The sequence below is a fragment of the Sarcophilus harrisii genome, chromosome 1 (assembly GCF_902635505.1).
Source record: "Sarcophilus harrisii chromosome 1, mSarHar1.11, whole genome shotgun sequence".
NCBI lineage: Eukaryota > Metazoa > Chordata > Mammalia > Dasyuromorphia > Dasyuridae > Sarcophilus > Sarcophilus harrisii.
In genome coordinates, this window is record NC_045426.1 from 307,550,976 (window position 1) to 307,623,064 (window position 72,089).

Consider the following 72,089-nt stretch of genomic DNA (forward strand, 5'->3'; position numbering starts at 1 on the left):
GCTTTCTTATCTCATTTGTATAGCATAATTGCAATTTTTTCCTTTTCCTAGCTGGTTTTTATTTTTTAGAGTCACATCATATTCAACTCTGTTTCATTCTTTTTTTTTTTTTTTTTGAAATACCCAATTACTAATGTCAATATGTAATATGATTTACATTTCCATTGTTCTTATTGAATACCTTGAAATTAATCTTTGATTTTGGATCTTATATGTTCAATTTTCTGTTGAGTTCAGGCTTAAAAATCTGAGAGTTCATTGAATGTCCATTTCTTTCATTCAATATTATACTTAATTTTGCTGGTTAGAATATTTTTGGCAACAACCCTAATTCTTCTGATTGTCACTATAGAGTATTTCAGGACTTTTATTGTAGTTGCTGATAAATCCTATACAATTCTAATTGTAGTTTCAGCACATTTGAATTGTTTTCTTTCTTTCTTTCTTTTGTTTGTTTGTTTCCTATAAAATTTTCTCTTTAATCTGGGGTTTTAGAAATTTAGCAGTAATGTTCCTATGTTTTCCTTGTAGGATCTGTTTGGGTGATGATTGGTGGATTGTTTTTTCTATTTATACTTTTCCCTGTTGTTTTGAACACTTCAGGACAATTTTCTTTAATTATTTTTTGTATTATTGTATCAAGATTCTTTTTAAAAATCATAACTTTCAATTAATTAAATTACTTTTATTTTATTTTCTTGATCTGTTCTTCAAATCTGTTGTTTTTCTTAGAAGATGGTTCACATTTGCTTCTTTTTTTATTCTTTATATTTTGGTTTGTTATTTTTTGGTCTCATACCTCCACTGGCTTACCCTGGCCCAATTTTAATTTTCAGAATTATTTTAGTCTTTAAAACTCTGTCTCTCCTTTTCTAATTGGTTAACTTTTTTTTCATAATCTTGTTTTTCTTGGATTTCATTTTCCTTTTTTATTTTTTCCTTAATGTCTCTCATTTAAGTTTTAGATTCTTTTTTGAGTTCTTCTATAAATTCTTTCTGCATAGGTAACTATTTATTTCTGCTTTCTGGGATAAGGGAAGCTTTTCTTACTTCAATGTCTTCTTCTGAAAATGAACCCTGGTCTTCCCTATTCCCATAAGTAACTTTCTATGACTGGGTTCTTTCTCCTTCATCTGCTCATTTTTTTTATAAAAATAACAATTTACTAATGTAACCACCTCTAATCTTGGGTGGAGCGATGCTGCCTCTGGCTTTTCAGTTCTTTCCTCTGGCCTGGAACCCGGAACCAAGAACTCCACCCTCTTGTGAGTGCAGCTGTAGCCAGCTATTGTTCTCTGCTTCTGCACTCACCAGGTATGCTGATTCTTTCTTTCCCAGGGCAGCATGTCAGAAGCACAGCTGGCTCTGTTATTGCTTATTAGCCGAGGTTCTCTCAATGTTCTTGGACTCAAACAGAGGACTTCTCCCACTTTGGGGAGGTGAAAGTTCCTGTGATGGTGGTTGAGGCTGCTTCTTGACTCAGCTAGTCCCAGGGTGCCAGGCTTGCTCTTTCAGTGGAATTAGCCTGGAATTGTTTACACTTCACACTGGTTAAACCTTCATTCTGGGGTCTTTCTTCTGGCTTTTTGGGTTGTCCCAGGAGGACCTTTGTTCTGCCCCAAGTTTTATTTTTCACCAGTCTATATGTGCCCCAAGGTGATTTTGTGTGTGTATGTGTGTGTGTGTGTGTTTGTGTGTGTGTGTGTGTGTGTGTGTGTGTGTATGTGTGTGTATATGGGTAATCTAGAGAGCTTGAAATTTTCTGAAATACTCAGCTATCTTCCTTGCTGAGGGATCAGTTCTCAAGACACCTGAAAGAGGAGAACAGCAACATTTTGGAAGAAAATTGTAGGTGTTATCATTATTGAAAAAAAAATGTCACAGAGAAAATGATCAAAAGCTACTGACCTACAGAACTTTCCTAGCTCTCCAAAATATTTTGAGAATAATCTGCACATGTCTTGAGGGTATTGTTTATGGAGTAAGAAAAGGGAAGGGGCAGCCTTTCTCGAACAATATCTTTACCATCCCCAATTGACGAAGAATGCATAGAAGATCTCATTATTCTTATTTGTTGATTATAAAAAGAATATTTGATTCAGTAGGACAAAATATTATTATATCTAGAAGCTGTTTGTCATGCATATGTTAACATCATACAAGATTTCTTAAAAGATCACAATAGACATAATTTGCTCTATGATCATCTGATTGCTAATATTAGCACTTGGGTTTATATGTGCACTCACAAAAATTGCTTACCATTGTTATGGAGGATGTCTAGAAAAGAATCCAGATGCAAGAGGGGTTCCCTATATAGATGATAAAGTCCACTATATGGTGTCATTTGAGAGTGACATGATACTGATTGCATTTAATCCCAGCATATTGCAGGAGCTTCTTAAGTGAGATCTATAATCATTCAAAAGAATTTGGCCTTCCTTTTACCTCAGCAAAACCATGTGGATGAAGAATACCTATAATATATAGTTGGGTGCAGAGCTTATAGATCTGGTCTATTAATATCTTTATCTTGTATTCATATTGCAATGAGTTGATGAAATAGCCCTAGAATTGAGGATTACAATTTGGAACTATGTTCAAAGGGCAATCCATCTGTGTATACCCCTTGAGCCAAAAATACCATGAGATCTGTATCCCAAAGAGATCATATAAAAGGGAAGAGGACCTACATCCAAGAAAAATATTTTTAATAACTCTTTTTTTTTCTTGGTGGCAAAGAATTGGAAATTGAGGGTATGCTCATCAGTTTGAAAATGACTGAACAAGTTGTGGTGTATGATTTTAATGAATATTACTGTTGTATAAGAAATGACAAACAGATGGTTTTCAGAAAAATTTGGAAAGACATATATGAACTGAAGCTGAGTGAAATGAGTGGAACTTGCACAATGGCCAACTATGAATAGCTTAGCTATTCAAAGGAATACAATGATCCAAGACAATTCCAAAGGATTCATGAAGGAAAATACTATTCATATGTAGAGAAAGAACTGATGGAGTCTGACTACAGATTGAAGTATACTATTTTCACTTTATTTTTTAAAAGTGATAGTCCTGTAGATGAAAAAGTGATGAGGTAATTAATATTATAGAGTTATGATCTAATCATTTTCACCATTTGATAACCCAACTTGGCCTGCTAATATTCCAAGGGAGTGGTTATTTTGTAGGAAAGAATATGAGCACAGAAATACTGAAATAACATTATTATTTGGGGTCCAGTTTAACTAGATAGTGATCTAACTTTCTAATGTCTCCATGTAACCCTATTAACTTGTGATTAATTTGTCATTCTTAGCTTTGAAAGTGGAGTCCCAGAAAGCCAAGGGAATTAAAAAGAAGACCAGGAGGACAGAAAGGGTGCATAAAAGAAGTAGGAATAAAGAAAAGTATAGGGTTGTCATACCTCTAGATAGTTGATGATGGAAGAGTAGCTTTAATTTCAGTAAAAGAAATATACATAAGCCATACAACAAGCACATGGAGTTAAAAGGCTCATAGTAATAGATGAAAGTGACTGAAGAAAGATAGAAGAAGAGGAAAGATAGAAAGATATAAACAAATGGAAGGGGACACATTAAAAAAGTGTACATTTTTACTGTAAGAAAGGAAGAGTATTTATTATGGGGAAAGGAAGAGATCTAAGAAAGAGAACAGGGTCCAAAGATTTGATAGAACAAAGTCAGAAGAATAAGATGAACCTCAAGAAAGGAGCAAAAGTAATACTGAGATAGAAATTACCTAGGGGTGGTCAAAGGACTGAGGGCTAACAGGAACAAGGGCTAGAAGAGGAAGGGCTGAGAGATCTTCCTCCTCTTTACTGCTGCCACTCATACTTGCCCCTTCTTCTCAGACTCTCAGGCTAACTTCTCTCTTCCCAGTGATGGTGGGCTGGGCCCATTGAAGGTCCCTGGGCAGGGCTGTTCAGATCATTTGGATGAGTAGGGAATCATCAAATATAATCCTTCTGTTAAGATGGAAGACCATCAAGCCTTACCATTTCCCCTTATATATATATATAGTCTTCCTGAATTACACGGTAAGATCCTTGAGAGTAGGTACTGTCTTGATTTTCAGAGTTGACCCACTGCTTAGCACAGTGCTTGGAAAATAGTAAGCATTTACTCCCTTAATCCCCATCTTTTTTTTTAAAATTAATTTTTAATTAGAGAAATTAGTGCAGCCTTACCAACATAAGGATAAACATTTTCTTGGTACAAAATGTGGGTCACATTCTGTTAGTTGGTTCTTGTTTCCCTTCAGCTGTTTAGATCTCAGTCTTTCAGCAGTCACCTCTAGTCCCCCTGATAAGAAGCCTGGTGTCAAATGAAGGAGGAGGAGGGAGAGGGAAGAGGTGGGAAATAGGTGGGATTCCCCAGAATTGAATAACATTACACATGAATGATCTGCAAAGGTTATATACCAAAGAAACACATGCTTTGCCAGATCCTAACTACCTGAAAAGGCTTTGAATACGGGTCAGTGATGAACTGTGTCCTAGCTTAGCTAAATTCTGAGAAGCTCATTACCAGAAGGTTGTTTCTGCCTGGCTAAATTCTTAGAAACTTATCACCAGAAGGTCAGCTCTCATGAAATTTTTTTTGGCTATAGCAATTCATGAAAGCAAGCTACCAAAGCATAGAAGATATCCATCTACACTGGGGGAAGGTGTGAAACTTTGAGAGTATTGAAATATTGTTCAGAACAATTCTACATGGCATGGGAAAGTGTTGTAACTCCCCACCCATTTTTCTTAATACAAGGAATCTGAAATTTAGAAAGGATGAGTCATTTACCGATAAATCACAAGGCTATCTCCCAATTCCATAGAACATAGACTTGAACCAGAATCATATAACCTCAGTTAGGAAGAGGGAAAAGGAGGAAGATGGATAGATAGATAAAAAGAATTTGGAACTCAAACTTTAACAAAAACAAATGTTAAAAAATTATTTTAACATGTAATCAGGGAAAATGTTTTTTATATATGTATATATACCTATACATTGTATATATTACAGAAATGAGAACTATAGTATCTATGTCAATTGTTGGAACTTCTCCCCTTCCCAAAACAGCAATCATTCTGATATGATTAAACATTATTTTATTACTATTTATTATTAAACACATTTCCACATTATTCATGTTGTGAAAGAAGAATCAAAACAAAAGAGAAAAACAATGAGAAAGAAAAAAAAACAACAACAAAATGAAAATAGTATGCTTTGATTTGCAATCAGTATCCAGAGTTCTTTTTTGGGGGATGTGGATAGCATTTTCCATCATGAGTCTTTTGGAATTGATGATGATTTGTCTAAGTTTATTTCCTATCCTACAACTTTGTTAAAGTTATTCATTATTTCAAGTAAATTTTTTTAGTTGATTCTTTAGGATTCTTGAAGTATGCCACTGTATTATCTGCAAAGTGATAGTTTTATTTTTTCATTGCCTATTCTAATTCCTTCAATTTCTTTTTTCTCTTATTGTTAAAGCTAACATTTTTAATAATATGTTGAATAATAGTAGTGATAATGGGAACCCTTGCTTCACCCCTCATTTTATTGTGAAAGCTTCTAACTTATTCCCATTAATGCAATGTTTCCTGACAGTTTTAAATAGATATCATTTTTAGAAAAACTCCATTTCTGACACTTTCTTTAAAAAGAATCCTTGAATTAATTAAACAAACAATAAAACAAACCCCAAAATCAACACATAACCATTAATATCTGTATTTTTAAAAAATTGTGTTCTGCTCCCAGAGTGGCATTGTCTCAGGCTTCCATGCTGTTTACCTGGTGCTGCACTGATGTTGCTCTGAAGTCCATAGGAGGACTTCATGTCTGGTGCTGTATTGAAAGGGTGGGATGAGAGATGGCTTGTGTGGCTGGAAGTAATAGAGGTATGGCAGTTTATCTGGTACTGAGCTGGGGTCCTAGTACTGGTATTTGGTATATACTGAGGTTAGTGGATATTTCTGTGTTTTCCAGTAGATAGACTGATGCACATGGCAGTCTGGTCTCTGGAAGCTGCCTGCTTACCCAGGGCTATGCTAAAGTGTGTCAGATGCTGGTGCTAACAGCTGCTGTTTTGCTCAGGGAACCCTAGAGTTTGTGGCCACCTATTTGCCTATGTGGAGGTGTGGGGAGTTGGGGGGCAGGAGTGGGGTTGGGGATAGAGGTGAGGATTGGCTGTTCCGAAGCACATTGATGACTGCTTGCTATAGGGAAGTGCGTGGTGGTTTCTCCTAGCTGCAATCTGCCAGTTCCCCAGGCTATGCTGAGGCAAATGGTGGGTCCTGGTGATGTCATTTGCCTACACCACTACACTGAAGTTCAGAATCTCCTGTTGGTTTGTTGCGATGGTTCTTTCTACTAGTTTGCTGGGATGTTTCCAGTCTTGGACTGTGTTCTCTTTTTATCCAAATGAGACAGACTTTTCTTGTTGATCTTCCAAGTTTTTGGGCTAAAACATTGTTAACTTTTGCTGGTTCTGATATTACAGGATTTGTTTTGGGGAGCTATTTTATGATTATTTACGACATGAATATGGGAAAGTTGCAATGATTTACTGCTTACTCTACTGTCTTGACTCCTGGAAGTCTCCCTGTGCTTTTTTTAAAAGCAAAAGAACATAATGCAGTCATGTTGTATCCCTCAGGAAAAAAATATTCTTGCTGTTCATGAAACTCTTGACATATACTATATAAATGACTTAGCATGTTTATTGATCCTTTGTAACTCTTGAATTTTATCCATTTGCACTTGTATCCCTATTAGACTGGAGGGACACCATGTTATAGTGATAAGAAAAATTATCTTTTTTTGGGGGGGGAATTGCAATCTATGATTTTATTGTTAATATGGAACTCTAGGTGAGGAAATTCTGCCTACAAATTGACACTTGGCCTGCAAGCCTTATCAAATTACAAGACAGGGTTCTTAGAAATTTTAAGTGTTTTGCCAAGGCTCAAATGTGTGTCAAAGTATGTCAGTGGCAAAAATTGAATACAGGTCTTTTTGATGATGGAGGCCACCTCTATATTCACAATTGCTTGCTGCTTCTCTGAGTTCTATTTAAGATTGTCGTTAATTGAAGCTTTGTGCAAGACCTCTTCTTTGTTTTTCAATTTCATTGTGAATGAACTTAATGACCTTTAAGGTCTTTCTGTTCTAAAATTCTTTGATTTTTTGAAATTGTTTGATTCTTAGACAAAAAAGATAGTCTTCTAAACTCTGAACTTTAACTGTTGATTTAGACATAGACCTTATTAGGATTTTCAGAAGCTGGGAAAAATGGGGATGAGAAGGAAGTTCTTTGTCATTCAGATTAATTGGGGGAATTGAAAAAAAAATACCCTCTATGATATTGATTAGGCTTCTAACTTGGGGCATTTTGGTCTTCTAATGCCACATTTGAAGGTTCTCTTTTTTAGGAGGTGATACTGAAGTTGAGGATTTTGTAGGGGGAATACTGATCTGGATCAGACAAACAGTTCTTCCTATCACTTTGATTCTATGTACTAGGGAGGTATTTCTGCATGTGGAAGGAAGGGATAATCACGATCTAGTCCTTTCATTTTGCTCCTCTTGATTTTTTTTTTTTAAACTTGGAAAGCCCAGCAGATTTTAGGACCTGCGATTTGTGCTTTGCCCTGACTTTTCGCCAGCTCCAAACCCTCTCAGGTTCTCTCCAGGCAGATTGTGGGACGATTCCCACCTCTGCAAGCGGTCCTACATTGGGCCACATGGTCTGAGACTGAAAGGAAGGAAAAGGGGGGAGGAGTCAGGCAGCCTGGAGAGAAGACCTGTAGGGTGAATGAAATAAGAGATAGGACTTAAATTCAGGACCAAGGAGAGAAGTAAGGAAGGAAAGGGAGAGGGCTCTAGAGGAGAAGGGTTGGGAAGGAGGTGTGGAGAGTAGGGTGGAGCTAAGAGCAGAGGGTGGAGAGAAGGAGTTAGAGTGAGAGGGTGGAGGAAGGAGGCGTGCAGGCTTAGTTAGCACTGGACTGAGGCTCTCCTTGGGTGAGCGTGACTTCTCCCGCTTCTACTGCTGCGGCTCCGGCTTTCGAATACTGCCTGGCAGGAGGTGGACTTGGGTCCGGTGCAGGATGCGGGTGCGTCTAGGTGTCCTAGCCGGGATTGCGGCGCTATCGGGGGCGCTTAGCTTTGTCCTCTTGGCGGCTGCCATTGGCACAGACTTTTGGTACATCATCGACACTGCCCGGCTGGAGCAGCGCGGCCCGGGGGGCCCGGGTGCTGGCGGAGCCCGATATCCAGGTGGTGGCAATGCCGGCGGCCTCAATCAAAGCCAACCCGAGCCTCTCAGCTCGCACTCTGGTCTTTGGAGGACCTGCCGGGGTAAGGGAGGTGTGTGTGTGTGTGTGTGTGTGTGTGTGTGTGTGTGTGTGTGTGTGTAACAAGTTTGGGGAAATATTGTCCCTGTGGTCCGGGCTCTCCACCCACTTTCCCTCTGCTCCTGAGACAGCTTTCCACCCCCACCCCCCCAATCTCTCCTGCAGGACCCTGGCATCCCCTTCCCTATTTATCTTTGCATTGCCATCTCCGGGCCCCTTTTCATTTCTTCCCCGGAAGGTAGATTCTTACCTCCATCTATATCTTCTTGTCTCTATTCTACTCAGTCCTCCAGCCAGATGCTCAGGTTTTTTCTAGAGCTCTGATTTAAAAACTTCCTAGAGCTGTTAGTTCAGAGATTTCACAGCAAAGACCCAAACTCAGAACTCCTAAGGGAATTTACAGATGAGAGTAAATTTGGGGGAGGGAAAGTTCTGGGGGGCTGTTGATAGAGAAAAGTGAGTTTAGGGAAGAGAGTCCTAGGCAGGAAATCCTAGCGTCTCTGTCTTCTGATTTAAGGGAACTTTCTGCTGAAGGACACGTGTGTGTATGTCTGTGTAAATGCATGCAATTGGGAGATTCCTGTTGCTCCTCTCCCTCTTTAATTAGTTGGTTGAAACCTCCAGTTTGCACATGCACTGAACAGTTTGACTTATCTTGTTACATTCTTTCTACCTTCCCTCCACCAATAGTCCAAAGCAAGTGCACACCCCTGATGAACCCCTTCTGGCAGGAGAACGTGACAGTCTCGGACTCAGACCGTCAGCTTCTCAGTGAGTGTCTTACTCTAGGGATTGTGGTTTGGATGGGAAGTTCTACAAGCATCTTGGAGGCGGTTTGGTGGGTGAAACATTTTTCAAGTTAGAGATACAAGTACTTTAGGGCCTTCTCTAGTCCCCACTAACTTATACTTGCTCCCATTGATGGAAGCAAGTAGGTTTCTGCGTGTAGTGGGAGAAAGATCCTAGCCTTGGCATGGGGTCCTTTAAAATATGAGTCAAAGTTTCCACAAATCATACCTTTGATCTATTGAAAGTATTATAAATGCACACTGTCCCTCACACCTTCTTCTTTCTAGCTGAAATGGGTATAAAATACTGGAGATGAGTGGGGGACTAAGTGCCAGAGGAGCCTAGGTAATCCCCAAACTCAAAATCTGTCTGCCAGTCTTGGAGAAAGAAGTTTGTATCATCAAAGAAAAATGATTTGTCTACTAAAAATGCTGTAGGATCCACACTAGAAATTCAGACTTTTAGAGTTGAAAAGATCTTATACTAAACCCCTTATAAGGTAGTGAACTTGCTTATGGTTATACTGCAAGTTACAGGGAAATGATAGGATTCAGTTCTATTAATTAATAATAATAATAGTTAACATTTTTGTTGTGCTTACTATTTGCCAAGTACTTTACCATTATTATTTCATTGAATCCCCATAATAATCCTGGAGATAGGTGCTATTATTATCTCCATTTTACAGATGAGGAAACTGAGACAAACATGTTAAGTCACTTGCCCAAGGTCACATGGAAGTAAGCATCTTAGGCTGAATTCGAACTCAGGTCTTTTTTGACTCTAGGCCTGGTATTCTATCTTCTATATTATCTAGTTGTCTTACACTGGCCTACAGTGCTTCCAATTACTACCTTGTTGCTTTTCTTTTTAATTTATATTGATATTATGCCTACAGGGCAGGACCATGGAGAAGTCTCCCTACCATTATATAATTAAGAATATATTATTTCATAAAAGAGGAAACTGGGGCACTGAAAGGGTTTGCTTCATCCAGACCTCTGTAGACTTTTAGTCACAAAATAACAAGTCAAGTGCTGTTCCACAGGGGAATGAACTGTCAAGCATCCTGGGATAAAATGAATAGAATAAGTATGATGTTCTACAAGGATAAGAAAGATATTCATCTGCTTGGGGCTAGATAGAGAAGAAATGATTGTACATAATAGAAAGGAAGGGGCTGTTAGCTCCCCTGAGAATGATGATAGCACATGAGTTCAATCCAGGAATCTGAGGACCCTTATTATTACTTTTTTTTTTCTTGAACTTATACACCTTGCTCAAGGAACATTTCCATATATACAGTGGAACACAAAAAACGATGGTCCATGATGCCACAAATCTGTTTCATATTGTTTTTAATAAAAAGCATATTAGAAATTCCACATGTTACTTTTAATTCTGTCTTTTTTATCTGTGTTTCCTTATGAATTTCCTTCTATTTTCTTTTTGTATTTAAAATTTTTGGACATCAATATCACTATTCTGTTCTCCTCCCCTTTAAAAAGCTGAGAGTAATTTAAAAGAAATTCTTATGAAAAAAGCATTGTCAAGCAAAACAAGTTTGAACAGTGACCATGCCCCAAAAATGTATGTCTCTTTCAAACCATGAGTCTGTCATCTTTATCAGGATGTAGGTAAAATGTTTCATTATAAATCCTCTGGAAATGATTGGTCATTGAATTGATACTATTCTTAAATCTTTCAAAGGCTTCTTCCTCCCCTACTATATTGTTGTCCTTGTTTTAATTATTTTCTTCCTTTTTACTCATTTCATTCTGTATTTGTTCATACTACTTAGGGTTCTCTGCATTTTTCTCTTTCATCACTTTCCACTGGACAATCATATTCCATTATATCCATATACCAAAGTTTGTTCAGCCATTTCTCAGTTGATGTATATCTCCTTAATTCTTGTTCTTTGATTCCCTCTTTTTTAGTTTCCTTTCAAGAACTAAAAAGCTTGTTTTGCTTGTGACCATTCTCTCCCTGATAATATCCTCTTTCTTTACATCTTCCCATCTCTCTTATTTTCCTACTCAGTTTGATGTATTTCTATATCAAATTTTTGTGTGTGTATGATCAATTCTCCTTTTTTCATTTCATATAAGAGTGAAGTTCATGTAATGTCTCCTCTCTTCTTACTTTCTTCATGTTTGTATAACTTTTCTCATTTTTGTTATGAGAAATAGCAAGTTTTGCCCCTTTCTTCCTTCCTTCCACCCAGTGCTTTCCTTTTGTTTATTGATCTTCTCTTAAACCATCAGTAGAGGAAGAGTTCACTCTACAAGCTCTTTTTTTCTTATTTAACTTCCTCAAAAGTCCTCGGTAAAAAAGATTATGAAATGATACTTTAGTAGTAGTAGTATAATATAACATATTAATTAATTTTATTACTAATTAATAATGATATTATTAGAATGTTAGCACTGTATCATTATATAGCCCCTTCCACTTCAAATTTATTTGGCTTCCTAAATTTATTTGAATTCTTCTGTTTGTATTTTAAAGTTCTTACTCAGCTTCATATATACCAGTATCTATTAAAAGTTCTATATTCCATTAAAAAATCCATTTCCTGTCTCCCCCTACCCCCAAATAAACTCAGCTTTGTTGAATCTTATTATTGGTTGCAAATCTATATAGTTTGTATTTTGTAAGATTGCATTCCAAGATTTCTTCTGTGTGTGTGTGTGTATGTGTGTGTGTGTGTGTGTGTGTGTATGTATGTATGTGTGTGTGTTTTTTTCCCCCCTCCCCTAGGCAACTGGAATTAAGTGACTTGGTCAGGATCACACTAGTAAGTATTAAGTATCTGATACTGGATTTGAACTCAGGTCCTTCTGACTCTAGAGTGGGTGTGCTATCCATTGCACCACCTAGCTGCCCTTTCTCTTGTTTTGAATGGAAGTTTTCAGATCTTGCGTGATCCTGATTGTGGTTTCCTGGAACCTGAACAGTTTGTTTCTAGATATTTGACTTTTTTTTTCTTTAATGTGAAAGCTCTATATTTTGACTACATCTTTTATTTTAGTGGTGAGCATTGAATCACATCTGTTTTCAGCTTGCCCTCTGAATTCTAATAGATTTAGACAGTTTTCATTTATGATTTCTTGAAGTATAGTCTAGATTTTTCTAATCTTTTGCTTTCAGGAAATATTGACTAGAAGTCCATCTGGTAACATAGGAAGTTTTGTACAAATAATTGTTGACTGCTTACTTTATTTCTGGCATTATGCCAGATACTTTGTGTGATGACATTGTTCCTGCCTTTGAAAAGCAACATTATTATCTTTACAAACTTCATGCTATCTCTGTAGCCTCCTAGAATTTAAGTGAATACTATGTAAGAGGTACTGGAGAGACAATGATAATGAATAAAACAATTTCTATTCACAAGAAACTTCAGTTCTAATGAGATGAGACTAATGTTGATTTCACTAGTATAAGGAACTCCTGATAAAAAATTCCATCTGCTAATGCAAATCAACATTTTTCTTGGGGACACTGAGAAATTATATTACTTGTCCAGGTTTACACAACCAGGATTATGTTAGAGGCAGTATCTGAACTTGTCTTTCTGACTCTGAAGCTAGATCCTTATCCTCTGTGCCATGCTGTCTCTCCTTTGTACCGAGTAGGCACATTAAATATTTGTTAAACCGAATTAAAGAAAATGATATATTCATCTAGTTGGTTGTGTCCTTTGTTCTTGAGAAGGACCAAATTGACATAACTATGTTGATTCAAGTGTCTGATCAAATCAATACAAACTCAAAGGTGTATCCCAGGGTAGGTACAATAGTCCATATGAACATTTGGAGTAGAGATGTCTCTAAACTTGTATATCTCACATTTTTGAGCTATTGCAATTCTGTTTTGATCATAGAGCACAGCCCCTTTTGATGTAGGTACATCATGCTGGATGGTCCTGTGCCAGTGTCTCCCATATCTCACACCGATACCAAGTTTTCCAGAGAGAACTTGAGAGTTTCCATGTATTGCTTCTTCTGTCCTCCATGTGAATGATTGCCTTGTGTGCATTCTGTATAAAATAGTCTCTTAAGCAAATGTACATTGACATTTGAACAATTTAGCCAGATCACCAGAGTTGCATTTTCTGCAGTAGAGCTTGAAAAATCTTGGCAATTCAGCTGGAGAAAGGACTTTAGTGTCTGGTGCCTTATCTTACCAGGTAATTTTCAGAATCTTTCTAAAGAAATTCAAATGAAAATGGTTTAATGTTCTGGCATGGTGCTGGTAGACTGTTCAGCTTTCATAGACATACGACAATGAGGTCAACATACTGACTCTTTAGACCTTCAGTTTGGTAGACAGTCTAATAACTCTTCTTTCCCACATTTTCCCTCAAAGCCTCCCAAACATGGTACATTAATCTCATTACCAGTGTGTAAATACCCAGAAAGTATACTACCAAGGTAAGTATTCAAAATTTCTCATTTGCTGTAATTGATGGTTCCACATATGGAAAATATGGTGCTTGTTTTCTTAGTGTCATGAGGCTAAAATTAGCATACACAGCAGAGAATCATTCATACTTTGTTGCATCTTAGCCTCAGAGATTTCACTGAATGCACAATCATCAAAAAATAAAAAATCATGCATTGGTTCTCCCTTTACTTTATTCTTGGCTTATAATTTTTTCAAGTTAAAATAATTTATAATTAAGCTGACCTTGATGCTGTTTTTGCCCTCGATGAAGGCATCTAACAACATTGCTGAAAACTGAGGCAGGATGAAATGCCTGACAATAAATGCTTGTTGGTTGATTGACAGGGGTTATCCTCTGCAGTTCAGTAATATCTGATGTAGAGAACAATTTTTACATTGTTAGGTGATGAGAGAGAACTACTCTTCTTGGGCTTTGCCCTTGTCAATACAGGCTTGTCAGTTCATTATTACTTTCTTGACATCTTGGTTAAAGAATAATAAGGTTGAGGATCAGCATTTCTTCAGAAGGGAGAATATATCAAAATTTCACATACTGTTCTGTTTTTGAAAAATGAGACTCAGTCAAGAGGTTTCTTTAAGATTAGCTAAAAATTTTATGACTTATCTGAGGGCAGGAGCAGATTGTTTCTTCAAATCTATTCTATTTCTCATCTCAGAGAAAGCTTTCCTACAATTTCATTTCTCAAAAGAAAAGTTATAAAATTTGACTTAAAACTCTTTCACTATTTCAGAATTGTCTCTTTTGAATACTAGGAATATTTTTAGATCCCTGACTTTTCTATGAAGCTAAACAAATCAGAAAGAAGAGGAATAGACATTACCAGAAATTATCATCACTTTTCAGCCTTCTAATGTCATAGTGAGAGAGAAGCTCTATGAACCTTCCTCTTTTCACTTTAGAGAATACATCAGTAAGTAATCTACTGCTGTGCAATGTACAAGTAAGCTACTGAAATGTAATGGCAAATAATGAGTTGCTATGCCTTATCTTGTCTATCTTAATAACTTAATTTTATTAAAACAGCCTGTTTATTAAAACAGTACTCAATAGGAATGGGAAAGGTATTCACTATACTATCTTCATTTAAATTATGGCTGGAGGGAGAGGTAAAGTTTTTTTGTCTTGGTTTAAGAAGAAGTTTCTGTGTGGGAAAATGGCCATCTAGAGTTAACATTTGTCTTTTGATCATTTTTCAAATTAGCCTTGAGCACTTATAGTAGGTGGAATGGAAGATGGAATTACTGCTGACTGGGAAGATGAAAGAATTCACTGAATGCTCATCCAATTGTCTTGGGATATAAGAGTGAAATTTTGATATGACATGTTGAGAGGTAGAAACTCCGAGCAAAAGTGATAACATATGAAATCCTTCATAAACTTTCAATCACATGGAAAATATCCCAAAACTTTTAAACTTGAAATGGTTCTAAGACTTTTGCAACAACCTATTAAAATGCCAATTAGCTATTATTATTATTATTATTATTGCCAAGAAAGATTTCTAATCTCTTTCTGTAGAGTCAATAGTCAACTAATTAATGATTTGACAAACATTTATTAAATACCTACTATGCTCCAGATGCTTTACTAGGGTCTGATGATGCTAAAATGAAAATGAAATAGTTTCTGCCCTCAAAGAGTTTACATTCTTTGGCAGAAAAATTACACACACACACACACACACACACACACACACACACACGCATAAAATAAAGGCATTGGTAGGCAGTTAGGGGGCTCAATACACAGAATACTGGATTTGGGGTCAAGATGGCCTGAGTTTGAATCCTACCCTCAGACATTTACTAGCTATGTGACTGGGCAAAGAATTTAGCTTGTAGATTCAGTTTTCTCATCTTCATAATGGAGATAACAATAATCAAAGAAGCTTCCCATTAGGATTGTTGTCAAGCTCCTTGTAAACTTTTAGATGCTATATAAACATTAGCTATGATTCAATATATGCAAAATATATGTAAAGTAAATATAAAACTCACACTTCAGTGGAATCTTTGCTTTAAAAAGGGCACCTTTTGGGAAGGCATGTATATACACTCTCAGGCAGAACCTACTCAGTATTTTAGATCCAATTGATAGATTGTCTACTGTCTGCATTCATAGAGGCAATATAAGAGATGAAGAGAAAAGCTGAGAGGCCACATGATATGGTAGAAAGCATGTTGTTTTCTGAATCGGAGGAACTGATTCATATTCCAACTTAACTACTTGCTACCTTTTGGTAGGACTTTTTTTTTGGTAAGTGATTTGATCTCTCTGGGACCTCATTTTTTTAACTGTAAAATAATATGGAGGTGATTATATTAAATGGTCTCTTCTAAGGCCTCTTCTAGTTTTAATTTTATGATGCTATTACTTTTTTTTTATGTCCCCAAATTACTAATGATTAGTTACTATATTTGCCTCTAAGTAATTGGCTAGCACTGGTCAATTGATGAATAGACAATGTCTCTTCCAGGCACAAGTTACCCCTTTATGTCACTCATTTTTTGAATCCCATATGCTTTTCCTTTTAAATATGTTTGCAAAGGAAGAATTAAGAAGCTTCTTGATTAAAAGAAAGAGACTAGTCTAAAAACTGGTTTGAAGCTTAACATATAAAAAACTAAGATATTGATAACTGGTTCCATCACTTCCCAGCAAATTGAAGAAGAAATAGAAACAGTGTCAGATTTTATATTCTTGGGCTCAAAAATTATAGTAGGTGGCAACTGAATCTATGAAATTAAAATATACTTGCTCCTTGAAAGGAAAAATGGCAAATCTGGACAGCATACTAAAAAGCTGAAGCGTCACCTTGCTGACAAAGGTCTGTATAGTGAAAGCTATGGTTTTTTGAACATCAATGTTTGGCTATGAGAATTAGACATAAGGAAATCTAAGTATTACAGAATCAACAATTTTGAATTATAGTACTAGAGAAAACTTTTGAGAATCCCTTGGATGGCAAAGAGATCAAATCCACCAGTATCTAAAGAAATTAATTCAGACTATTTTCTGGAATGTCAAATACTAAAGCTGATGCTTAAATACTTTGGCCACATAATGAATAAGTGGGACTCATTGGAAAAGATCCTGAGGTTGGTAAAGATTGAAGGTAAAAGGAAAATAATATGGTAGATGGTAGAACTTGGACAGATTTCAAGATAATGGAGGATAGAAGGGCCTCGTTTACTATGGTCCATGTAGTCATAAAGAGTCAGACATGACTAAACAACATGTTTGCAAACCAACACACTTCTGTGTAATCTTGAGAATTAGATTTATATTCAGAACAATGATTTTTAACCTTTTAAATCCATGGTGAAACCTATGAACTCCTTTACAATGATTCTTTAATGTGTTTAAAATGAAATTTAAAAATATGAAATATATATTATAAAGGAAACTATATTGAAATTGTTATAACATATATTTTATATCTCTATATAATACACACATATATGTATATATATATATCTGTATACATATTTAAATCAGGTTCCTGGACCCAACTTAAGAACATCTGAATTCTGGATGATTATCATAGCAATATGGGACAGTTAGGTAGTATAGTGGATAGAGCACCAAACTTGAAGTCAGGAAGATCATCTTTCTGAGCTCAAATCTGGCCTCAGACCCTGGCTATGTGATCCTGTGCAAAGCATCCTCATCCATACAATGAGCTGGAGAAGGAAATGGCAAACTACTCAATTTCTTTGCCACAAAAACTCCAAATAGCATCACAAAGCATCATACATGACCGAAATGACTGAACAATAACAAAATCATAATGATATATGTAGTGATATTTCTTTCTAGATAAGAAAAAAAAATGTGGTATGGATGAAGATCTGGATTTAAATCCTGCTTTTGATGAACTCTAGACCATTTAACTTCTTAGTGTCCCAAACAACTCTTTAAGACTTTAAGTTGCAGAACAGTTGCAAATCTGCTTTATAATGAAGCTTTCTCTACAACAAAGAAATCACCAATCTGGAACATTTAAAAAACTGTTTTAAATTTAATAGTGCTTAATACTTTTAACTTTTGTTTTCATATTTGATCCTATTAATAATCCTATGAAGTAGGCAGGGCAGTTCTTATTGTTCTTGTTTTATTGATGACACAACATCTAATGGAGATCAGACTTAAGTTTTGTTCTGGCTCTAGAGAGAGATGACACTGACTGAGTGAAATTGCTTAAGTCTTTATGTCACAGTTCACTGATGAAGAGTTGCCAGTTTTTAAATAGGCAAATTTATAAACTTCCCCTAAAAAAACTTACACTTTTTCAGGTGGGGAGAGGGAAGGACAAGAAAGGATAAGATTTGTTTATTTGGGTTATTTGTAATAGGTGGTAGATTTGACTGATAGGCAATAGATTTTACTCTAACAGGAGGAAGTGTGATGGAGTTGAAAAAAATCCTATTAGGAATTAAGGAATGTTATTAGGAATAAAGAAAACTAGGTTCTAGACTTAGCTCCATCACTAATTAACTGTATGACCTTTACCAAGTCACCCTCTAAGTCTCAGTTTCCTCACCTGTAAAATAAATGACTTCAAATACATAATTTAATAGAAATATGAGATTCTAAACTTTTGAGTTGGAAAGCACCTTAGAGATCATTCAACCTACTACTTTATTTTAGAGATGAGGAAATTGAGGCTTAGAAAAATAAAATGATTTTACATAATCTCATAGAGCCAGAATTCTAAGGTCCCTTTCAGCTCTGATATTTTGTTGTTGCCAAGCAATTTGTCCAAGCTCTCACAACATTAGACATGGCTGAGCTATAACTCCAATCTCTGAATTTAGGTAGAGGATGTAGCAGTAAGATATGAGATTGACTTTAGATATACCCAAAGAAAAGAGTTTTACTGCCTTATAGATCTACTGTTCACTGTCCTAGCAATGGCAGAGACTATGATTAAGTAGTTTGCTTTGATTCAGAAAATTAAAATATGTTCACCAAATTGCCTCAAAATGGCATCTTAAATAATAGTGTGGTAGTAGCCATGAATGGAAATGGGATTTGGATATATAATTGTACAAGTCTCAAAGCTCAGAAGAGAGTCTAAATATCACATATGCATAAGTTACTTGGTGGAGAGGGAATATGTCCTCTTTAGATTTATTTTTTTTTCTCTTGAAATAATGCAAAGGATAGCATCTAAAAAACAATACTTGTTTTAAATAATTAATAATAATACCTGACATTTGCATAGTGCTTTATATATTATAAAAACATTTTGAGATCAAATATTTGATTCTCAATCAATGATTGATTGATAATCATTTCAATCAATAACAATAAGAGTTAGCATTAATACATTGCTCTAAGATTTGCAAAGCACTTACAAGTATTATTTTATCCTAACAACAACCATGTCAGGCAGCTGCTATTATTATTCATATTTTACAGATGGAAAAATGGAGTGTATGAGACTAAATAAATTGGCTAGTCACAAAACTAGTAAGTTTCTGAGGTTGGATTTGAACTCCTCTGCTTTACTTGCTATGCTGTTACTTAACATACTCTTCTACCCCAACCAAGATTTCCTCCCTTTTCTTCTCCCTCACTCTTTTCCTCCCTCTTTATTCCAATCTCATTAATCTATACTAACTTTTATACCCCACCCATCTTATCCCTGTCTCCCTCATATTTCATATAAATTTAGAAGAATTTTATGCATACATACACACATATCTACACACACACACACACACATACACACACACATGTATTTTTTCCTCTTTAATCTTTTCTTGCTGTGAGTAGGATTCCAGAACTACCAGTCCTCCTCCCCCATCTAATTCCTCTGTGTCTGTTATTGCTCTCACACCTAATTTGTACAACATAATTATCCTTTTTACATTTTTCTACATGGCTTTGATCTTTTAGAATCATATCGTACTCAACTCTTCTCCAATCTTTCTTTTGTACTACCCAATTATTAACAACACTCACAAATATATGGTTTATACTTTCAAGTATAAAACATAAAGTTTCTCCTTTTTTAGTCCCTTGAAATTAGTCTTTGATGCTTACCTTTCTCTTGGATCTGATATGTCAATTTTTCTATTTAGTTCATGTTTTTTTTTTTTGCATCAAAATTCTGAAAGTCTGGCAATTCATTGAATGTCTATTTTTTTTTCCATTTAGGATTATGCTTAATTTTACTAAATATGCTATTTCTGGCTATAACCCTAGTTCTTTTGATTGTCATTATATAGTGTTCAAAGACTTGTGTTCTTTTAATGTAGCTGTTGCTAGGCCTTGTATGCTCCTTTGTATTTGAATTTTTTTTCTTGTTCTCATAATATTTTTTCTTTGATCTGGGGATTTGGGATTTAGCAATGATTTTCCCTTACATTTTCCTCACAGGATCTCTTTCAGGTTGAGCTTGATAGATTTTTCCTATTTCTACTTTTCCCACTTGTTCTAACACTTCAGGACATTTTTTCTTTAGTTGTTTTTTTGTATTATTATATTTAAATTTTCAAGGATTCATTTTCTTTCTTAAGAGTGGATTTCTCAACCAACTAGAAAAGGAGATCAAGAGTCTTAAAGAAGAAAATCATTCTTTGAAAATTATAACTGAGCAAAGGATAGCCAATGAAACTATAAGAGACTAAGAAATAACCGAAAAAAAAAATAGAAGAGAATGTGGAACATTAAGAAAAATAATTGAACTGGAGAACAGATCAAGAAGATAAAACATAAGAATTTTGGACTATTTGAAAGTTGTGACAAAAAAGAACATTGATATAATTACAAGAAATAATCAAAGAAAATTGACCTGAAGTGATAGAACAAGACGGCAAAGTAAAATAGGAAAATTCCATCAATCATAACCTCAAAGAGATATTATGAGGAAAACATATAGGAACATTATGGTTACATTTTGAAACCTCCTGATCAAAGATAAAATTTTACAAGAAACAAACAAAAAATAAAATAATTCAAGTATGCTGGAGTTACAATTAGAGGTCTACAGGATTTATTAGCAACTACAATAAAAGATTGCAAGTTCTGCAATATTATATATTGACAATCAAAAGAACTAAATTTGTGGTCAAAAATATTATATCCAGCAAAATTAAGTATAATGTTGAATGAAAAAAATGAACATTCAGACAACTTACAGATTTTCAGGATTTTGTCTCAATCAAAACTAAACTCAAAAGAAAATTTATCATATAAGATCGAACATCAAAAACTAATTTCAAGGGACTTAAAAAAATGAACTGTTTATGTTTTATTCTCAGAAATGCAAACCATATGTCTAAAACTGACATTAGTAATTGGGTAGTCCAAAAGAAAGATTGGAGTAGAGATGAGCATGATGTTGCTCTAAAAAGTAAAACTATTTATGAAAAGGTAAAATAGCAATTATGTTATATGAATGAGGAAGAGGTAGAGGAAAAACTGACACAGAGGAATTAGATGGGGGAGGAAAGTTGGCAATTCTGAAAACTTACATCAGGAATGAGTTAACTAGGAAACAAGACATCCATCCATATATATATGTCACAAGAAAGGAGGGAGTGAATAGGATGAGGTGGGATTTAGAAGGGTGTATAGGTTTTTGTCAGGAGGTAGATTAATGGGAAAGGGATAAAGAGAGAAGGGAAAGGTATGGAGAGCAGATAAGAAAGGGAACCATGGTTGGGGAGATTAGGTAATAGAAAGGTAAGTTAAAGAGTAGAAGTAGAAGAGTTAGAAGGAATAGGAAACAAGAGGTATACAGAAACATAATAATAATGATCAGAAGTATAATTTATTAGAAAAAAAAGTTGGAGTAGTAATCAGTGATCTCAAAGTCAAACTTAAAGATTCAATCAAGAGAGAACTATATGGCATTGTCAGCCATATTAATATATGTATAAATGTGTAAATATGTATATGTATATGTGCACATATATTTGTATGCATGTATGTGTGTATATGTATATACATATATGTGTATTTGTACACACATATATAACATATATATATATATATATATATCCCATGCTTGGAGGAGATGGAAGGGGGTGGGAAATGAAAGGATAAAATAAAAAGCATATAGCAGAGAATGAAAGAAAACTTATAAGGAGGCAAGGCAAGGATGGGCAGTCATCAATATAACCCAACCACAGAAAGCTGTATGGGAATAGGGGAGACTAGGGTTCATCTCAGAAGGGGATAAGGAAGTTAAAAAAAATTCTTCTACCCCAAAGAGTAAGTAATGTTAAATAGTAACCTGACCAAAAAAGAATTCATAGAAGAACCCAAAAAAAACTTTAAAAATCAAATGAAAGAGATTGAGGAAAAACTAAAATATAAAAAAAGAAGATTCCAAGAAAAATAAGATTATGAAAAGAAAGTCAACTAGCTAGAAAGAGAGATCAAGTCTTTATTTATTTATTTAAAACTTAAATATGGAATTAGAAAAAAGAAAAAGAAAACATTGTCATGTGCACAGCAAAACATCAGGGAGGCTTCAAAATATGCAACAATAAATTTCCATTTCAAAAGAGCATATATAAAAAAATATAAATTCGCGCCAGCAGCAGAGAGCTTCCCTGCTCCACTGCTTCTGTACTCAGGCAAGTGTGTGCTCACTTCTTATCTCTCAGGGCTGCACACTCCTGGGTCTGATGTTCCTCATCAGCAGAGGTTTGCTTAATCTTTGCTGACCCAGACATCTTATTCCCTACTTTGTATTGGAGGTGAAAGTTACTGTGGCTGGGCCTGAGACTATCTTTGAATCCAGATAGTTCCAGGGCGATCTGGCTTGCTTTTTTTTTTTTTTTTTTTAGAGTGGAACTAGCTTGAAGGTGTTAACACTTCATGTAGATCATTCTGCATGCAAATAAGAGTTCACACTTATTTGTTTTTAATTGCTCTAATTACTTTGCTCTGAGGTGCAACTTTTTCTTCTTTGTGGGGGAATTCTGGAGAATTTGGGATTGTTTGATCTCTGCCATCTTCCCAGAATTCTCTCTGCCCATAGAAGCTTTCTGTGGTCTGTTTCTTTTTTATTACTGTTTCCTCACTTTTCTAGCCTATCCCCCCTCCCCCTGCCCCCCAAAACATGAGGAAGATAGTGTTCAACATACACCTCTGCAAAACCTCATGTTCCATTTTTCTCTCTTCCTTCTCTTCTCTCCCCTCTTCAAGATAGCAAGAAATCATATATTGGTTAAACATGTGCAAGTCTTTAAACATATTTCCATATTGTTGTGCTGTGAAAGAAAAATCAGGTCAAAACGGAAAAAAAAAACTATGAGAAAGAAAAAAAATCAAATAAAAATAAAAATGATGAAAATAAATGCTTTGATCCACATTCAGTCTCCATAGTCCTCTCTCTGGGTGAAGATGGCTCTCTTCATCCCAAGTCTATTGGAATTGGCCTGAATCATCTCATTGTTGAAAAGAGCACATCCATCACAACTGATCATCATATAATCTTGTTTCTGTGTACAATGTTTTCTTGATTCTGCTCACTTCACTCAGTATCAGTTTATGTAAATTTTTCCAAACTTTTCTGAAATCAGCCTGCTCATCATTTCTCATACAAAAATAATATTCCATTACATTCATATACCATATCGTATTCAGCCATTCCCCAACTGAAGGACATCCACATAATTTCCAGTTCCTTGCCACTATAAAAAGAGCTGCTACAAACATTTTTAGCACATGTAAGTCCCTTTCCCTCTTTTATGATCTCTTTGGGATATAGACTCAGTAGAGACACTATCTAGCTTATTTTCTGACTTTTTGTGTTAAAATTGTGATCCATTCCTGGTATGGATGGGGTACTGTTCTAAGTTTCAGTTTTTTTAATTGTTTTCAGAGCTAGTTCTGAGGGGTTTATAAGTTTTTGGTTTTTCCAAGGTGGAATGATCTACAGAGAGATATGTTTACCATTCTCTTGGTCTGTGCTCTAGTTTAGGAGTGACCACAAGCACTCTTTTTTGTCCTGTACAGTGACCAGGATCCTTACTCCCCTGTGATTGCAAGCTCTGGTGTGCTGGTGCTTCTCCTTTACTTGGAACTACAATGGCATATGGGCAATGCATCAGAGCCTTCCATCAAGTACCAGCAAAGGGACCTTTGTATTCCCTTCTGACCAGTTTTCTGACTCCTTTACAGTCTGTAGACTGAGAGCACAGCAAGCCATTATTACAATTGATTCAGTTGTCTCCAAAGCCTGCTGCTGGATTATGCTTTTCTCTTACCCCTATTTGACAGACTTTTATTGTTGACTTTCTAAGTTATCTTGAACTGGAATATTGTTTCACTTTATTCTTTTGTGTGTTCTGTCATTTTGTAATTTTTTTGAAGCATTATTTAAAGTTGCTTGGAAGGGAATTTGGGAGAGCACAGGTAAATCCCTGCCTTTTCTTTGCCATTTTTTTCCTGCCCTTTACTACCCGATTTTGTGCTTGCTATAATGCTACTCATTGTCAGAAATGGAAAAAAAACCAACCCAACAACATACAGTTTAATATACTGTAAAATACAGTTGGTTTTGTGAAATATCATATAAGGTGGAATGACAGTATAGGTGTCAGTATGTTTCATGGAAGGAATACTATAAATAAAAGATTGGCTAAGATAAATTATCATTGTTGATAATGATATAAAATTATTATAGAACAACTTTGGAAAGATTTAATTATCATGATTTAGCACATGTGGTTCTCCTTATAAGTAAGATCCTCTGAAGGCTATCCTAGTCTTGGGGTAAATTGTAGATATGAGTCAGTCTCAACTCAAAAACTTAGATTATGAATCCCCATTGATACATTTCTTTTACTATATATCCAGAAGACACATGGCTTCAAAGCAAGCTATGGAAGTGAGAAGAAAGAATTCTTTTCTACATTTAGGCATATACTCTTTTAAGGCTACCATATTATCTATGGGGAAGGGGACATAAGCAAAGAAAAAGTAGGAAGGGGCACATGTGGAGTGAAGACCTGCTCAGGACAATTATTCCTCTGATGCTGCAGTCTTAAGTGTCTTCTGATGATGTCATTTGGGTGAGCTGCTTTTTTCTGCTCAGAGGCATTGGGTTTATTGTTCTTTCGGACGCACTTATCTCTGCTGATAAATTGCTGAAATTTACTTCCCTGTTGCTGGACTTGTGAATATCTTTCTTCTGCCATCTGCAGATTTTTTACTTTTCTGAAGAGCCTACCACCTCCTTAGATTCATAATTCTAGGTCTATCTTTAATGCTTTTGTGATACATACCCTATCCAGCCACATAAATCCTATTAGGAAAAAATATTTAGGAATTTTAAAGTTTGTTTTTAAAACTTCTTTTCTTGTTGGAATCACATTACATGCTCAAATACTCTATATAATTAATTTTAGAAAATTTCTTTCAGTTTATCATATTTCTGATTATTAGATTTCATTATTATTAGATTTAAAATATCTTAGGGACTCCATATTAATAAAACTTCAAAAGAGCTGTGTTGAGTAGAGGTAATGAGAAACTTTTAATCTGACCCACATTCTATCCCTATCCTATATGGTAATCATATAAATGTGGTTGGACCAGATCTGATGGTTCCAGATGGCCACCTCTACTGTAAAGTAGATTGTTTTGTTTTAAATTCCTGCTAGCAACCAAATCACTACTCTTTGTATAATGAGTCCATAAATTTATTGAGAAATAATATTAGGGGAGTCTTTAGGGTGTGCCTATATAAAGAAAAATACTTATCCTTGATTAGCTTACCCTCTATATATGGACACAGGTCATCAAAGATTTAAATGATTAACAGTACAAAACAGTATATTACTTATTTTGATACATAAGTAGATTTTTGATTTCATTATGGAAAGTTCTACCCAGTTGTATGCAGGATTCAGCTGGCTTTCAAGTTTAACTAAATTTTCTAGTGTGAATATTTACGCAGAAATCAATAAATAATGCAAATGATGGCTTGATTTTGTTTTGTTTCCTTTATTGTCTAGACTTTAAAAAGTGACAGAGAAAGAGTTAATAATATAGGTTAAACCTGAAAGTATTTGTTCATATCACTTTTTCCTCTCTTGGAAAATTGTTAAATATTTACCTGTATAACCCTGGTAAACACTTCAATGGTGCAGATTGAAATCCATCCTTGAATTTTGATCTCATATATCTCTTGTTGAAGACATAGAATAAATTCTCCACAGGGGTCAACTCATTGTGCTAGAGGCCTTTCTCTAAATCTCTTGAATTTAAGTAGGTACTGCTAGAGCAGGAGGATTGTCCTGAGGTCAATCACATAGAAAGAACAAATAAAAACTAATGTTGGTCAAACAGCAATCTTATCCTTTATACTGCTTTTTCTGTATATTTTTCCCTAGGTAATGTCACAGTTTACACAGTTCCACTATGTATCTTTCCATTACCCTTTTACTCTTAGCTTTAACTCTTCAGAGATTGATAATTTATGATTTAAAATTATGTAGGATCATAGGGTGAATATTAATGTTAAAAGAAAACCTTTATTTTAGCGTATAATTAGGAGTCAAAAATGGAGATTGTTATGGGAGCACAGAGAATGGATAGATGACCTACAGTTGCCGAGAAAGACCCTGTGGAGAAGGTAGGATAATTTGGGCTTTGAAGAATGAATGATGTGTTCTAGGAACACTAAGATTAGTCTTGGTGAAGTAAAAATATAGTGTCAGGCTTGTTTTTGGTGAAAATGGGCCCCAAACACTTAATTTCTATGCTTCTGTGGTAAAATGGAAAAGTGTCTTGGTGACCCAAGAAGATGTGGGTCTACAGTATATTAGCTGTGTGATCTTTAACAGAGAGATAGCATGGAGGTAGGGGATAGAATGTTGATTGGTAGTCATGATGACCTGGGTTCATATTCTCCCTTTGACACTTATTAGCTCTGTGATCTTGGGCAAGTCATTTAACTTTTATTCCTCACATTATCTCCCTAAGTCTTATCTACTAAGTCACTGACCATTTGCCATATATATGGTAGAGGGATTTCCCTGTACTGACAGTTCACCATACTCAGGAAATCACAGATACTTGGTTTATTTGCATGTGACCTTGAGTATTTAAATCATTTAACTTCTTTTAGACTCAGTTTCCTAAGTGTATAACATTATTTTTAATGCTTCCCTTACAGGGTTCTTGTGAGGATCAAAAGTGGAAAGCACTGTCTGAATGCAAGCTATTATTTTTATTCTAGTGTGAAAGCTACAAGCTACAAGTAGGAATGAGTGAGGCATTTTGGGAGACATATTAACTTTACTAGGCCACTTGGGGCATAATTTAATTCTCTACATTGCAGGAGGTGGAACTAAAACAGATGGTATTATATATCCAAGCTGAAGTGTACTTGTTTAAATGATTGCCCCAGAATAAAATCAAAGGAAATTCAGAAGGACCATGAGCTTCAACATCTGGAAATGAGCTGTATCCTGCAGAAGTCAAGTCTGATATGGTTGTCCCTTGGGGGAGAACAACATTCTGGATCATCTGAGAGACCTCTGTATTGGTGGTCAGGGAACTGGAGGGAAGGTAATTTCTAAGGAGTAGGTTTGTTCATAGGTGGCAGATAAGTTACTGGAAAGGTGAGTGGAAATAGCTATACTAGAGGCAACTATATCTCTGTGTGTCTCCATTCCCTCAAGTGAGATTTTTTTTTCTGGGTGAAATTCAGGGAAAATGAGTAAGGGTAACCTTGCAAGAGAAATGAAATTGCTGTCTTCTAGTTGGAAGGAAACACAGGTTATCTACCATTTAAATAAAATTTTAAGGTTTGCAAAACACATTATCAACTCACAACATAAGGTAGGGATTATTATTATTTCCATTTTACAGACACAGAAACTGAGGGTGAGAGAGGTTAAGTGAATCTCCAGGGTCATATAACTAGGAAGTGTTTTCAGGAATGATTTGAAATCATTTCTTTCTGACTTCAAGCCTGATCCTCTACTCACTATTCCACTCAGCTACTTTAACCATATCAATATCTCTGGGACTTAATTTTTCTTTTTTTTTTGGGGGGGGGAGGGATAGGGTAGGGAAGGGAACTTGATATACATTTTTTTATTTATTTTGAAATTTTGATAGTATGCTATTTTTTAAATATACAAGCAAAGATAGTTTTCACCAGTCACCTTTGCAAAACCTTGTGTCCCAAATTTTTCTCCATCACTTCCTCCCTCACATCTCCCTAAGATAGCAAACAATCAGATATAGGTTAAACATGTGCAATTCTTCTAAACACATTTGTCATGCTGTAGAAGAAGAATCTGATCAAAATGGAAAAATAAGAAAACAAATAACAGCAACAACAAAAAGGTGAAAATACTATGATCCACATTCAGTCTTCATAGGTCTCTCTCTGGACGTCACTTTTCATTCAAGTTTATTGGAATTGTGGGAATTAAATTTTTCACCTGTAAAATGAGATTGGGCTCAATGATTTTCTAGTTCTTGCATTTACAACAGAATATTAAAAATAAATACTCTCTGTACATAGTTCTTTAATCTAAGGCACAGTGAGTTTTCTTTAAGAAATTCCAGAATCAACTAAAGAACTTTTAAGTATGAAATTGATATTTTTCATCCTAAGGAGATGCCAGATACTCTTTCTTTACCTAGCTCAATCTTAGTAGGCATGCATTAAAGCTCTTTGTACAAACATCTGCATTACTCAACTAATAATCTTAGGTCTCACTGACCTTGCAGAGATTACAGAAGTCAGATTTCCGCACTGAAAGACGCTTTAAACATATTTGATAATGGAATAAACAAAAACACATTTCCTCTCAGCAGAAGGTATTATATCTTTCTGAGTTTTCTTTCTTTTTAAAAAATTCATCTTTTCTTTTCTATAAACATTTTTAGTAGATATTGCCAAGATGAAGGTACAGGGTTGGAAATTTGTTTGTTTTCTTTCAGAGAATGCACATGAATCTTGGATTCTTCAATGAGAAAACTAAATAGCATCTCATGGTTTACATATAACGGAGGTCACATCAAGTTTGTGTGTTTCTGTGTGTCTGTGTGCATTTCTAAATAGGCCCATATGAGTAATCCTAGGCACCACGTGCCTCTGATTTACTCCTAGGCTTAATCCCTGGGGTACAACTCCTTCTATGTATGCTTTCTCTTGTCCAAAATTATGTGATATAATGGAAAGAAGAATCACTATCTTTATAGTCGGAGACTTTGAGTTCTAATCCTAACTTAGTCACTTACAATCTACTTAAACTTGGGCAAATCATTTTCCTTCTTTTGCCCTCAATAATAATAATAGTTAGCATCCATATAGCATCACAATATTTACAAAGTACTTTACAAATATTATCTCTAATCCTCAAAACAGTCCCAGGAAGTAAGTGCTGTTATTAATTTCCTTTTACAGATGGGGAAACAGAAGTTAAATGATTTGTCCAGGACCACACAGCTAATAAATACCTAAGGCAGAATTTGAGTTCAGGCCTTCTGGACTCCAAATGGTGCATTCTATTTATTGTATAATGTTTGCATGTATATGTGTGTGTGATCAATATCACCTATTATGTGTAAAGCACTATGCTAGGCATTAGTTAGGAAAAGACCTGAAATTAGAGTCCAAATTTTAGGGACCATCTTGTTTTTACTATATTGTGCTGAACCTTTCTCTTCAAGAGTGGGTGACCTTTAATTTTCTAGGGAGATAAAAGCATTCATTCAGCCCCACTAAAATAACCATAACAAAATTGTACTTGAAAACTCTGTGTTGGTTTCGATAATGTATGTAAAAAGGTTTTGAGATTTCTGAAGCACTATGTAATTGCAAGGGATGATTATACCAGGCACTCCATTTTCCATGTCTGATTTGTAAGAGAGGATGGTTAACAATTCTGTCTAGACGGGCCAGAATCTAGGATCTAAATATTCAGCACTTTACCAAACTCAGAGTTCCAAAGGATAAGCCTTGTCTGAAACATTAGCACATTCTGTAGCCTTGTAAAGGATGAATTAGTTTCAAAAGGGAGCAGAATTAAGAATCAATATTCATGTTCCAGAAGCCTAGTCCTGAAAATCTTAGAATAAAAAGAAAAAACCCAGCTTTCTCCCCCCCCCCCCTTCCCCAACTGGAGCTTTTACAACTATTCCACAGGGAGCCTGCTCTTATCCAGACATTTAATTGAACATGCACAGTCAGTCAGCTTGCAATGTGTCTGGAAAAAATACACAAAGTCAACCAGGGCTTAGCCAACACCAGGAAACCTAATTAATTTCTAAATGAGAAATGATTTTATTTTCTCAGCCTGTAATTTGGAGTTGAATGCCATGTAGCTTACAAATCTAGGTTTCCAAGGTTTCTCAGCACCACCTGCCATAATGCCCTTTGCTTTAGAAAAGTTTTCTTCTTTCTCTTCCTAACAAAAATTATAGGCGTTAGACTTATGGTTGGTTATTACCCTTTAAGGCAAATGTTCCCAATCATCAATTTAGAATCATAAGAGCCCTTCACATTTCTAGTTCACCCTAAGATTTCTAAAATGTCTTCTTCAGAAAGAACCTGTGAGGTACTCAATGAAAATGTTTTTATTTCCAATTTATAGAAAGGGAAGCTAGGGTCGATTGAATTTTTGAATGGGAAGGAATCTTAGAAATCATTTAGCTCAGTTTTCTTTTGTTCTTGAAGATATGTTGTATCTTGAAGATATGTAAGATATCTTGAAGATACTAAGGCCTAGGGAATGGAAATGACTTACCCAGTGAGTGTCAGAAGTGTATCTTAATTCTGGCACTTTATTCTATGGCATCATACTGTCTCCCCACTGTACTCTAATGTCTCCTCTGTGGCTTGACCACATCAAGAGGGTTGTGTTCAGTTCTGGGCACCATATGATATTGGTAAGCTGGAGGATATTCCAAGGGGACAGAAAGTAGATGACAAAGGACCTTGAGTGACCCAGAGAAGAAAAGACTGGGTGATGATGGTGAGAGGAGGATGATTATAACTATCCTTAAATATTGTTTGTTTTTTTGGGGGGCAGCATGATTACAATGCTGAGCATGGAGTCAAGAAGACCTGAATTCAAAGCTTCCTCAGTCATTTATTAACTATGTGATCCTAAGCAGGTCCCTCAACTTATTTCATCCTCAGGGTTATTTTGAGGATCAAATGAGATGATAGACAACATATTTTGTAACTCTTAAAGTACTATAGAAATGCTCTAATTGTTGTTCTATTTGGATGCAGTAAGAAGAATCCAAAGCAGAGGTAGAGGTTGCAAAGATTAAAGTTTTATGTCAGAAAATCTTCTCTTACAGTTGGAACTATCCAGAGTATAATGGCCTCTGAGGTGGAGAGTTTTTTTTCTTCTTCCTTAAAAATCTTCAAATTGATGTTGAGTGAAGACTTATCCAGATTTGTTAAAGTGGGTATTTCTTTCATGTATGTTTTGTACTACATGGCTGTTTCTTTGTATTAAATGGAAGCTTTCCTTCCAACTCTTAAATTCTGTCATTCTTATTTTTTGTTCTTTTAGACTGTCTCCCTTTTTTTTTACCTAGACTGAAAGTACATTGGTTGCCCATTGAGCTAATGCTTATCAGCATAGACATTTAATCTGTTCAGTATTTCTTTTCTTGGTTGGTTTGACCCTTCTTAGATAGCTCAGTGGTCCTCCACCCCTGGGTATCCAACCATATTAGTGTCAGACAGTGTAGATATTCTATTGACTTTAGCCCTTATAACTTGTGTCAAGTTGGGATAAAATAGCTTTTTCTATCTTTTAGCTATCAATGAATTTTAACTTCCCCCTGATGACATAAACTCTCTGGCCTCTCTTTTCAGTAGTGGTCTCACTCTTCACTCATTCCCCTCAGCTCACTGAGAGGGAAGGGGGAGTTGGGGTAATCTTTGCTCCTCGTTACTCTTCTAGATTTTCCCCTTGCTCGACTACTCAGTAATCTCTTCATCTTTGAGATTTATACAGTTCATATTTACCATCCAATTGAAATCCTAGGAGCTGTTATTTATATACCTTTTGGTCACTTCCTTTATTTGAGCTTTTTTCAATTAATATTTACCACCCAATCACTGCTAGCTGTCATCTATAGACCTCCTTGTCACTCTCCTTCCTTCTTCAAAGAGTTTGATACCTAGCTCACAATTTTTCTGTGTTCTCCAATACCTTTCTTCATACTTGGGGCCTTCAACACATATATACAACATATACATATACAATGCAATATATAACACACACACACAGATGTCTATATACACACTTTCCCTCAAATATCCTAACCACTCAGTTCCTCGACCCACTCATTTTCTCATGATACTACCTCAGCTATACACAAAGATGGTCATACCCTTGATCTTGCCATCACCTACAAATGTTTCACCACTATGTTCAAGAATCCTAAAATCTCTGGATATGACCATAATTTATTTGCTTTTTCTATGTCTTCCCTTATCAAACCCTACTCTTTATCCATACTGTGTCCTTCAGTACCTCAATGTCTCAGATCATCGCCCCTGTACTTGACACTTTTTTTCAATTTTCCTCATCTTGACCCCTTGATGAATCTGTTCAATTCTATAGTGTCCTCTGCTCTTGAATCCCTACATCTCTTATATTGCTGATTATATCCTGCCAAACCTCAATATTTACTATCTTCTACCTTTGTTCTTACACATTCTTGTTGAATTCACTACAAATTTATATTACATAATCTCAAATGGACACTCATGGTTGCTAGGCAAACTTACTATTCTTCCCTTATTGACTTTATTATCTCACTCTCCACAGTAGTTCCTCTAAACCTTTGCATTTCTTCTCGTTGTACAACAAGTGACTCCTATTTTGTCTTTGGTTCCTCTTATAGTTTGCCTTCACTAATCCACTGAAACTGCTCTCTTCAAAGTCATCAATGACCTGTTAGTTGCCTACTTCAATAATGTTTTCTCAATCATTCTTCTCAATTTCTTGATAGCTTTTGACAATGTTGATCACTCTTTCCTCTTTGATACTTTGTTCTCTCTAGATTTCTGAGAAAACATTCTTTTGGATCTCCTTCTACCTGACATCTTTTTGGCCTCCTTTTCTGGATCCTCATCCAAATCATGCCCTCTATGGGTTCTGTCCCATATCTCCTTTTTTTCCTCCCTCTACACAACTTCACTTGGTGATCTCATTAGCATCATCTCTGCCAATGATTCTCAAATCTACTCATCCAACTTTGGCTGGCTTTACATATTGCATTTCCAACTACCTTTTAGGCATCTTGAACTGAAAATTCTATAGACATCTTAAGCTCATTATGTCAAAATTGAATTTTATTGTCTTTCCTTCCAAATTCTTTCCTTTCACTTCCCTATTTCTGTTGAGGGCAACACCATTTTCCCAGTTCCTTATTAAGTGTTCACTTAAGTGTCTCCTTCATTGTCTTTCACAGCCCCACATTTAATCTATTGCTAAAGTCTATCAATTTCATCTTTGCCATATCACTCAAATATGTCCCCTTTTCTCCTCTGTCACTATTTTAATGCAGCCCTTTATCACGTCATGTCCACATTATTGCACTAGTTTGCTGGTGTGTCTGCCTGCCTCAAGTCTTTCCTGACTCCAATCTATTCTCCATTTATCTATCAAAATGGTTTTCTTAGAGCTCAGATCAGACCATGTCACTCCATCTCCTCACTAAGTAGACTTCAGTGACTTCTGATTGCCTTTAGAATTAAGGAGAAAACCTTCTGGTTGGTCTCCAAAGCCCCTTCTAAGATAGCCTCCTCCTACTTTCCCAGTCTCCTTAAATTTAACTCCCTACCATATAGTCTTCCATCCAATGACACTGACCTTGCTCTTCTGTCTTTTTTTCCTTCTGTGTGTCTCACATGCTTAGAATGCTTTCTTTCCTCATCTCCACCTACAGGCTTCCCTGGCTTCCTTTAAGTCCTAACTCTCTTCTCTAATATCATCTTCTATAGGAAACCTTTCCCAACCCCTCTCAATTTTAGTGCTTTCCATTTTAAGATTTCCCATTTATTCTGTGTTAGTGTATTTGTGTATATTTATTTGCTTATTTTCTCCTTTGTTAGATTATTAGTTCCTTGAGGACAGGTACTATCATTTGCTTCTTTTTGTATCTCCATTGCTTAACTCAGTGTCTGCCACATATTAGGTGTTTAATAAATGTTTATTGATAGCCTGACTAAATGTAGCCCAGAACCCCTGAACTTGAGAGAATCACCAGTCTCTCCCAGTAGCAGAATTACAGATATTTGTCATCAAACCTGGTTCTGATTCTGATTTTAAAATCATTGACACATCTCCAGAATGGAGATACCCACATGCTGTTGTCCATATCAACCTTCCTTCCTTGTTTTTTCCAGACTTCAGAGCTGAGAATCGAAAACAACTGACACTTGTATTCCTTTTTTCTCACTCTACTTAGCTACTTCTCTTTTTCTATATTATTCACTTCTTCATTGATGTCAAGGCCTTAGGGAAGTGACAAATATCTACTCTATATGAAAAAAAAAACCTTTTGGAATTCAAAGACTTTGGAGACAATTCCATATCCATTTCCCTAATGCTGCATATTCCCCTTCTGAGGCAATCCTTTTAATTAATTTCTTAAAGGACATGCCTAGAGCTCAAACTTTCTGAGGATTGTTGTGAATCTGACTTCCTTTTAGTTACTTGAATTAAGGTTTTGTATCTTCTGAGATGTCTCCTACTTGTCAATATTGAGAAGGTATCTACTTTGAAACTGTTGTGGAATACTTAACATTTTTCAAGTCACCTTTAGAAACAGTTTTCTGTTTTCATCTTAGTATTCTATTCAGGGAAGTAGGGAAGGTACTATTATCACCATTTAAGAGATTGTAAAATTGGGATGTGACAGAATTGTGGTGGGTTCCATTGAGATTATAGTCTAAAAGAGGGCTTTGAATGGTCAATAAAAAAAGGTGATGGCCTTGAAACATTAGGACAAGTTTTAAATAACATCATATCTATCATTCTTTATGCTAAAAATTCCACCTCTAAAGCACTCTGATGCCAAGTTGTCTGGAAATAAACCTCAGTTTTCTCCTCTTTAAGTGAGGGAAATAATCCCTCTCTTCTTTCATGTGCTATTACCAGAATTATATGAAATTATGGATATGAAAGTGCTTTGAAAACTACTCAAATGTAAAGTGATTGTTATACCCCCCCTATTTAAATGAATTTTGCTATATTTATTTCATTTCAACAAACATTTATCCTTTCTTTGTACAAGGCACTGAAGATATAAAGATTAAAATGATATATGTCTTTATGGAGATTATTTTTTACAGAGGAGAGCTGAGGGTGGGGTTAAGACATATAAGTAAGTAGAATATGAAGTAGAATATGATGAGATCAAAGAAGATAAAAAGATAAAAGTGCTTTGGAAACATTGGAGAAGAGAGACAACTAGAATGTTTAGCTTTCCCCTCAATTTTATCCTCACATTTGTGACTATATAATATTGATCACTTTTACAGTTCAGGATATGAATGCTGCCTGACATAGGATTCAAAGGATTTGGTGCAGGAAAGGATGGATTGTAGGGATCATCAAATTGAATCAAACCCAGTAATTTAATACATGTGAAAACTAACATGTTTGCATTTTTCTTAGGATAGCCTCAAGCTTTCCTCAGTTGATTTGAAAACATTTAGATTAACTCTGAAAATCAGTTTAAATGCAGTTGTTCCTCTCTTGGTGCTTTCTACCAGAAAGAAAAAAAAAAGTGAATAGTGTTGGATAGAAAAATAATCTAGTTTTTTAAGGTTTAGAGGGAGGAACTCTTTGGAACAGATCATTTATAATTCATCGATACTCTAACAGATAAATATTGTAACATCTCAAGTTTTACTTCAATATTGTGATAGTAACTTAAGGCAAAGACTACCAAATTAAATCTCTCTCTCTCTCTCTCTCTCTCCCCCCCTCTCCCCCCCACGCACACACACTTTCTTAAATCTGTTTATTATCTGTGTGGCCTTTCACAAATAATTTCACTGCCTCTCCCTTCCTGTGTCTTCTTTCCCTACTTACCATAGAGCTATTGGGTAGCATGTTTTAGTTCAATAAACAAGGGATATGAAGTCAGAAGACCTGGCTTTGCAGCCTGACTTTTTCCTTTATTTTTGTTATGCAGTTCTGGGTAAGTCATTGAGACTCTTTATATCTCATTTTCATTAATCTTTAAAGAAGAAGTTTGGACTTGGAGATCTCTAAGGCACCTTTCAAGTTCTAAAGCATATAAGAGAGATGAGAATGGCCTGGCTGTGGAACCAAAAAAATTATCTGGGTTATCAGTGACCTTGTTAGTTTCATTGTTGAATCTATGAAATAGGTATTTTGTTCTAGCCTTACATTATTTTTACTACAATGGCATTTATTTGTTCATTCAGCAAACATTTATTTATTTACTAAAAGTCACAGTAATTTTTTATTATATGCATTTACAATTATCCCCATTCTGAGATCTCTTGCAACAGTAAAAAAAAAAAAAAAAAAAAAAAAGCAAAACTAACAATTACAGTGATCTCATCTGAAAGCACTCATAACATTTGACATTGGCAGCCTTCCCACCCCTCCTCTCTATTAAAAAAAGTATGCGCAGAAATCTGTTTTCTTTTTCTCCTCACCCTATTGAAAAAAAAAACCCCAACAAAAAACAAGAACAACAAATAACTTATAACAATTATGCATAGTCAAGTAAAGTGAATTTCCTCATTGGCTGTATACAGAAATGTACACAGTTACACATCTACAGCTTAACAGCATGTTTCATCATAGACCTTACTTTTTAACAGCCTTCAAAATGTGTTTTTAAATGTATAGTTTAGTTGTTATTGTATAAATTGTTCTCTTGGCTTTACTAATTTAATTCTTCATTAGTTTATATGTCTGTATGTTCATTTTTGTAATATTGGGTTGTGATAATACAAATTACTTTTCCAGTTCTGTTCACTTCACTCTTTATCAGTTCACAAAGACAAGATAAAACAAAATTCTTAGTTTCCAAAAAAAGATTTGATATGTCTGGGGAGAGATATTTAGAAAGATATTTATGTAGGAAGAGAATATTACAAACTGGGAGGGGAGAATGAAAGGTGAAAAAAATAAGAGGTGGAAGATCAGAGCAAACTTTCTTCAGGAGATGGCACATGACCTGATCTTTCAAAGAGACTAGGGATTCTTTTTTTTTTTTCCAATCGTATTTTATTTTTCCAAATACATGCAAACATAACCTTCAATATTCACCTTTGTAAAATACTGTGTTCCAAAATTTTCTCCCTCCCTCCTCTTTCCCTCTTCCCCAAGACAGCAAGCAATCTGATACAGGTTAAACATGCAGTTCTAAACACATTTTCAAATTTATCATGCTATGCAAGAAAAATCAGATCAAGAAGGAAAAGATCATGGGAGGAAAAAAACAATCAACCAAACAACGACAAAAAGGTGAAAATGTTATGCTTCGGTCCACATTCAGTTTTCAAAGTTCTCTCTCTGGATACAGAAGGCACCTTCTATCACAAGTCTACTGGAATTGCCTTGAATCACCACATTGTTGAAAAGAGCCAAGTCCACCACAGAGGATCATCACATGATCTTGTTGCTGTATATAATGTTATCTTAATTCTGCTCACTTTACTCAGCATCAATTCATGTAAGTCTCTAGGCTTTTCTGAAATCATCCTGCTGATCATTTCTTATAGAACAATAATATTCCATTTCATTCATACATCATAACTTTTTCTCAGCTATTCTCCAGTTGAAAGGTATCCACTTAATTTCTAGTTTCTTGCCACTACAAAAAGGGTGAACATTTCTGTACATAGGCTTTCTTTCCCCTCTTTTACGATTTCTTTGGGATACAGAGACACTGAAGCCATGTTAAGGGTATTTATTTCAAGCATGGAAACAGATTGCGCAAAAATATAGGTGAAAAGAGATAATTGGTTCAGGGAGCTGCAGGTAGAACTGTTTAAGTGAATCATAGCATTCAAGGAGGGGGGCAGTGCACAAAAAGTTTAGAAAGGAAGGTGGAAGCCAGAGACCTTTAAATATCAAGAGGAAGATGGACAAGACATTCTTATCTCTGTCTTAAAGATGTAGAAAACTACTATCCCAGGTTGTAACCTGCTTAGGTTTGTGGTGATAAAGTCAGAGTCTCTTTTGTACCCCTTTTCTAGTGGCTTAGGGATACTAAAATATTTTCATTTAAAAAATCTTTAAAAAATTTTATTGGTAACTTTTTGTTTTAATTTCATTTTAATTTAATTTCTTCTACAAAAGCTTACCCTCCTTAGTTTTCTAGGATTCAAAATTAAGAATGGAATCCAGTTTTGAATCCTTCTCCCTCATCCATTGAGCCATCCATTGCAGCAAAAATTTTAAAAAAGAAAGGTGTGGGGAAGGAAAGTAATTCAGTGAAATCAATGAACTCAGCAATTGTTTCTGATAGTATATCCCCACCTCTGAAAACTGGAGAGGTACATTCAGGAGGATTTCATTATAACATGGTTCTCCAGTATATATCCTTCTTGCAGAAAAGACTAGTAGTGTCTTATAAAGTTAAAATATTTGAGAGGGGATTTATTTATTTCTTGGAAAGAATAGTAAATCATTTCCAATAAGGTGCACAGAGGTCAGTATTTTGTTTGTTTCTGAGCTTTCTCCCAAACCACTGCATAACTTTAAGAGCGACAGATATGTGGCACCAGGATACCTGGTAAATTTTCTCTTTTCAGACTGCTGACCTTGGACTCCAATTATTAGGCCAGGAAGCCTTGTTCCTCTCACAGCACTCTCTTTCTTCATTTGAAGCTTTTTGCTGATCAGTAGGACTATTTCCTTGGCAATGGGAAAGGAGTTTTGTTCAGAAAGTCTGGATGAAAATGACCTTTCTGCATCAAGTGCTTGGCACAGAGGGAGGGAACAGTCAAAGCAGGCATCAGGTGTCCTCAGAGACAGCTCCGTGAAAGATGGCAATAGTGACTTTCAATTACTATGGCATGTGGCAGTGCCACTTACCAAACACTGGCTTATACCTCCTATCTTCTCCCACCCCTCCCAAACCCAGGTCTAGAAGAATAAACATTCTTATAAGACTCTGGGAGGAATAGGGCTTCATTAGCATTAATAGGATTCTTAGTTGCTTATTACCACAACTAAATCACTTTTATGGGTAAATGCCTTTGAATACAGCACAATCTGTTTCCTTAATTGCACTGACTTTTCACAGCATTTAATTTGGTTTGAAAAAGAAAAGGAGAAAGAGAAGGAAGGGATTGATGAAGCACTTTATAATTCACAAAATGTTTCCTTTACAACAACCTTGTGAAGTAAGTAATGAAATTATTATTTTCCCCCTTTTTAGTTGAGGAAACTGAGGTTCGGAGATACTAACTTTGCTGTAGTCAGATGTTTAATAATTGGTGGTGGTAATATTGAAATCCAGGTTTTTGATTCCAAGTTAAGAGAGAGAAGGAGCAAAGAAAAAAGGCAAAATAGGAAGGAATAGAAAGAGAAAGAAATAATAAAAATGTTTAGTGTTTTGCATTTAAAAACATATTTTCTTTTTTGGCCTTCTGCGGGAGGCAGGGCAGAGGTACCCATTTTACAGATGAGGGAATGAAAGTTCAGAAGTGATTTGTTAAAACTCACAGAGCTAGTACATGGTTCAAGTATAAATCTTTTGAGTTTCAATTCCATTTTATAACTTTATTTTTTTAATGTATTAATTTAATTTGATTTTCCAATTTTAAAAACATTTTTACTTAAACTTTTGAGTTTCAAATTCTTTTCCTCTCTCCTCACTCTCCAAGATGTCAAGCAATGAGATTCAGGTTATACATGTGCAATTATGTAAAACATTTCCATATTAGTTATTTTGTATGAAAAAGCTCAAATAAAAGAAAAAGGGAATGAAAGAAAATGAAAAAGAGCATGCTTCAGTTTATATTTAATCAGTATCAGTTCTTTTTTCTGGTGTTAGATAATGTACTTCATAGTTTTTTGGAATTGTCTTAGTTCATTGTATTGTTAAGAATAACTAAGTTGTTCATTGGACAATATTGCTGTTACCATGTACGATATTCCCCTGGTTCTGTTCTGTTTGCTTCACTATGCAACAGCTTCATGTAAGTCTTTTCAGGTTTTTATGAAATCATCTTGCTTGTCATTTCTTACAGTCTGATAATATCACATTATAATCATATACCACAGCTTGTCTAACCATTTGCCAATTAATAGGCATCTTTTTGATTTCTAATTCTTAGCCACCACAAAAATAGCTGCTATAAATATTTTTGAACAAATAGATTCTTGCCCTCTCCCCCTTTTTGATGTTTTTGGGATATAGATTTAACAGTAATATTTCTGAATCAAAGGATATGCACAGATTTATAGCCCTTTAGTCCTAGTTTGAAATTGCTCTCCAAAACTCCACCAACAGTGTATGTGTCTTACTTTTCCCATAACCCTTCACCATTCAACATTTCCCCTTTTTTTTTGTCCTATAAACCACTCAGATAGTGAGATGGTTTTAATTTGGTGTTTTAATTTGCATTTCTCTGATCAATAGTGATTTAGAACATTTTTTATATGACTACAGATAACTTTGATTTTTTTTTTTGTCTTAAACCTGCCTGCTCATATCTTTTGGCCATCCATCAATAGGAGAATGACTTGTATTTTTATATATTTGATTCAATTCTGTATATATTTGAGACATGAAGCCTTTACCAGAAATACTTATTGCGAAAATTCCCCCTTAGTTCTTTGCTATCCTTATAATTTTGGTTGAATGTGGGGATTTTTTGTGCAGAAACTTTTTAATTTTATGTAACCAAAATGTTCTATTTTACATTTTATAATCCTCTCTATATCTCCTTTGGTCCTAAATTCTTCTTTTACCCATAAATCTTACAAATAAACTATTCCATGCTGTCCTAATTTGTTTAGGATATCACCCTTTATGTGGATATACCTATTTTGATCTTATTTTGATATAAGATGTGAGGTGTTGATCAATATCTAGTTTCTGCTAAACTGTTTTCCAGTTTTCCTAGCAATTTCTGTTAAATAATGAATTTTTGCTCCAAAAACTTGGATCTTTGAGTTTATCAAACATTATATTACCATAGTCATCTATTATAATGTGGTTTGGATTCAAAATATTTCACTAATCTACTACTTTATTTCTTAGCCAGTACTAGATTATTACCACTTTATAATATAGCATGAGATCTGGTACAGTTGGTTATCTTTCTTTGCATTTTTTCATTGATATTCTTGATAGACTTGAGCTTTTATTCTTCCAGATGAATTGTGTCATTATTTTTTCTGCTTTAAAAAACAATTTTTGATAGTTTGGTAGGGTGCTAAATAGATTAATTTAGATAGAATTGTTATTTTTATTATATTGACTTGATCTATATGAGCAATTAATATTTTTCCCATTTACTTAGATATGACCTTATTTGTGTGAAAAGTATCCTACAATTATGTACATTTAATTTGTGGGTTTGTTTTAGCAAGTGTGAATTCCAAGTGTTTTATATAGTCTACAGTTATTTTAAATGGAATTTCTCTCTCTCTTGCTATTGGACTTTATAATATATAGTAATACTAATGATTTATGTAGGATTATTTTTGTATATTTTCAACTTTGATAAAGTTGTTAATAATTTCAAGTAGTTTTTTTAGATGATTCTCTAGGATTTTCTAAGTATAACATCATACCATCTAGAAAGAATGATAGTTTTGTTTCTTCATTGCCTATTCTAATTCCTTCAACTTCTTTTTCTACTCTTATTGCTATAGCTAACCCGTCTAGTACAATATTAAATAATACAGGTGCTAATGGACATCTTTGCTTTACCCCAATACAATGCTTGCTGATAGTTTTAGATAAATATAATTTTAAGATTAAGCTCCATTTATTCTTTTGTCTATAGTGTTTTTTAGTAGGAATTGGTGCTGCATTTTATCAAAGACTTTTTCTGTATTAAGATAATTTTATATTTTCTGTTGTTCATATGGTCAATTATCCTGACAGTTTTCCTAATATTGAACCAGCCTACATTCTAGTATAAAATTTTTGCACCAATATTATTAAGGATGTTGGTCTATGGTTTTCTTTCTCTGTTTTGGCTCTTCCTGGTTTGGATATCAACATCATATTTGTGTCTTAATAGGAATTTGATAGGATTCCTTTTTTGCCTATTTCCTCAAATAGTTTATATAGTATTGGAATTAATTATTCTTTAAATGTTTGGTAGAATTTGCTTGTGAATCCAACTACATTAATAGCTTGTTCAATTTCTTTTTCTAAGATTGGGTTATTTAAATATTTTATTTCTTCTGTCAGTTTGGGTAATTTATATTTTTGTAGATATTCACCCATTTCATTTAGATTGTCAAATTTGTTGACATTATTTTGGCCAAAATAGCCCCTATAAATTGTCTTAATTTCCTCTTGGCACTGGAATTGTCAAATGTCCTTTAAAATGATAACAGAGTAGAATTTCTATATTTATTTTTGGGAATCCTTTGGCTTCCCTTGATTTTCTTTCATTTTAATCATGACATGTGATTTAATCATTCTAAATAGTTTCCTAGTGAGGAAACTCCCTTTGCCAATGTAGATATGTACTAGCTTCGCAACTTTTAGTCTTAGAGTTGCTTGGGATAAAGGACCAGTTTAGGGATTTGCTCAGGGTCACATAACTGATATATGTCTTTAACCTAGATCATCTGTGCTGACTACATCACTCTACCTTTCTTGTTTTCCTCTTGATGTTGTTCTAAAGCAATCTCTAAACCTCCCAGGGGTTCAGTGTCCTCTTCTTACTTCCTAGATACACAATCTCCATCCCTCTCCATCCCCACAGTGTGTTTATATTCAGTGCTTCTCAAAACTAGCCTATATCTGTTGTTCCTAACACTCCAAATTCTGGCAATGACCCTCCTAATCTTCTGAAGAATGGTTTGAAAAATAAAGTTTGTTTCGATCTATATAGGTTTTACCTATTTTCTAGCCTTGACTTTTCTAATCTAAACAGTGTCATCTTGTATAAGTTATTTTACCTCTATTTCTTATTTTTCTCATTTGTAAGATAAGAGATTTGGAATATGATCTCCAGGGTCCCAAATCAAATTATACAACTATTAAGGAATAGAGCCAGGATTTGAATTGGTGTTTTCTCACAAGGATGAGAGTGATGTAGTAGAGGGGCAGAAGACCTGGATTTGAATCCTACCTTAGACACTGTGTGACTCTCTTAACCTCTTTTGATTTCAGTTTCCTTATCTATAAGATGAAGGCATTGAATTTTATGATGTATAATTACCTCCTAGCTTTAAATTTATAATCTTATGGCTCCAAATATAGGGTCCTTCTACCATATTAAAGGATCTCTTATATTGCATTTATAATTCTAAATTTATTACTAACTCTGTGATCTAGTTAGTGCCTCAGTTTCGCCATTTTTCAAATGATCTAATTGTCTCATAGTCTAAAATGAGAATCTCAATAAAGTGTTTTCAAAATTGAAAAGAACTGTCCAAAGGCAAGAATTAGCATGGTGATTTTTATGATGTTATTTGTATGTGAACAATTAGAATGTGAACTCCCTGAGAGCAGGGGCAATCTAGCTTAAAATTTTTATATAAATTCTTATTAGCAAAAAAACAGCTGCAATGATTTTTCAACCCCCACATTATAACTTCTGATCTTTTGTCATTATTTCAAACTAATAGGATTGTAATCTTCTTTTGCATTCATTCCCTCCTATGAAGAGAGTGAAAAAGTATGGATCTTCTCATCAATATTATTTAAAAAAAACCACCTCATTTTCAATAATTTGGTAAAATAGAGTGATAGCAGTTCTGGATTTGGAACTGATGGGAATAGAATAATTTCATGGTTTCCTTAATGATTTTATAACCACATCAGGCTCTCAACAGGAAACCTGACTGACAGCCAAGCTCACCTGGTCTTACAGCCTTTGTGTAGGTAGGGGGTAGCTTTTATGAAACCAAACTTTTTCTGTTTGCTGTGAATACTTTCTTCTCCTCCTCCAGAGAGCCGTTGGTCATTGTGTTGCACGGACAGAGCTTTTTTACCATAAGGGATAGTTTGGGGCCCACATCAGGGCAGAAAGATAGGATTTTATATATAAGAGAAGGAGAGTGAAGTAATGGATAGAATGGATTCAAAGCCAGGAAGATCCAGGTTCAAGGCCCATCTCTGATGCAAAAGGGCATGTAACTTGGAGAAAGTCATACGATCTCTTAAAATTTCTAGTTAGTTCTTTCTGACTTTATGTCATAGAAATTGCAATTTAAGGGAGTTTCCTCACTAATGGAATTAAAAGTTCAGTTTGTATATGTATGTATACACACACACATACACATATATGTATGTGCACTAATAAACATGCACTTATATATGTGGACATGTACCACAAAGATTGAATGATAACTTTATGACTTCAAAGTTTCTCTCTTTGTTAAGCCTACTTTTTGCAGTTGCCTGTATAAATTTCCTGCTCCTTTAGTCCTGGTTCTGACTCAGTTCCTTTATGTGTTTTCCATCTTCTTGTCAAAAGCTACCCTTTGTCATCTAATGATATTCATTCCCTGTGATCTGCTGAACTCATTCTCAGTAAGAGATTCATGATTTAATGTGTCTGCTCTCTCGATAGGTGTGATATTTCCAAAGGATGATGTGAATCCAAGGATCAAAATTAAACCTAGAGGATTGGAACTAGAATAAAATAATTTTAGGCACCAGACAGTGATCAATGAGGGGAGAATTTTTTTGGGTGGGGGGACACATAGGGAAAGCTTTCTTTAATCTTGAATCACACAATGGGGTCCACTCTGTTTACCCAAAAGATTGTTATTGAAAACAATATAGGAAGTCATGGAATCATGAAATATAAGCAGTGGAAGGACTCATAAAAATCATTTAGTCCAGACCCAGATAAGGAAACAGGGCCCCAGAGAGCAAAGATCATATAATTAGGAAAGAAGAAACCATACTCCTAGACCCCAATTCAGTGGGGTCTTTCTGTTCAGAGGACTTTGGGCATCTGCCTTTTGGGGCAATTTGAAATTTTTGTGCATTCAGTGAGGGAGGAAGTAGCTGTATGCAGGACTTTCAGCAACTTTGGTCTGGCCTTCTGGAGATTTGCTTTCTAAACTTTAAGGATGTACCCTTATCCTCTTTTTCCCCAAAATATCTTCTCAATCTTTAAAAAAAAAACAGGAAGGGGGAGCTCAGTTAGAAGTATTTATACAAGGCTACTATGTCATTACAAAGAAAGAATATGGCACAGAAATCAAGTAATTTTCTTTTTTTTTTTTATTTTATTTTTTTTTATTTTTTTTATTTAATAGCCTTTAATTTACAGGATATATATACATGGATAACTTTACAGCATTAACAATTGCCAAACCTCTTGTTCCAATTTTTCACCTCTTACCCCCACCCCCTCCCCTAAATGGCAGGATGACCAGTAGATGTTAAATATATTAAAATATAACTTAGATACACAATAAGTATACATGACCACAACATTATTTTGCTGTACAAAAAGAATCAGACTCTGAATTATTGTACAATTAGCTTGTGAAGGAAATCAAAGATGCAGGTGTGCATAAATATAGGGACTGGGAATTCAATGTAATGGTTTTTAGTCATCTCCCAGAGTTCTTTTTCTGGGTATAGCTAGTTCAGTTCATTACTGCTCCATTAGAAATGATTTGGTTGATCTCGTTGCTGAGGATGGCCTGATCCATCAGGACTGGTCATCATCTAGTATTGTTGTTGAAGTATATAATGATCTCCTGGTCCTGCTCATTTCACTTAGCATCAGTTCGTGTAAGTCTCTCCAGGCCTTTCTGAAATCATCCTGTTGGTCATTTCTTACAGAACAGTAATATTCCATAATTTTCATATACCACAATTTATTCAGCCATTCTCCAACTGATGGACATCCATTCAGTTTCCAGTTTCTAGCCACTACAAAAAGGGCTGCCACAAACATTCGTGCACATACAGGTCCCTTTCCCTTCTTTATAATCTCTTTGGGATATAATCCCAGTAGGAACACTGCTGGATCAAAGGGTATGCACAGTTTGATAACTTTTTGAGCATAGTTCCAAACTACTCTCCAAAATGGTTGGATTCGTTCACAACTCCACCAACAATGAATCAATGTCCCAGTTTTCCCACATCCCCTCCAACAATCATCATTATTTTTTCCTGTCATCTTAGCCAATCTGACAGGTGTGTAGTGGTATCTTAGAGTTGTCTTAATTTGCCGAAATCAAGTAATTTTCAATAGTTAAGAAATAAAATTACAGAATCTCCAAGCTGGAGGAGGCCTGAGGGGTCCTTTCTTCAGATTTGGGCTTTAACAATAATCTCTCTTTTGTGACAGTATCCCTTGAAGTGGTTATCTATTCAGCTTCTTTCTGTTTAAAGATCTTTAATAAAGGGGAGGCCCCCACATTACTTCCTGAAGCAACCTATTTTTCTTAGGCATAGCTCTAAGCATTTTTCACTTTATTGGGTTCAGTACTGGTTTTCTTCAAATCAGACTTCAGTTTGCTTTGTACCTACTTTGTAACTCCCATAATTCCCCTTCATGGGTGATGTGGGAAAACAGGGGCACTAATACATTGTTGATGGAACTGTGAATACATCCAACCATTCTGGAGAACAATTTGGAACTATGCTGAAAAAGTGATCAAACTGTGCATACCCTTTGATCCAGCAGTGTTACTACTGGGCTTATATCCCAAAGAGATTATAAAGAAGGGAAAGGGACCTGTATGTGCACGAATGTTTGTGGCAGCCCTTTTTGTAGTGGCTAGAAACTGGAAACTGAGTGGATGCCCATCAGTTGGAGAATGGCTGAATAAATTGTGGTATATGAATATTATGGAATGTTAATGTTCTGTAAGAAATGACCAACAAGATGATTTCAGAAAGGCCTGGAGAGACTTACACGAACTGATGCTGAGTGAAACGAGCAGGGCCAGGAGATCATTATATACTTCAACAATAATACTAGATGATGACCAGTTCTGATGGACCTGGCCATCCTCAGCAATGAGATCAACCAAATCATTTCCAATGGAGCAATAATGAACTGAACCAGCTACGCCCAGCGAAAGAACTCTGGGAGATGACTAAAAACCATTACATTGAATTCCCAATCCCTATATTTTTGCCCACCTGCATTTTTGATTTCCTTCACAAGCTAATTGTACAATATTTCAGAGTCTGATTCTATTTGTACAGCAAAATAATGGTTTTGTCATGAAAAAAAAAATTCCCCCTCATGTCCCATTACTCTTGGTTCTGCTCTTTGGAATATAATTGTATTTGAGAGAGTAGATAGTTCTGATGTCTCCCTGTCTTAGAAGCAGCTGGGTAGTAAAGGGGATAGAGAAGTGGGTCTGGAATCAGGAAGACCTAAATTCAAATTTGTCCTTGACACTTACTAGTTGGGTAACTGGGCAAATTACTTAGCTTCTGTCTGCTTCCGTTTTCCCATCTATAATAAGAGTACTCGTTTCCCAAAGTTGTTGGAGCATTTGTAGAAGCATTGAAGAAACATTTATATAAGGCTGTTTTGTCATCAGGGAGACAATAAAAAAAGATAATATTTGTAAAGTGCTTAACACCATATCTGGCAGGTTTCCTTCATTCCTCTTGCAAGTCTTTTTTCCCTCAGATTAAACGTCTCCAATTTCTTCAACAAATCTTGGTTTAACTTGAATTTGAGTTCCTTCACCATTCTAGTGGCTTTCCTCTGGGTAATCTCCAAGTTAACAATAGCCTACCTAGACTGTGGCCTATGGAACTCAACACAATACCCCAGATGTAGTGAGTGGGTCAGGATATTCATCTCCCTACTCCTGGACACTGTCTCTTGAATGTAGCTCAAGTCTGCTTTAGTCTTCTTGAAAAACTTCCTTCTTCCTAAGGTCTTTCCTGGAACTCCCAATTGCTAGGGTCTTGTCTTTATCTGTTATTATACATGCTGGTTCTGTTACAATATTGATACATGCTGATCCAGGTAAACTGGCTGTGCCTTTTCATTTTATATTTATGATGTTGATTTTTGAAACCAAATTCATCTCTATGAAATTTTATATGATTAGATTTGTCTTATTATCTAACTTGTGAAAAAAAAATCATGACTCTGTTATTCAGTATTAGCATTCTCCCTAGTGTGAATTAGTAATCTCTCCAGTTTTGCACCATTTACAGATTTTCTAAGTGTGCCAAATCTATGCCAAATCTTTGCCAAATTTCTAAAAATGTTAAACTGCAGAGATCCCTGAGACACTCTATTGAACACTCCTTCCAAGTCAATATTAAGCTGTTAATGACTACTTTTTGGGTTAGGTCCTCTTTGGGACAGGCAGGATTCCAGGTAAAGGCTTGCTTAGCTTAATCTCTAGAGACTAGTGGATTTTTCTGTCTTTTATGGGGTATCCTAAGGGTAAAGAAGCACGCAGTCTTCCTTTCCCTTCCTTGCTTTGGTGGTCGGGAAAAGTATTGGTATTTTAAGTATCTTGTTTTCCAGCAAAAAGGTATTTAGATATTTGCACTAAAGGATGGGGAAGCTGCATCTGGGGCTAAGATGAATTGCTCTCTTACAGGAGGAAAAGGAGAAGAGGAACATTTCCGAATGAGTCAGGAAAACATTGGCTTCCTCTGATTTGGAATTGGGAATGTCCATTTAATATTCAATAGTATTATTTTGTTTCTTTGGACAGAGTTGTTATATAAAAAGACGTGGTTTCCTTTAATAAGACATGGATCCATATCTGTTTCATCTCAACTTCATCTTTGGCACTGTGGCCAACTGGAAAACTTCCTCTTAGACAAAGTCAAAAAGTGGGGAGTGGGGGGGTGGGATTGGTGTCTATGGTTTCATGGGGTTGATGGTGGCAGGGGAAGAGAACCTGCATCAAGGTGCTTTGCAATGGCAGGAGCAACAGTGGTCTGAGACCTTCGTGACTCCATGGGTCTCAGATTGGGGCAGTGGAAAGGGCACTAAACTGTATATCAGTCCTAGTCCTGCCACTAACTAATTGTGTGATGTCAGGCAGGTAACTTTCCTACTCTGGACCTCATCTGTAAAATGAGAGTGTTAATTTAATGATATGATGTCTTGATGAATGGAAGGAAACACCCCCTTTCTTAAGCACTTGCCAGACACAGTGCTAAGTCTTTACATATACTATCTCACTTGGGATTTACTATAACCCATAGAAGTTCTTATTATTCTCTCTCTCTCTCTCTCTCTCTCTCTCTCTCTCTCTCTCTCTCTCTTTTGCTGAAGCAATTGGGGTTAAGTGACTTGTCCAGGGTCACACAGCTAGACAGTGTTAAGTGTCTGAGGTCACATTTGAATTCAGGTCCTCCTGACTTCAGGGTTGGTACTCTATCCAGTATGCCATCTAGCTGCCCTTGATGCTCTTATTATTATATATTTTATAATTGATGAAAATGAGGAAGATAGAGGTTGATTGACTTGTGCACAATCACCACATCCCCCATGAAGGGGAATCATATTTGAACTCAGATCCTCCTATGTTCATCACTCTAGCTACTGTACCCTATAGCCTGATCTGGCATTCTTATTAGCATAATATCTCAGCAAATCCAATTCACATTTCTGTTTTATTTTTGTCTTTGTGTTTCTCCTAAGCTATGCATGGGACATTTGTGATTCTTTTGCCGCTCAGCCTGATCCTGATGGTTTTTGGAGGAATGACGGGATTTATAAGCATCCTCGCCAGAGCCTATATCCTTCTCCTCATGACTGGGATGCTTTTCCTTTTCGGAGGTATTATACTAAACCTGTTTTGGGGTTCAAAACTATGAAAATAACTATGTAGGAAATTGAGCTTTGGGTCAAGAGCAGATGCTTCCATATTTCTTTTCTCTAAGAGGATCATTTATTTCCAGGGCATTTGCTCTGAATCCTAGTATGAGAATCAAGTACATACCCATCACACAGCTTTTGCAAAAGTTGGGCCTCCATACCTTAGAAAAAGGTCTTTTCCCTTTGCTTCTTAGAATCCCTACCTTTTTTCAAAGATAGGCTTAAATGCATTCTCTTATACTAGGCATTTCTTAATTCCCACTCTTTTGCAGTTACTAGTGACCTCTCAATCTAGAATTATATTTTTTGCATTTTATATAATTATATAAATTCATATTGTGTCCCTCAAGAGAATGTAAAACCTTTGGAGGAAGGGATTCTAGTTTTTTTTTTTTTTTTTTGATCTCAGTTCCTTTCATTTTGTCTTTGCACTGAGGTGTCTGATACATTGTAAGTTTTTAATAAATGCTTGTTGAATGAATAACCATTTTGTTCTTCAAATCAAAAAATGGCAATTCTTGTACTTTTCAAGTTTTCCTGTTGTAAGCGGCAAATGAAATCTAGCTGTTCCTGGTGTGATCTAAATATTTTTGCAATCTATTTTCCTTCCTTAAGTTGATCAGGAAATTGAAGACCCATATAATGGGGCCACTCTACCTCCCATTCACTGGGGAGAATCAGTTGTAGAGATGAGAAGATGATCATTTTTTTGAGCCTTGCTTGAACCACTTGATAGTGACAATCACTTTATGCTAAATCTTGTCCAATTAGAAGAAAATTTAAGTTGTCAAACCAAATCAATTTTTATTAAATAGGAAATCAATTTTCATATGTCCACTGTATCCCAATGTTTGGGAATTATGAATCAGAGGGGAAGAGTTGAAGGTAAGAGAAATGGCAGAGGGACCCTAAATGACTTCATCTCAAGGAAATGGCTTGAAAGGAGGCTATTATTATTTTTTTTTAAGGAATTCATAAGGGAAACAATTAAAAATGTGTTTTTCTGAAACAAAAAAAGCATAAATATTCACCACACCAATGAAACAGATGGCTTCAATGTACTCTATTTCCATGCTTTTTTTGGTGGTAAATTAGCCTTTGCATGCACATTTCCAAATTGCATGTGATGAGGCAGAAAAGCCAAACCTTTTCTAGGAAGAATCTAGAGAAGGGGTTGTTTATTTGTGGATGACTCTTTTCCATTACTCAGCCTCAGATCTAGGGAAAAACTCATGACTGTTTAAAAGCCATCATATCCCCACAGGGAGAGACTCTGTGTGTGTGTGTGTGTGTGTGTGTGTGTGTGTATGTATGTAGATGGAGTCAGGGAGTAAGTTAAGAGTCAGCAAACATTTATTAAGCACCTACTATGTGCACTAGGCGAAGTCCAGAAAGGAGCATGTACAATCTCTTTTTGGAGTGAAGGTGGGCCTTTTGAAGATAGAGCATGCAATGTGAATTCTAACCAATTGAAGCAAGCCTTCTTGTTTTTTCTTGTTTTATTTTGTTTCATTTTTTAAGAAACTGTACCATTTTGCAACTACATTAGAAACTTTTTTTTTTTTTTTTTTTTTTTAACGTACCAGCTGTATTTGAAATGCTGGCGGGGGAGGAGGGAAGAGACAAAGTTACTTCAAAAAGTATGAATATTTAGTTAAAATGTAATCTTTATTCGTGATATGCAATATAACTTTTATAGCTATGTATAAATCCTTTGGATGGAAAAAAAAGGAACTTCCTCCCTCAACTACAGAGAGAAACGAAACAGTACCTGATAACATGTTCTGTTTTTCTTTCTTTTTTTGTTTTCTTCTCCAACCTCCTTCTACATGCCATAAGTATAAGGGGATCTGTAGGTAGGTGACTGTGGAAATATCATATGTACATATGTAGGTATGGAGCTAATTTGGTTTATTGGTGAGAAACATCTTGAAAATTTGAGATTTCCTGGACTTCTAGAAATAAGACATTTAAAGTCTCAATAGGGAAGCAGTAACAATCAGAATGATTTAAAAGAATTTTGATAGCTAGTTCAGGATAAGTTCTATTATTATTATCATTTTTTGGTGAGGCAACTAGAGTTAAGTGACTTGCTCAGCTAGTAAGTGTTAAGTGTCTGAGGCCAGATTTGAATTCTAGGGCTGGTGCTCTATCCACTTGATCATCTAGATGCTCCTCAGGTTAAGTTCTAAAGCCCAGTAGCCTGAAATTAGCTCAAGTGGGGCTGAACAGAATTATTTGTGGATAGGCAATACCTGGCTTATAAAAGCTTTTAAAAAAGTAAAAACAAACCAAAATTGTTATGATTATTTTTGCAAAATGATTATTTTTCAATGAACAAGAATTTACTTTTTTTCTCTCCCTAACTGAAGAAAACAATAACAAAAAAAGAAAAAAAAATTCTTATAAGAAATACTCAATAGTAAAGCAAAACAAGTTTCCACATTGCCTACATCCAAAAATAAATCTCTTTATTTCCAGTTCTTTACCTCTCTGTCAGGAGGTAGGTGCCTTGGTTCCTCATTAGTTCTCTGGAATCATGGTTGGTTAACATATTAATCATAATTCTCAAGTCTTTCAAAATTGTTTGTCTTGAAAAGATTGTATACAGGGTGCAAATTAAGTTATTTTGAGGGTAGAAAGGAAAGCCAAATTTAAACAATTATTAAAAACAACTAAGTTTAGTGGTTGACGATATTTAAATTGTACCATGTTTTTATTTATTTAATTCTTGTTTCATAAAATCTCTCATCTTACGTATTAACAATCTGTTGTTATTCTAAAGAAAGGCTTTTTCCAAAATAAAATGTGAGTAGAAAAATGTGTTCTTTTCCTTTTTCTTTCAGTTAGTTGACCAAAGAGAACCTATTCAGTATGACTCTATAATCACAGAGGATTTCTAGCACATACCAATTATCTATTTTCTATTGGCTGGCATTGCAGTTCTAATGCCCAGGAAGCATTAAGCTTAACATGTACACAACTGATATAATTAAGATCCACAATATCCCCTACTCCAAGGATCAACTGAGACTAGTCTAATTTGTTGTGTTCAGTGTGATTCTCATTTCTCAACTTCTGCTCCTTCCACTGTACTCTGTTCTTATGGGATTGATTATCTTATCTCTATAATTTGCTCTTGCAAATCAGCTGAGTAAATTAGACTGGACCTGTTATCAGTTTTCATGATATAGCTGATATATCTATATATTTCTCAGATATCACAAATAATCTCAAATTAAATCTCAATTTCAAGTCTTAAATAATTTCAAGTCTCAAAATTTCTCAAATAAATTTCAAATAAAAAGGAGACAATTGAAATTTTCCAAGTAGCAGGAAAGGGGGAAACATGAAGCTTTTGTATAACAATTAGGAGTTTCTGAGTATAGGAAATCTCACCTTTCACTCCTATTTCTGACCAAGGTACTTATTCCTACACGGATCTGAATTTACCATATTTTCTACTCTCCATGTTTAAAATTTTCAGAGTGAATCCACTCTTTCTCCCCTAGAGGTGAGCCCTTTTTTTACATTTTCCTTTTGGAAAGTAAAAATTACTGTGAAGGGTAAGACTTTGTGTGTGTGTGTGTGTGTGTGTGTGTGTGTGTGTGTGTTTTATATAATTAGGAAAGTTAAAAAAAAAGGATCTATTAAAATAGTACTAACATCAACAGAGAACTCAAATAATTGGTATAACTTTGAGGGGTTTGGATAGTTTTGCCTATAAAATTTCATAACAGGAGAAGATGATTTCTCTTTAGAGTTTGGTGAATATCATAGGAATCCCAGTAGAGAATTTCAAGGTTGTGAAGGATGAGCAACTAACCCCATACCCCTCCTCATTTTAGAGTGGAGGAAACTGAGGACCCATGATGGGAACTAATTTTTCTGAGGTCACTTAACTACCTACTGGCAAAAGTTCAAGTCTAGAATCCAGGTGTCCAGTGTCCAACTCCAATATAATTTCTACGCCATAGAAGTACTTTTGTACTAGCCTCTGGAGCCAAGCAGTGAGTCCTCTCCTATCCCTTCAATTGATATTACCTCTATTTTTATTTTAATTAACAAAGATGAATGACTCAGGATACTGTACAAGTATGAGTTAGATTAGTGCACCACTAGAGTGCCTTCTAGCTCTTGGATTCTGTGATTCTGTAATTATACACATACACACACACACACACACACGTTGTGTGTATATGAATTCATAGGCACACAGCCATCCATCCATCCATCCATCCATAACACACATACAGAAGAAGAGAGAGAGAGAGAGAGAGAGAGAGAGAGAGAGAGAGAAAGAGAGAGAGAGAGAACAGGGAGGATGGGTGGTCGGTGGACAGGAGTTAATAGTCTAGCAATTGACTAAAAACCTTCCAGGGCAGCAAAATTATCTGTAGAAGTAGTGAATTTAACATTTTACAGATAATGCACATGTCTCTTTGAAGGTAGTATGTGTATATGCTTGTGTATATATGTATTAGACATAATTTGACAAAAAAGCTAATGCTATTTTGGGCTGCATTAAAATTGACAAAACTTCCAGGAATAAGGAATTGATAGTCTCACAATACTCTGCCCCAGTCAAATAATATCTCAGTATCACATTCAATTTTCTGTACTACAGTTTAGGAAGGAAATTCATAAGCTGGAGATTGTTCAGAGGAAAGAAAACCAAATATGGAAAGACCTTGAGTCCATGTCATATGAATGTTAAAGAGAGAAATATTAATAATATATTTTGCATTTTAGGCAAAAATGTTCCAGAAATAATTTATTTAATTAAACATTCCAGTTTATATCTAAGTATTTCTAGCTGTGAAAGAGAAATCACCAACTGGACTAGTTCTGTACTACCCCTTCTTCCCTGAAAGCCCTTGATTGTCTCCCTACTTTGAGATAATTTAAAGGGATTTGAACAAGAAAAATGTCAGATATTACAATTTTGAGTTGACATTCCAGAACAAATCACTAAAAACTGTCATGTAATCTTGATCTAGAACTACTCAATTCCTTCTTCTCAAGGACTAAAAAGATTTCTGCCCTAGGATCAATATATCTCAATATCAATCATCTATCTATCTATCCATCTATCTATCTGTCTAGAGCATGCCAGAGCACACGTGCATAATTCTTTTGGGTGGGTTACAAAAAATCCCTTCAGGGGGTTGGGAAAGCAATAAGACAAGATTTTTTGTTCAAAGTTGAGTTTTCATCAGTGGTAGGCTGAAGCTAGGTCATCCTGGCTCACAAAAGCTGACTTTTAAATGTTCATTGTGAATTTGTAGAATTTGGAAACCAGTGAAAGCTACAAATCAGAACTTAACTTATTGTTTTATTTATTGACTAGATTTAATAAAATGGTAGATGAAATATTAATAAATTGGATTAATCTTAAAAGTGTCATGAATACTTTTTTGTCCTGAGTCAGTTATTTAATATTTACCAGCACACTGCTAATTTCTATCCAAATTTCCTTAAAAATAAAACCCTTTGTCTTTAAACATACCCACCTTCTTTAGAGAACAAGCTCAAAGAAGATATTTTAAAGCAGAAAATGTTTATTTTTAATATTTCTATAGAAGACAGAAAATAGATTTTTTAATATGCATCTGTGTGAAGATCATTTAAAAGAAGTAGGGATTTTTAGTTTGGAGAAGAGAAGACTCATGGGGGACATGATGCTCCTTTTGGATATTTGAAAGGCTATATTCCTAGGAAGGATTAGGCTTGTTCTGTTAGGTCCTGGAGGTAGGCTTACAAGCAAAGGATGTAAATTTCAAAGAAGCACGTTTTGCATTCATATAAAAATTTTTTTCATAACTACAACTATCTTTAAGTAGATTAAGTTTTCTTGAGAGGCAATAGGTTTCCCTTCATTGGAGATATTTGGTCAGGGGTTGGATGATAAATTGTTATAGAAGACATTGTTTCAGAAGGAATTTTCTTTTTTTTGGAAGAGTATGGGTTAGACTACATTGCAGCTCATGTTTCATTCAACCCTGAGACTTTGAAGCTGTAATTCTATGACTTGACTTTTAATTTCTTTTGATTTGTCTTTAGCCTTGGTGACTCTCGCTGGAATCAGTGTCTACATTGCCTACTCAGCAGCAGCTTTCCAAGAAGCAGTCTGCCTCTTGGAAGAGAAGGACCTCCTGGACCAGGTGGATATCAGGTTCGGATGGTCCCTAGCTCTCGGCTGGATCTCCTTCATCTCTGAACTCCTCACTGGGGCAGCATTCCTACTGGCAGCAAGGGTGGTTGGCTTGAAACGGAGACAGGACCAAGCAATATGAAAGGATCAATGCAGGGAGTCTTGGCCCTGGGGAAAATGGGAAATGGTGGGAGGCTCTTTCATAAAACAAAGGCCAAAGCTATGTATTAGCTTTTGAATCCAAAGATGTGCTGTACTGTTGTTTCCTATTCCTAAAAAATAGCCAGGAAGCAAAGAAGCTTGCCCTCCATACCTCCAATGGACTTATATTATGACTTGACCACTGTCTCATTGTCATTAGAGTGGTAGTATGAGCCACTTTTGTTATTGTATTTATTAGTCTGTGTATGTGTGTAGGCTAGAGTAAAGATATTTTCTTGTGTATAAGACAGTTAAGTATGATGAAATATAATTTAGCTTAGCTGTAGGTTTTGGTACTCTTTTCTTTTTCTTAAAATTCTAAAAATTCCTTGCCTACCAATTGTAATCATAGCTTTTGTCTGAAGTAGAGATTTATTGAATTTTTAAGTATACCCCATTTTTAGTACACCCAATATGCAAATATCAGAACTTAAAAGGATGATGCATTCAAGGGTGTTTATTCATATTAAAAAAACATTTTTCACTTTGTATAAAAATCCGTTACTGTGTTTCAGGCAGTTACCCTGCCTACCATATTTAGGACAGAATCCAATTCACACACTTTTGACTTTATAGATTATTTTTTATCACTACATGAAGTGTGCATAAAGTGAGGGATACCTGTGACTCAGAGGGGCTTTAATGACAGTAGCAAGTATTATGGTTTCTGTGCTCCAGAGAACAAATATGTTTCCATCTATACTGCTTCTGGTTGCGTGCTGCTGTTTTTATTGGTGTTATTATTATTGATGTCTGGATTGAAGTCTCTGTCTCTAAAATGCTGTTTGTCAAGTCTCTTTTCAATAGATAATTCTCCTTACAACATTTCTAGGCAATGGGTTTCTGACAAAAAATAGCACTACCCAAGTTCTTTGGAAGCTTTCTATTTTTTTGGGGGGGGGATAGGAAATACATCACAGAATCCTATTTAATACAGATTTACTCAATCCTTTAGTTCAGGGATTCTTAACTTTTATTTTATCATGGACTCCTTTGGCAACCTGGTGAAGACTTTAGATCTTTTCACAGACTAATGTTTTTAGATTTATAAAACAAGATATTTAAGTTCCCCCCCCCAAAAAAAACCCAAAAGCAATTAAAATAAAGATATACTTTTTTCCTATCTAGTTTATGAGAACTGGGAAATCTAAATAGTCTATGGACCTCAGGTTAAGAACTTGGAAAGATTATAGAAAATTGAATAGTATATCTCCTTGTATTTAGACAGGTACCATCAGATGAATGTGCTTCTACCTTGAAGCACAACTGGGAAGTAGATTACATAACTCCGATGTCTGATAATCAAATATTGTAGCCTGAAAGATTTTCCTTTTGTCTGCTCTAGATCCTTTCTATTGCAATTCAAATGCATTTCTTCACGCCTTAGTTCTCTCTCTCTCTTTCTTTCTTTCTTTCTTTTTTTTTTTTTTTTTTTTTTTTTTTTTTTTTTTTTTTTTAAAGAATAGAGGTGCTCTAGATTATTACAAGTAAATTGTGGAAAATTATTTTCAGTAGTAGTATGGTTATCAAATAATACAAAATGTCATAACCCTGGAGATAAGTTAGAACAGAAATGCATAAATACAATTGAGGATGATATATAGATCCCTTGTTTTGTTTGCCACCTGAGAAGCCTGGAGCAAATTAATGTTGATAATATGAAAAAAGAAACCCCACAACTTCCTGTACTTTCTTTAAATTCATCCTTGGAAGCTGAGTACTCTGCAGTCTAAATCTGTATTTTATAAAAGTCTCATCTCATAATTATTCTTAAAATTTGCATCTCAATTCCAGCAAAGCATAGAATAGTGACCAATATTTGGAGTAGAAAAGAATGATCAGCAATTTTGCAATGAACAGGGAAGAAAAATCAGCAAACACAAGTAGAAAGGGAGAACAATGAGTAAATAGCAAGGATAACATTCAGTAAAACAGCAAGGAAAAATTAGCAGTAAATTCCTAATTAGAAAGGGAAAGATATTGAGATATTGTGGAAAGAGAAATAAATTTTAAATTAGAGATTCTATCTTAAATTATGACTATCCTACTTGCTACCTGTATTATTTTGGGCAAATTGTTAAACTTCTTTGAGTTTCAGTGTCCTCATTTAGAAAACGAAGGGATTGTATTAGGTGTCCTTTACTGACCTTTTTTATTCTAGATCTATAATGCTATGATCCACAAACTCCCTTTTATCTAGTTCTAAGTTTGTGATCCTTTGATTAGAAGAACAATAACCAAACACATAACCAATTAAAACTGTCCTAATTGCTTTTCAATTCAAATGTGAAGTGTTACCTTATATCATGCATTATGTCTAGGTCAGAGATGCTGCCCTATGAAAGTACCCATTGATCTTGGCTATATTCAATATTGGGGCAGCTAGATGACACCACAGTGAATAGAGTTCCAGGCCTCGAGTCAGAAAGATTTATTTTCCCGAGTTCAAATCTAGCCTCAGACACTTATAGCTGTGTGATCCTGAGCAAGTCACTTATACTTATTTACTTCAGTTTACTCATTTATCAAATGAGCTGGAAAAGGAAATTGACAAACAACTATAATAATTTTGACAAGATAATTCCAAATGGGGTCATAAAAAATTGGACATGATTTGAAATGACTGAGTAAAGGGAACAACTACTTTGTTAGTTTTACTAGTGGTCCTGAACACATTTTCATGTTTTCTAATCAAGACAGGCTATTATATTAATGCACAATCATCCTGTGTGAAGCACAAAAAAAAATTTTTAATTGATCAATAAATTTGTAGTTCTTCTCTTCTCAAGTGCATGTTAGTTTACTTTGCTACAAGCCCCCAAGAAAGAAGGTTGTTGAGTATTATGATTTTTAGCTATAATTTGGTCTAAAATTCCTCTTCTTTGAAATGAGGATTTGTAGATCATTTGAAATCTCTTCCACCTCTGACATTTTGATATCAAGCTGATTTACATGGTAATGTAGCTAGCTATATTTATATCTAGAGCTATGGGTCTAAACTTCATAAAGAAAGATGACATATCTAGCCCATTTTTCAGCAGAGACATGCATTTCAAGTTATTTCTACAGGAGTAGCAACAGAACTCATTGAGCTATCTTTATTCTTGCTTAGACTTCTTTGTGGCTAATGGGACCATCTGCCATACTGTAGTCAGCCAGAAACAGCTTTTCTTGGCTCAAGTCTGTTGGTCTCTATGGGATATGACTTGGGCTTCATTAACATCTTGTTCTATCCAACTTGGCTTCAGACATTTTGACATTTATTAAACTCTCAGATATGTAAATGAGTCTGTTTTCTTCATTAGCTTTTTTTCTATCGTCTCTCACCCTGGGGTGGTGATTGAAAGGTTGGAATCAAATCAGATTTGGTTCAGAGAAATCTCAATGTGTGAGACTGATATGCAGGCTTTACTAAGAGTAGCCTGAAACTAACCAATACTCTACTCAATACTTGATGACATGAAAAATAAATATCTTCCCTTGTCCTCTTATGGCAAATGGAAGTAATTTTGACACCTACTTATGGTTTAGAAGTTCAGAAAGTCATAAGGTTTAGGATCTTAGTTATCATTTATAATCTCCCCATTTTAATGATAGAGAAACTGTAATGACCGTGCTAGCACCCCAGACACCCCAGAATCAGCTGGAGTCAGGATAAGCAAAAGTCCTTAGTCTTTATTCTTGGTCTTTAGAGGCAGGATTGAACAGGATGGAAGCAGAATCTCTGGACCGCCTTCTTCCTCGTTCACTGCAAGGAGTGACTCGGGCTCATTTTACTCCACCTTCCTACAATCTTCTGTATACACCAAGCATTGAGCCAGCACAGGATAGTGGGAAGGACCATTTCTAAGCTTATGCCCATAGAATATTGTCCAATCAGTAATTAGCCCTAACTGCTTGAACTGACCTCAGTGCAATGACTCAAGAGTTTCAGCCCTCTACAAGAAACAGGCCCAGAAATTGAAAGGAACCTGTCTCAGTTCATATAGTTAAATTGGTCCTGAATTTGGGATATGAATAGTGAACCTCATGGGGAATTCAGATAGCCCTTCAAAATCCCTCACACATCTATGTTTCTATTAGCTAAACTTATTTCATTTCATCCCAGAGGGACTGAGATGGATGAATTGAATTTTCCAATTCCATGACTCAATGAGTTATTAGGGTGTCTTATTCCTTCTACTCCCTATAAGGGGTTTAGTTTTCTTATTTTTATGTCCTTCTGTCAAAAGAGAAGTTTCGATTTTGTCACATTTCTAGTAGATCCTGAGATTGTTCCTTTTCTTCTTTCTGACGTATTCCATGAAGACTGGAGGCAGGATGAGGGGAGTGGTCTCAGAAAGGTTATCCAAAGTAGTTGCAAAGTTAGTAAGACATAACTTATATTTGCTTACTCCCCCAAATCCATCAGCTTCAATCCAAAGCCAATGGAGACCTATACAGAAAATAGAGAATGGATTTGGAGGATTCAGTCTCTAAAAAGTCACCATTTAACTTTTAGGGCTTTGTGGGAACTTCATCACTTTAAATAGGAGAAAGGAAACAAGCATTTATTAAGTACCTAATATGTACCAGGTATTGTGCTAAATGCTCCTATAAATATCATCTCATTTAATCTTCACAATGATTACTTATGAAGTAAGTGCTGTTATTATCCCCATTTTACAATTGAGGAAACAGGCAGACAGAAACTAAGACTGGATTTAAATGCAAGTCTTCCTGATTCTAGACCTAGGACTCTATCACTTCATTGCCCCTGTGAGATTTTTCCCCCTTACCTGTGAGATTGCATGCATGTTCTCATAGGCCAAATCTATACAGTGTCAGTTGAATGGACATAGTTCTGTAAGATATGACTGTGCTTGATGATTATGTCCTTAGTCAATTTTAATAAACTTCTCATGACAATGCTTTCAGCCTTAGGGGAAGGATTTCAATTTTTTCAGTTCTTCTAGTTGGCCTTTCCCCACTGGTGACTTTTATAATAATAAATTTATTTTAAGGATAGGACCCTCATTCCAGATCTCCCTTAGGTTGATCCTAGAGGAGACTAGGACTAAGCAAGGACTGCTGTTCTCTTTTGCCACCCAGATTCAACCCACAGTCACTTGGGGGGCTTTAATGACATATGGATAATTTGAAAGACAAAATACAGGATCTAGATGTTTAGGGTCATCATAGCAGAGATGGAGGAGGGAGAGGAACAAGTGAGAAAACAACGAGGGGAATATCTATTGAACAAGTCCTTTTATATTTATTCATTTCCTTGAAGACTATAAGAGACTGTTGTGTTATGGCACTGAACATATACATGTACATACACCCAGGAGACTCATCCTTAGAGCAATTTGTATTTCTGTTCCAAAAAAGTCAGTGGGTCAGAAACTAACCAACTTAGGCCAGATAGCATTGGGGCAAGACCTTAGAAGTAGTCATTGAATCAGACTTGTAGAATTTGGAACTAGAAAGGGACTCTAGGGATTACCTTTTCCAGGAGCTTCTTAATCTTAATCATGGACTACCTTGGTGGACCGATAGAGCCCTTCTCACAATCATATATTTAATATAAGATAAATAAGTCATATAAAGAGGATTATAAAGGAAACGGATTCTATTGAAATAGAGTTAGCAAAATATATTTTAAAAAATCAAGTTCACAGACTCCAGGCTAAGAACCTCTAATCTACCTAAACTGTTACTCAATCTAGAAACCCCCTCCATGGTACTGCTAACAAGGAATCATTGAGTTGCTTTTTAAATGTTGCCCACAGATAAACTACAGTTGAAGGGAAAGAGTAGCGTGATTTTCTTACCTTTTTACTTATGAATTTCCTTTCCCCAGAAAACTAAAAGGGATAAGATAGATAAGAGATGATGAGAATAGGAATAGGAAGGGGCAAAGGATGAGAGAATCAATGTCAGAGTATTATTTTGGGGTCTGGGTCGGAGAATAATGGGAAGAGCAGCACAAGGGCAGATTATGAGAGGATAAAAGGAAGAGATATTTATAAGTATCCATTAATTACAAAACAACATACAGCTAAGGAAATATAATATGACATAATGTGATATATAATATATATATATATATATATATATATATATATATATATATACTTTTTTGGAGGCATATATAATATATAATATATACATGTTATTATTTTTTTGGAGGCATGGTGGTGAAAAGGAATGAACAGCCAGGAAAAGCCTAATGAAAAGGGTGGTCCTTAATCATAGCAACCTAAATTTAAGAACTTTAGAAATGGTCCATTCCAGTGATATCAAACTCAAATCAAAACAAAAAGCCATTAAACTATACACAATAATCCTGGCAGGTCACTTATTGACTTAGAATGCCACAAATTAACATTATTTATGTTCTATTGTATATTTATTTATTTTGTTACATATTTCCCAAATACATTTTAATCTGGTCCAAACTATACTCAGAAGTATACCCAGAAATCAGCTCTGGGTAGGGTTATGTCTGGTCATTTTATAGATAAGGAATTCCAAGGAGATTGAATGACTTGCTTCAAATAACAGAAATAAAAGAAGGTGGCAGAGGGAAGATTTGAATCCAGCATCAATGACTCCAAATTCAGTGTGTATCTATGTTTAAAAACTTTATTACAATAAGTTCTGGAGGAAGGTAGTGATCCTAGGAGGTGGAGGTGAAATGGAAATGTATTTTAGTAATGTATTTGGGAATGTATTTGAAAAATATCCTGGGCAAAGCCATGTAATTTCCTATACCCTGCTTTTTCCCTTCCCCAAACATCAGAATTCCTTATTGCTTCCAGAAATCAAATATAAAATCCTCTGACATTTAAAGCCTTTTACATTCTGGCCCCTCCCTGACTTTTGAGTCTTTTTACACTTCAGACATTTTTTATGATGTAGCAATATTAGTCTAGTTTCTGGTCCTTAGAGACAATATTCAGTCTCCTGATGGTATGTCTGCACTGGCCTATGCTTGTAATGCTCTCTTCCCCTCACCTACAACTCCATGATTTCTCTGGATTTGATACCATAACTTCATAGTACATTTTTGACCCAATTAGAATGAAAGCCATTGAGAGCTGTGATTGTTTTTGCCTTTGTAGTCCGAGCACTTGGCCCAGTGCCTGGCAAATGAGAACCATTTAATAAATACTTGTTGACTGGCTCTCATGGAGATTTGTAGTAGGGGGGAAATGTGCATAAATAACTGAAATACATAATAAAATATAATTTAGGTAGTATATAAAATCAAAGAATGTACAACTGGAAGAACTCATTTTTTTTTAGAGATATAAGGGTGGGGTGTGTCTTAGGCATTCCATCTGCACATTTCAATCAGCCATTAGTTGGAAAGCAGCCTTAGCTCTGAAATCTAAGGATGTAAGGAGGTCAGAGAAATTGGGGTTTCAGAAATGATGAAGCTTGCATAGAGTCAGTGACAAGAAAGAAGAATAAATAGCATCACCCTTTGTCTTCAATAACATCTGAAGAGGCAACCAGTACTAGATAAAGCTCTATAGATTTAGAGTCTGGACTTAGAATCTGCCCTATTTGCTAGCAATGTGATTTTGGACAAGTTATTTAACCTCAGTTTTTTCATCTGTAAAATACTAGCAGCTACCTCTCAGAATTCTTCTGAAGATCAGATGAGGCAATATTTACATAGTACTTAGCACAGTACCTAGCACATAGTAGACATTAGATGTTAATTTTTAAATTAAAATTTAATTTTTTGGGGGGAGGCAGGGGGACTGGGGCAATTGGGGTTAAGTGACTTGCCCAGGATCAAGTTACTAGGAAGTATTAAGTGTCTGAGGCCAGATTTGAACTCAGGTCCTCCTGACTTCAGGGGCTGGTGCTTTCTCCTGCACCAGCTAATTAGCTGACCCCTAAAATTTTAAAAATTAAAAAAAAAAATCTGTGCTTTAAATAAAGTTCTCAAAGGAAAGGAGGTACATTTTCAAGAAGCAGAACCACCACTCAGTGTCTGGAGACTTGGGTCATTGGTCTTTCCTTCTCCTACTTCCTTGAGAAGCACAAACAGCATAGCTCACTCCCAAGATCCTAAGGGAGTCCAACCCTATTGATAGACCAATGTCAATATTGAGATTATGGAATGAAAATAATGAAATAGTATGCTAGGCAGTTGAATCATGGAATGACTGGTCTTTGCTGCCACCAAATGGTCATGATATGTAACTAGAGCAATAAAATTAGCTATTTATTTAGTCCATTGACTTGTTTGTTAGACTAGGTGCTGTGTGAAGGACAAAGTTTAATTTACAATTCCCATATTCAAAGAACTTAATAAGCTAGTTAAAGAGTGAAGATGGGCACATGAGCAAAGTAGGGACAATAAATACTGTTATCCGGCCAGAGGAAAGAGAATTAATAATCTATGAAAGATGGGTAGAATTTGGGCAGCTCTGGAGAAACACTCTAGGCCAGGGGAATGATATGAACAAAAACAAAGAATTTATGGAAATTTTTCAGGGCTTTGGGACTTTTTTCAGTGGCCTTATGTTTTTGAGACTTTATTACCTTTGTGTTGTGTTTGTATACGGGAGTAGTGGGAGAGAGTTTTGGGGGGTTGGTTGGGGAATGGAGGTGCTGATAGCCTGAAAGCCTCTCACTGATTCCATGTTTAAGAGGGAGGGTTAATTTTATGGGTAAGAAATGATGTGCAACTATATAATAATGACCTAATGAGTTTGATATTTAAAGATACTGGATTGTACTTTTTAGAACATAGTCCTCAAAGTTCGTCTCCTTCCTTTTCACATTCCCACTGCAATCACCCCAGTTCAGATCTTTATTGTTTCTTGTCTAGCTTTGTAATAATCTCCTAATGGAGCTTCTAATTTTTATTTCTCACCCTCAAAACACCAGAAAATTCTAATGTCAATTTAATCTTCCTTACCTTCAACTTGGATGATCACCTTACTGCTCAAAATCCATCAGTAAACGGCCCATTGTTTATATTTTTCTTTTTTTTTTCTTTTTTGTTGTGGCAATTGGGGTTAAGTGATTTGCTCAGGGTCACACAACTAGGAAGTGTTAAGGGTCTGAGATCATATTTGAAGTCAGATCCTGCTGACTTTAGGCCTGGTGCTCTATCCACTGTGCTATCTAGCTGCCCCCCCCCATCCCCCCATTGTTTGGCTAATAAAGATCAAATATCTTAGCCCTCTAGAATCGGCATCTTGCCCTTAACTTTTTTAGCCTTATTTCACATCATTTACTATTGCATATATTAAAGCACAGCAAAACTGAGAATTCTTCCTGTTTTCCATAGACATCCTATTCTTTTTTGCTTCTTTATGTTCAGGGAGCTTATCTATCCTGAATAATGGCAGAACAGAGGACCAGGATTCTGAGTGGGGGAGAAGAATGAGGCATGGGAATTTGAACAGAGATCATAGCAGGAAGAACTAGTCAATTTGACTAGCAGGATGAGGAGCTTAGGTTAAGAGAAGAAGATGAAATTTGGGAAAATATGAGGTGTTGAATGGTAGCTGGGAATTTGTGGGCTTGGAAAGCAGAGATGTTTGAAATACACTTGATGACTCCAACACTGTCTCTATGTAATTTATCCAGCATATATTTCTTTTAAAATTACCCTCTCCTCTCTCCACCACATAATGCATACATCATTTCTTCTCTAATATTTCTTAACGTAGAAGAGCTTTGTTTTATATTCTGGGACAAAACATATAATGGGAAAAGGGTGTGTGTGTGTGTGTGTGTGTGTGTGTGTGTGTGTATGTGTGTAAAAGTCAGAAGCAGTATGGCAGGATTTTTCCATGGAAAAATACTGGCTTGCGGTCCAAAAAATACTGGCCTGGCTTCAGATCCTGTTTCCAACATTTATTATCTGTCTGACCTTGGAAAAGATTTTTAAACTTTGTTGGACCTTTGTTTCCTCATTTATAAAATGAGGGGATTAGACTAGATGACTTGTGAGGTCCCTTTAAACTCTGAAAAAGAAATCTTAGTAAAAGAGAGAAGTCCTTATTTTCCTGAACTACTGGTGTTTTCTCCATTATCATGGCCTACATTTTTACATTGCCTCCCATTTCCCCCCTTCCTCCTGCCTTCCCCCTTCTCCTGCCTTGTGCTTTGCTAAAAATAGTTAGCATTTTATAGAGACTTTAAGGTTGGCAAAGCATGTTAGCTTCAGCCCCTACAGAACAAGAGAGGAACCCAGAGACTTTGCATCTTTCCAATAATTTCTCCACATCATATCCTCTGCCCATGACACTCCACAGCTGGATTTCTGTGAATACTCGGCCTCGGAGAACATTTCCAGAAGATTCATAATTCTCGCCTTATTCCAACAACAGTCTGCTCTTTTTCAAATATTTACAAGTGAGTCTTCTCTCTCAGACATATGGCAGAGAGAGAGAGAGAAAGCTGGTGAGAGAGGAGAGGGTGGACTCTCCCACACGGAGGAGTCATTTAATTTCCAGAACACTTTGGGATCTAATGAATCAGGAGCAGAAAAAAATCTTTGGGGTCATAAAATTTTTTCGAATGATAGATGTTCCCCATTTGGAGAAGTAGGTGGGAGGGTAGAAGTAATCAGGCACTGTGCAATCCAACACTGTGAGACCTATACAAAAAATGATGAGGTTAATGGGAAAGGGGGTGGATTTCTTGACAAACTCAACCCCCCAGAGGCAGTTGAAGCCACTTTTCCTTTAGGAGCAGATGGCAAAAATGGCATTTCCATTCTCAAACCTTCTGGTTTCTTACCTGAACATAATGAGTGGGAAGTTTTGAGGAAAAGGAAGGTAAGAAGTGAAGAATTTTATAAAGAGTTAGTCTCAGATATGTGGTCTGCAGGGGTATTAAACTCCATAGGAAATATGGAATCTTTGTTTCTGTCCCTCTCTCTCTCTGTTTCTCTATTTCTGTCTCTCTCTTTCCCCATCCCTCTCTTTCTGTCTCTGTCTCCCTCTCTGTCTCTATCTCTGTGTGTTTCTCTCCCTCTCTGTTTCTCTGTCTCTCTTCCTATGTATGTATATCTCTCTTTCCCTCCCTTTTTCTCTGTTTTTGTCTCTATGTCTCAGTGTCTCTGCTTCTGTCTCTCTGTATGTCTCTTTTCTCTTTTCTCTCTCTCTCTCTCTCTCTCTTTCTGTCTCTCTTCTTTCTCCTCTCTCTCTCTCTCTCTCTCTCTCTCTCTCTCTCTCTCTCTCTCTCTCTCTCTCTCTCTCTCTCTCTCTCTCTCTCTGTCTCCTTTCTCTCTCTCTCTCTCCTCTCTCTTTTCTTCCCTCCTCCTCTTCTCTCTTTCCCTCTCTTTCTCTCTGTCTCTGTCTCTGAGTCTCCTGAGTTCTCACCAGGCTCTGTTCTCCTTTTCCATTGTGCCTTTTGAAGTATTCATTCCCTTATTAACAAACTTCTGGTTTTCTTAGGCCTTTTTCTTTTAAACTCCTTGCATATTCTTGAACCCACAGAAACTTAGCTTCCTTTCTACCCTTTTCACACTCCACACTTTTTATATTCTCTCTTCCTTCTTACTTTCTTCTTGACTCCCTCACACACGCATTGCTTATTCTGATACATTGTTTAGACCAAAGAATAGACAAATTTGTTGCTCTCTACCTAGATCTAGTTGGTACAATAGATAGAATGCCGGGCCTAGAGCCAGGAAGACATGAGTTCAAATCCAGCCAGAGACTTAGTAGCTGTGAGATCCTAAGCAGATTATTTGACTTCAAATGTAAAATGGAGATAATAATCCTCTTTTTACTTCCTAGAGTTATTGTGAGCATATTGTGAGATAAAAAAATATTTTTTTTTTGGCTGAGGAATTTGGAGTTAAGTGACTTGTCCAGGGTCACACAGGAAATGTCAAGTATCTGAGGTCAGATTTGAACTTAGGTCTTCCTGACTTTAGGGCTGGTGCTCTAGCCACTACATCAACTAGTTGCCCCATGAGATAATATTTCTTAAGTATCTGGCAAATACCAGGCATGTCAATGCTTGTTTCTTTCCTTCCTTCTTTACTCACTGCTACTTCCAAACTCTTTATTCCATCAATCATTCCTCTTTGAACATTGAGAGTGCAAACTGCAATGAGTTGGCCATGTGGTCTAGGTAACCAAATATATGTTTACCTGGAGAACTTGCAAGGCAAGAGTGCATACAGAAGTCAGCAGAAGCAATACAAGGACACTCTCAAGGTATCTCGAAGAACTTTAGTACTGATTATGAGACTTGAGAAAGGCTGGCACAGGGTTGCTCAGAAATGCACACCCACATCAAAGAAGGCACGGTATTTTATGAGCAAAGCACATCTAAAGATATCTCTATTCCAAATGGTCAAATGGACTGTTTGTGCCCAATCTGTGGTAGAGCCTTCTGAGTTCATATTAGATTGATTAGCCACAGTTAAACACATTGTATATTGACCCCAACATCATGATAACATCTGGTTCTCTTTGAGTGTGAAGAATGAACAATAATATCCATACATCCTATGTTGATCCTGGTAGAAATCATCTGTTGTGCCCTAGGTCATTCTCCCTCATTTCTTAAGGTTTCAGTATCTGCTTCTCATTATCTTCCTCACCGTTTTAGTACATTACACTTGAGGACTTCAGTATACATGTCGATGCATACTGTTTCCCACAGTTTCCCAATTCCTCTGTTTCTTGAAGTCCCATGAATTCTTGTATCTTCATTATGCTTCAGTCACACACAGGGATGGATTGTCTGGCCCTTCATCTGAAGATCTACAGATATCTTACCTCCATGGTCTAGAACCCTAACATTTGTCCATTTAACTATGATCTTTTATCTTTGCTTGTGCCCCAACTCTCTGAAATCTATCCTTTGTTCTCACTGTGGAATGTTCCCATCATTCATTCCACTTCTCTTTGCTCTTTCAGGCCACCTCTCTTATCCTGGACTTACTTTCTTGGGTTTTTAATCTTGATTCTATATTTAACTAGTTCAATTGAATATTGTATTTAACATTCAAATCCCTTATCTTGCCCAATTGCCTTATCACATCTCAAACCTTACCAAATTTCAACCCTGCTATTCACTACCATTTGCCTTTTTCAAGTTCTTTAAACAGTGTTGGAGGAAACACTAACAATGGTGCGTACTAGTTCCTCTATAAATTTGTTATTTACTCTCAACTGTATTCTTAATGCTCAGCAAAAATCCTTTTATTCTTCTCCAGTTGATTCTCTATTAAAATAAATCCTCACAGCAGCTGTTTTAAACTTTTCTTTCTTTTCAAACTTTTTAGATTACTCATCCCCTCCCTGTTAGCAGAGAACTTTGCCTTCTATTCTGTTGAGAAAGTAGAAACCATCTGTTCCCTTTTTCTTTTTTATTCTGCTTTCTTTCTTTCTTTCTTTCTTTCTTTCTTTCTTTTTTCTAAGAATAGGTCATCCTATCTTGCCTAGGTTGGAAGATCAGGGGTACTCATGCCTGATTCCATCACCCATTTGGAATTCTGGCTAGTATTACTGATCTGGGTTATTTTTGCCTTTTCTTAGCACCTGATTGGTCCTCCTTTTCCTAGGTGGTTCTCCAAAATGATGCTGAATTTCATCTGAATATCTTATATGCACACTTCATTGGAGCCCAGAGTGCTTGAATTCAAGAAATCTCCAGCATTATTATGTTAGGTAGTTGAGGATTATATGTGTACATTGTCATGCCCTCTTCTTCTTTATTCAGTATTTTAAAATCACTCACTATCATTCTGATTTTCTCCCTCTTGTCCCCAGTCCTTGATGAAGAAGTGGTCCTTCTCTTGGTCAATGTTTATTTATCTATTTATTCCTATCATCACATTCCTTTCCATTTCCTCTGATAGGTTGCTACCTTGTGAAGATCTCGTATTTTAAAATCAGCCAGAGTCAGGAATTCAGGTTAGGGGAAAATCGTCAGTCTTTATTCTCAGTGAAGAAAGATCAGAGGTGGAAGGGAATCGGCGATAGCAATGTGTGCAGCTGAGTCAAGAAGCTAGCTAGACTAGCAGCCACATGACCAGCCGCTACCAGAATAGAACCCAGGCCCAATCTCCCCCACCTTCTCTTCCCGTCTCTCTCTGCCTCCACCCACCAAAATTGTCATTTCCTATACAACACATCAGGACTTGCACGGAGAATGGGCGGGGGCCATTCTTTATCCAATCATGTATATTAATAGAATATAGCCCAGTTACTATTTAGCCTTATCAGAGGATCTACTTAAACTTATCAGTTTTTTAATAGCATACATATGTTGTTTACTATATGACACCACACAAGTGCTTTATGTTGTTATTGAAAAAACTTACTCAGACCAATACAATCAGAAAATGGAGGGTTGGAACAAAATGGAGTTAGTTATACTAAATTGACAAACATTCCATTATTTAGGAATTATTATTCTTATTATTCTGTCTGTTAAAGGAGATACACAGAATGATATCCTGAGGGGACAACAAAATGAAATGAAGGATCTTTTGTTTGTTTGCTTGTTTGCTTTCTGTAGAACAACAGAAACGTGGACAAGTTTGTACACAGAAAGGAAGGAACCAGTAGAGAGGTAGAGATTGGAGATTAGAAAGGAGAGAGAAGGGTGAATGAGGTAGTGTAATGGGCTGAGGTTTGAGTTGATGGTGTCATATAGTAAACAACATATGTATGCTATTAAAAAACTGATAAGTTTAAGTAGATCCTCTGATAAGGCAGATCACTAAGAGAAAACTATTAAAACAATTTTATTGGTAATTTATATAATAAATTCCCAAACTATATAGTAATCAAATTAGGATAGACCATAGCTAAAACCTATAAGAAATTCAGTAAGTGCCTCATCTTTCAGTCTGCTCCTAGAGTAAGGTGGAGTTTGGCTTCTGGGTTTCCTAAATTTGGGGCTTAAATGTTCCCATGTTCATTTTAGGGGAGTGCTGATTGGCAGACTTGATGGATGAACCCAGGAGATACATGGTTTTGCCTGGGCAGAGAGGGAACTGAATGGAATTGATTGGATGAAGTATTTCTCAGTATTGAGACTAAGTCACATGATCCCTATTCCCAGGCCTTGAAAATCCCAGGGATTCCATCCAATTATGTCCTTTTAGTCTATCCAATGAAAAGGTTTGGGTCTTTTCCTATTTAACTGGGTGTTCTACTTCTGGTTGGCCAGGTTCAGGAGCATGTGGCAGGAGTTGTGTCTGGGCCTCTCCCTGCAGGGACTAAATAAATGCTTTCTCTTTGTACCTGAAAATGTCTCTGATTAGTTAATTTGGGGAAGGGGGTCTAGCACCTGTCCCCCTACCTAGAACCTTATTGTGAATGCTAATTTGAAAGAAGCTTACCAGACTAACCTCTAAGTCTCAGATTAGTGGCTTATTCTTAAAAGTCAATATTTGTATCGTTTACATGTTTTGACTAGTGCAATGAGAAATTATGTCTAATTAATATTTCTAATGTGGCTGATATAGCAAATGAAATGGTACCAGGTGATGTGCTTTAGGATAAGCAGCAAATGTTGGAATTCAGTCATGTGAAGAATTCACAATGGCCTTTCTTTTTGGCAAAAAGTAGGTTTATTTAGGGGGAAAAGGACAGGAAAAAATGAAGAGATACAAGAGACATCAGGAGTAGTAAGTATGAAATAGAGTGGGAGAGCATATAAAAGGCAGGTTCCTTAGTGGAACTCACAATTATCCAGTAGAAAGGGAGCATTTCATGAGGTTGGCAGATAATTAAAAACGCAAAACCTTTGGATTGCCAGATAATTAGTCAAGAAACAAATATTAAGCAGTTACTATGTGGCAGGCATATTTTCAGTGCTAAATGTTAAAAATATGAATACAAGCAGAAACAAAAATAGTCTTTACCCTCAAAGAGCTTATATTATTATGGAGGAAAGCAACACATAAAAGGAAGATGAAAAGTGTAGGGTACCAGGAGGGGTTGTGGTGACAGAAATCCAAAAGGTGCTTTGGGGGAATGAGACATGATTAGCCTGGACACACTCCTTCTATGGAGGTTCTGGCAGTCATCAATTAGAGAGGTGTGTGTGTGTGTGTGTGTGTGTGTGTGTGTGTGTGTGTAGGGAAAGAGAAGCAAAGAGATAGTACTGCTGAAGTATAAATTCCATGGAAGGTGTGGGTCTTCAGGATAAAGAA

General features: G+C 35.8%; 1 protein-coding gene across 1 annotated transcript; it reads left to right on the forward strand.

Moving 5' to 3' along the window:
* Positions 1 to 7,858: 7,858 nt before the first annotated feature.
* Positions 7,859 to 57,330, forward strand: TMEM114 (transmembrane protein 114). Its single transcript, XM_003761718.2, has 4 exons — positions 7,859 to 8,387; positions 9,074 to 9,154; positions 49,411 to 49,548; positions 55,651 to 57,330. The coding sequence occupies exons 1-4, from the start codon at positions 8,138 to 8,140 to the stop codon at positions 55,881 to 55,883; spliced, it is 702 nt and encodes a 233-aa protein (XP_003761766.1). The 5' UTR covers positions 7,859 to 8,137; the 3' UTR covers positions 55,884 to 57,330.
* The last annotated feature ends 14,759 nt before the right edge of the window (positions 57,331 to 72,089 follow it).

Coding starts and splice junctions, on each gene's coding strand:
- TMEM114 (XM_003761718.2), top strand. CDS start 8,138: ATGCGGGTGCGTCTAGGTGTCCTAGCCGGGATTGCGGCGCTATCGGGG. Junction 8,388..9,073: donor TCTTTGGAGGACCTGCCGGG/GTAAGGGAGGTG, acceptor CTCCACCAATAG/TCCAAAGCAAGTGCACACCC. Junction 49,549..55,650: donor GATGCTTTTCCTTTTCGGAG/GTATTATACTAA, acceptor ATTTGTCTTTAG/CCTTGGTGACTCTCGCTGGA.